The sequence below is a fragment of the Arvicola amphibius genome, chromosome 6 (genome assembly GCF_903992535.2).
Source record: "Arvicola amphibius chromosome 6, mArvAmp1.2, whole genome shotgun sequence".
NCBI classification, from domain to species: Eukaryota; Metazoa; Chordata; class Mammalia; order Rodentia; family Cricetidae; genus Arvicola; species Arvicola amphibius.
Genome location: NC_052052.2, coordinates 24,344,869 through 24,416,747, shown reverse-complemented (window position 1 = coordinate 24,416,747; position 71,879 = coordinate 24,344,869). Strand labels below are relative to the sequence as shown.

Sequence of the window (71,879 nt, the reverse complement as noted above, 5' to 3'; positions counted from 1 at the left end):
GGGAGGGAGAGAGGGATGGACAGATGATTCTACCAAGATGATACATGAATAAAAAGCAAATACATAAAAGACTTTTTTTTAACACCAACAGTCTCCAGGAAAATGAATATGAAAATAATGGAGTTATCCACACCCAGCCAAATGGCTACAGTTAACAAGACTGACAATACCAAGTGCTGACAAAAAAGATGGAACAACTGAAACATTCACTGATTCCCAGTATGGAGGAGCATAGAACGTTACAGCTACTTGGAAGACAGTTTGGAGATTTCTCATAATGTTAAGCCTTTTTAAAAAAAAAAAAAAAAAAAAAACAAACCTGAAAAGCCAGCAATTCCACTAGCAGGTGTTTACCGAAGAGATACGAACACATTTTTCCACACAAAGGCTGGTATTTAAATGTTCACAGCAGCTTCACGTGTATTCGCCATGAACTCAAAACAAGCCAGGCACCTGCTTTCAATAAGATAGCAGTGTATTTGCATAATGGAATATGATGTAGGAGAGAACATAAATGGATATTAAGCACATTAATACAGGTGACTCTCATAAACATAATATTGATTGAAATGACTATATGTACCAAGCTCATAGACATCTCTGTCACTTGAGTGTTTGTGCATGCAGGGAAACTATCAAGAGCGAGATAATGGGTAGTGCGGTATGCGGTACCATGGGGCTTTCTGGAAGGGTTGGGTAGGAATGAGTTTAGAGTCGGGTGTGCAGGGGGAGTCAGAAATACTGCCTGTTCCCTATTTTCCACATAATGGTGACTAAGTTTCTGTCTTTTTTTTTTTTTTTTTTTTTTTTGAAACACCATCCTAACTCCTTTCTTTTTCAATACATTATTTGTATTTAAAGATTTGAAATCGGGTATTGGAGACCCCTCCATTTGACCTCTGAGACCCTGAGTCTCCAGAACCTTTGCACAGAGGAAGAAACAGACTTAGCCGCTGCCTGCAAACGGAAGCCCAATGCGTTGGGACCTTAGGCAGATTAGCAGCAGGCTGAGATACCAGCCGGCTCTCTCCGCCCTCCCTGAACACTGTTGACACCATCTGCCTCCTCCCCAGAGAACAGTTCTTGGTGTTAGGACACCAGGCTGCAGAGCAGACCCGACATGAGTTACACACGGCCACTCTGGAGGAGTTTCTCTCTTCTAGAAGCAGAACTAGACAGAGTGGCGGCTTCCGGCACAGGTTCATTGTGTCCTGGGCAGCAGGGACCCCCAGGGTCAAACGCACAGCTGGAGAAGGGATAAGCCTTTGGGCTCCCTTCCTTAACCACAGGAGGATAGGAAAGCACTCAGATGAGCAAGGAGGGGTCATCGGGTGCCTGGGACGATGCCTTCAGTGCCACCCATGCTCCTGGCAGTGTGCCTTTTCCACGACTGCGCTAAAACGCACCTTCTTCCCTTCCCCAGCGAGCAGACTGTCAGCCATTAGCACATCCACACAGAAGAGACCAGCTCTCTTCAGAAACTGCTCCTTATCCACTCATTAGCCCCAGCATTTATGAAGTGCTCACTAATTGCTGGTGCTGTCTTGCCGTGGATGACACAGAGGTATAAAACAGACTAGGGATTTTTGCGTAAGAAGCTTTGAAAGGGAGGGAAAAATATATTAACATGTAATTACCACCCATTAACTTGGGTGTTGGTTGGGTTCTATGTGCAGGGGAGAGCTGCTGGACTCATCTGGAGACAGCCTCTGAGATGGACCCAGGAAGAGACAAAAGCTTAATGTTCTCAAAAGCTGGAGAAGGATTTCCAGGTTCTCTGCTGAAGCAAAGAGATTTTGTGGCTTGAACTTGCATCTGTGTGGGGAGCCAGGGGTTAGCAATAAGGGGGTACACGGAGCCAGGCTTGATGCACACCTATAATCCCAAGACTTGAGAGGCAGAGGCAAAAGGATGGGGGCAAGTTCAAGGTCAGCTTGCTCTGTCCAGCCTATCCAGGGCCATAGAGTAAGACCCTGCCTCAAAATAACAGCAATAAAAGAAGCTTAGTTCCTGGACCATCATGCTTAATCTGACTCCCTGAAGACATGAAACCATTCAAAAGGAATCCTTAAATTCTTATGTGCACTAAGTATTGAATTATAAATATTGCATTATGTATCCTATTTTTAAATGTAAATAAATATTGCTATGTTTTCTCAAAACTGAGTTACATTTTAAAAGCTGTGCTATTTAGCGGCATGATGTATTTTCTCAACCTACAGTCACTAAGCATATGCTGCCATCATGGACTGAGGTTATAGGAGGTGTCTAGACACATTGATATGTTAAATGAAGGGCTGGGTGATGGGTGTCCCATTGAGGCAATGAGGGAAACAAGGCAGGTTTACGTCGTGTTTCTGATCCGGAAAGATGGGTCATAGAAGGAAAGACTCATTAGAGAAAGAGTGACCAGTTGGGAGATTCTGTGAGCGAGGGGAGGACAAATGACACACTGAGGTGACAGGCAGTGGTGCCAATGTGTGGAGAGAAGCCTATCCAGGAAGCAGGGAAAACAGGGAGTTGGGAGGCTGAGGCAACTGCTCAGTCAGTAAAGTCCAAGTGTAAGGACCTGAAACTGAGTCTGGGACCATGTTAAACAAACAAACAAACAAACAAACAAAACAGTCAGGTCTAATGGCATGCTTCTGTAATCCCAGTAATGGGGAGGCAGAGCCACACAGACCCCAGGGGCTAGTTAAGCCTAATCTCTAAGCTGTTCTCCACATATACACACACATATATGTATGTTCATTCACACACACACACAGAGAGAGAGAGAGAGAGAGAGAGAGAGAGAGGAGAGAGAGAGAGAGAGAGAGAGAGAGAGAGAAGAGGTGGAGGTAGAGGAGACAGCAGGTCCAGGATGCATTGGGGTCTCTTGGTCTCACAGTGACTGAGACCATTCACCAAGTCCACCTGCATCACCTCCTATTGCCCTCACTGGTAGCCACCTGAATGTGGGTTCTGTGATCAGCCTCATTCCAGATATTAAACCTACAGTGTTCTACTAGGAAACTGCCAGACTTCATGAAAAGGTGATTTGGGAGCCTCAAACACATGCTTGAGGGAAGAGGCCGCAAAGTCAGAGGGTCTAGGCACTGGTGATCCCTGCAGAGGCTAGAGGCCAGTGCATGAAGTCTCAACATCCAGGGCACTCTGAGTTTTGTTTTTGAGTTTCTGTGAATTTATTTAATGCATGATATTATCATCCCTGTTTAACACATGGGAAAGGAAGTCCCACAGGGCTAAAACAACATATCCAAGAGAGTGTGCAGGGTTAGTTGGGAAACCAGAACTTAAACCCGGCAGTCTGCCACCAAAGGTCCCTCTCTCTCAGCCATGTGTCAATACCCCAGCATCGCCTGGTCTACAAGAGCTAGTTCCAGGACAGGCTCCAAAGCTACAGAGAAACCCTGTCTCGAAAAACCAAAAAAAAAAAAAAAAAAAAATACTCCAGCATCACCTGTCCAACTACAGAGCCTGCCCAAACTGAGCCACGCTGGCATAGAAAGAAAAAAGATAAGAGTCAGTACAGGCCAGAGCAAGGAAAGGCCAGGGGAAGAGGATTACGTCAGCAAGGGGTCCGGGCATGGGCTGTGGCGGCTCCTGCCTACTCAGGTAAGAGACCGAGGGACTACAAAAGTCCACAGGGGCTGCAGCAAAGGAGCTGCACTGGGAGGGGCTCTGAGGCTGGCGAGAAGCTCACCGGGATTCAAGAAAGCAGGGGCACTTTACAAGAAAATTCAAGTTTTCTGGGCCTTGTGAAATTGATTTTATTTTTGTGTCTTAAGTTTGTGCCAGGATGTTATTTCTCAGTTGAATTCCTTTGACTCCTTCTATCCTGAAATTACACTCCCATCTTCTTCCTGTAGCTGTGCACTCGTTCCCACTTGCAGACAGGGCAGAGAGCAGACAAGCCTTGTTTCCTGTAGGCTAAACATGCTGTCTGCTCTTGGCCATGACCCAGAAAAGCACGCGCCTCTGACTCCAGCAGCTCAGGCTAAGACAGGACTTTTCCCTAACCAGTCAAGGCTCGCGTGCCTCTTTTTATTTCATTTTTCCTCGCTTCCACTTGCTTCATTAACTCTTCACTCCAAAATCCAAACTTGGTTGTTTTTTTTTTTTTTTTTCCTTTTGAACTGCAGAAACTCAACTCTACTGAAAACTCAAAAGTTTGAGGACCAAGCTCCTTTGTCCCCTGCCCTGTTCTCGGCATCAGGTGCCCTCTGAATGTCACTGCTCTTGGTCAAGCTTCTTCCTACTTAAGACTGCTTCCTTTAGGGGTCCCACCCTATAGGGCAGACTCCAGAGCAAGAAGAAGGGCAGAGGATGAGATGCACATTTCCTGATGCCCAAGTCTGCACCCCTGAAAATACTGGACATCTCCAATTTAATGCATTTCCCAGACACCAAACTCCAGGCTACACACTGTATAAGCCAGAGTGGCCTGGGTTGTAGTGTACATTTGGTTTGGGGAGACAAAGCCTTACTATGTAGCCCAGGCTGACCTCAAACTCGAGATCCTCCTACCTCTGTCTCCACAGTGAGTTCTGGGATTAAAAGTGTGTGTCACCATAATCTCAAAGAGCTTTGTGTCTGATTGGGGAGAATGGGATTAAGGAACAGAGAGGGGTGAGGGGAAGAGAGTGGGGAAGAAGAAAGAGTGGGAGAAAGAGGGAGAGAGACAGGCAGAGATGGAGGGGGGGAAGGAGAGAGGAAGAGACAGGAAGAGAGGGAGGGAGGGAGAAAGAGAGGGAGAAAGAGGTAGACAGAGAACTGATCTAGGCATGTCATACTGAAAGGAAAACCATTCCAGGGTTCCCTTGCTGTTCTGAAACGGAGTTCACGGAGATGGTCCCTGACCACATCTGCGGCCTCAGGGGTCAGTCATCTGATCCTTGTCTCTTAATCGTGGTATTTAGCCTTCAGACCTCGACTCAAAAGCCACAGCATCAGACAGGTAGTTGAATGGTTTTCTGCATGGCCTTGGTGGCTAAATTGGGTTCAGATTCTTACTCTGAATCTGATTGGTCCCAGCTGGGCTCGTACATCAGCCAATCACTACTCAGATGCTTGATTTAGCCAGGTTCCCCGCCCCGTGCTGCCCCCTAGAGGTCAGGAAGGAAATCGAACTCTTTTGGAGTTGATGCCGGAAAGGGTGATTTATTTGATTAGAGCAAATCACAGGCCTAGGAAGATGGATGGCTATAAAATCTGCCTGCAGTCCCAGCACTGGAAAGGTGGAGACAGGGGGATTCCAGAGACTTCCCAGTCAGTCTAGCCAAAGCAGTGAGGACTAGGTTCTGTAAGAGACCCTGTTTCAAAATTAGTAACTGAAGCAACCATCCAATGTCAACCTGTGGGATACAAACGCATATACACACGCACCCCAAAAGACACAGAAAAGCACATTAAATAGGTGGAGAAACAAATAGATGGCATTAAATTAAGCCAGTCAAGCAATGCTGGCCCAAGAAGGAATGGGCACACAGTAACAATGACCGCTTGCTTCTCGCTGATGCGGTGTTTTCTAGACTTTGATTACAAATTCCCCCTCTGTCATCTTCGTTTTGCCTGTGTACCAAGTGCGCTCTTATTTAATTAGCATGTTTCGAGGCTTCCTTTCTGTACTTAGAGCTTCATTTTTAAATACATTTATTCCTAACACAGCTACAAATAAAAGCCAATATTATTTGCCCTAAGTGGGAGGGAATCTTAATTTTTTTTTAAACAATAAAAACAAACCCATGTTATTAAATTCATTTCAGAGACAGTGGCCTGCTAAAAACAACTCCCAGACTGTGGCCTTGTTCTCTTTGTTAAAAAGAGAGATTATCAAGTGTTTGAGAGGTGTAAAGACATACTAACACCACACCGAGCCTCTCTCCCTGATGTAATCACAAGGCTTCGAGAAGAATTGAGAAGGAAATTACTTTCTCACTGTGTGATTTGGTGTGATGTGGTGGCACATCCACACAGCTCAGGAAGTCACATGCACGCCACTCAAGAGGTGCCGGGTGCTGCTCCCGGCTCAACACTCTCCAGGACACTGCATTCGGGCTGGGTCGGAAAAACACGGGGAGACTGAGGACCCGCCGATTATTGAAGAGGACAAGGCACACAGTTTGTTTCATCATTAGGGTGTCCCCTCTTCGTCTCCTTCGCCTTCAAAGGGAATGGAAGTAGATGACAACAGCTGTGTCTCTCCCACATCCCCTCCTCCCCTCTCTACAGGACAATCCTTCCCCTTCGGAGATGCTTTGCTTCTTAGCTGGCACCCAGTCTTCCCAAAGGGACCCTTCCTTCTGCCCAACTAAAAACCTGAGCTCTACCACAACACTGCAATTTAATTCATCCTCTTCACCACAACTATTTCCCTGGTACTCAATCTTTCCACCTCCCAAATGCGCTCTCTCTCTCTCTCTCTCTCTCTCTCTCTCTCTCTCTCTCTCTCTCTCCCCTTCTGCCCATTGTCCTCTATGACAGTCACAGAGATTCACACTGCCATGGTGTCCCTTCCAGACTACTACAAACCCCTCTTCACACTGGCTCATTGTGTGCCCCCTTGTCTCCCAGTCCACTGCCACCTTTCATGCTGACTGATCCTGTCAGAATGTGTGTTGATTGGAATGCTCTCTCCCTTGTATGAAGATGTCAGTGGTTCTTTAAGATTAGGCTAAAAACCCTAGCAAGCCCTGTCTCTATCTGACCTACCTTAGTCCCCCATGGGACCCCACATCGCCTGCCTGGTCCATCCCTGGCCAAGAGACAGCCATCTCCTGTCTTTCTCCCATTCTTATGCTGCTGCCCCTGTAACCTGTTCCTTCCCCATCCTTATACCTTCTCTGGCCCCCAATACAAAGCATATCCATTCTTGGGAAGATTGTTAGAGATAAATATAGATAGGTGCGTTCACGCATGCGTGTGATCTCCTGCACACACACACTCTCTCTCCCATGTTGCTTAATGTCATTCTTCCCAACTCAACCCAAAGCTCCTTGGGAGGAAGGCGGGGTCTGCCTTGTTCATTGGCGCATTCCCAACCATTAGCCCAGAATTGGCTCTCATTGCTGTTTGCCTAAAATCACAAAGAAATGCTTCCCACAAAGCAAATCATATCCTCAACATTTAAATTGTCTAAGGGGAACCTGTGCTAACTTAGAAGAGGAGAAACTGTAGTTTGAACATGAAATGTAGGGGCCTAGAGAGATGGCTCAACAGCTAAGAGCACTGACTGCTCTTCCAGAGGACTCGGGTTCAATTCCCAGTACACACATGGCGGCTCCCAACAGTTTGTAACTCTAGTTCCAGGGGATCTGACATCTTCATACCAAAGCACATAAATAAATAAATAAATAAATAAATAAATAAATAAATAAATAAATAGACAAACAAACACACACATATATACATAAGTAAATAAATTATAAAAACAAACATGAACTATATTTGGTGAGAAGTTTGGTGGCAGAACAGTGCTTAGTTGGTAGAAATGACAATCTTTTAGAGTTGGGAAATCTAAGAAAACCATGAGAGTTCATTAAGAACTAGGGGGAGCACTTAGTGCTGCTGAGCACTTGCCTTCTCGTGCCCACAGGAGGGAGGGGAGCAGTGGGCATGTTTGAACACCAAAAGAGGGGATGCGAAAAGGCTCACCAAATAACACCTCCCCTCTTGGCTTGCTCCTCCTGAGAATTAAGCCAAACGTGGGGGGGGGAACCCACCTGCAAAGGGGGTGGGGACAAAGCGGACCTACACTTGACTTGATCCAAACCAGAGAGGGACCAGGTGGGAAGACATGGAAATGTGTCCCTGGGGCTGGGCAGATTGCTCGGGGGGGGGGGGGGGAGTGTGAAGCATCTGCTGCAAAAGCAGGAGACCCTGAGACTGGGTTCCCAGAACCCAAGGAAAAGGCTGGGTGAAGTGGTGTGCCCGTGCCATCTCAATGCTTTGAGAAGGGCAGAAGTGGCAGAATCCGTGCCGGTTCACGGGACTCATTTGACCTACATAGCAAAGTTCCAGACCCTCAAGAGACCCTGTCTCGGACAAAAAGTGGAGGGAACCTGAAAAGCAACACCATCGCTTATAGCTCATCACCCACAAGTGAGCAACCATGTAACACACACACACACACACACACACACACACACCATCACACAGAAAGGGCACTCAGGGACACCTCATGAGAGAAGTGGTGTGTTTCAGAACCCCATGAGCAAGTTTTCTCAATGTGTGCTTCTCCTTTGAGCATGTGGTAGCCATTGCTGACCAGTTAGGGATTTCCCAGTCCATGCTTCCTCCTTTGTCCTGCACAGCCCAGCTTCTTGAGGGAGAATCCCACTGCTAGGAGAATAAAGAAATGCTAGATTCCACCAGGTTTTAAAGGTCAAATATTGCTGGGCGGTGGTGGCTCACACCTTTAATCCCAGCACTCAGGAGGCAGAAGCAAGCCGATCTCTGTGAGTCAGAGGCCAGCTTGGTCTATAGAGCAAGTTCCAGGATAGTCAGGGCTGATTCAGAGAGAAACCCTATCTTGAAACACCCCCTGCCAAAAGTCAAGTATCTTCTTCCCATGACATCAATTAGGCCAAGAGAGCCAAGACTCTGTTGTGTGGACAGGAAAGCTCTCATGAAATTAGTATGAACACACTCCATGTACATAGTCAGAGCACAAACCCCAGAACTTTCAAGTGAGCTGCCTCTTGGGTAGTGGATCTCTTAGACATCAACTGTGGATTAACCATCGACACCAGGCTACAGCTAAGTAAGCCAGTAGCATGCTCACAAACTTGTAGGAGTCGATTGCTAAGATTTCTGCAATTTTCTCAAATCACTACTAGGCAGTTTATTATTGTTTTAAGCTCAATTCTCTAAAGCTGCAAATAACTAAATTGTATTTAAAACGCAGGTAGTTGGGGCTCACAATACCTGTAACTCTAGCTCCAGGAGATCTAACACCCTCTTCTGGTCTCTATAACAACTATACACATTTAACACACACATGCACACACAAAATTAAATATTAACAATAACAAATGCTTTTAAACATGCAGATAGTATCCAGATCTCATCATATCATAATTATCTTATTGCTGTCTGTGCTCTTGAGATTATTTTCTTTGACTGCACATGCGTGGTGGAAATACTACCTTGTGGCACCCCCCCCCCGCCTTCTCTTCCCCACAGTGTTCAGTGACATCACGCTGGTGGTCTGAAATCAGTCATGGTGGGACTGTTTATACCACGGAAATCAGGAAAAGCTACAAATCAGGGCTTCGGTTATTGTTTTGTTGATTGCCTGAACTTAAAAAGTGAATGGGTAAAATGTTAATGGTGCAGATTAAATGGAAAAGCCCGCCGTGTCTGTAAACGTTCCATAGAGTGGCACACAAGGAGAGAACCTTCCTCCATTGTCGGGAGTGTTATCTGGCTTGGCAAAGCAGCTGCTCACAGCATTGATGAATGGAGGGAGTCCTGGCAAGCCTTCATGGCCTCACGTGTGTCCTGCTCCTTAATGCAGAGAAAATACGAGCCACCAGTCAGGCCAGTTCTCTACCTATTCCCTAGCTGCTTTCATAGGTTGGCTGTGGCTACAAGTGTTCCACAAAAATCAATGAAGGTTTTTCTGAGAGGCCCTGTTAGCTCCAGGGCCTCCACAGTCAACTGTAGTGTGTAATTTTAGATTTGTTAGCTGTCTGAAATAAATCCGTTCAATTAGTGGCATTTTAACAGACTTACAGGTCTATGTACCGCCTGTGTTATATGTTTGAAGTGTGATTGTCAAAGACTGGTTAGTCCCTCAGTTGGGACCTCCCATACCAAAGCAGGGAGCTGTCCCTAAGAGATGGTTGAAGGAACTAATGTCAGTGCAGGGAAGCTGTACTCCATGAAGCCCTAAGAGGATCCAGAAAAGAGCAATGACAAAGCCTACCCAGCCCTGGTCAGATGAGAGACACACTGGGTTTGGAAGTAATAAGTATTAAAGGGCTGTGTCTGCTTTTGTTGGAGAGAGCAAAGGCTTTAGTGGGTGTCTTTCTCCATGTTGATACCATACAGTGGGTATCTCTGTGTTGATCACACAGTGTCTGTCTCCATGTTGGTATCACACAGTGGGTGTCTCCATGTTGGTATCACACAGTGGGTGTCTCCATGTTGATATTACACAGTGGGTCTCTCCATGTTGATATCATACACGGGGTCTCTCCATGTTGATATCATGAATTAGGTATCTCTGTGTTGATATCACACAGTAGGTCTCTCCACGCTGATACCATGCAGTGGGTGTCTTCTTGTTGACATCATGGTTTCTTGACTTTACTTTCTGGTCTCCATAGTTGCTATTGGGAGGCACTCACTGTGAGGTAGAGGCTATTGGGCCTTACCTCTGGTCTTTCCCCAGTTAATGCCCTTAGCACCTCCCTAGTATGACAACCAAAATGTCTGAAGACATTGCCCCAGAGGGACAAATGGCTCCTGTTAAAAAAAAATAAAAATCATATGTCCAGATGACACTTCAATTCTACTCAACCAAAAAGGTCACTTGTGTGGGAGGGACCGTTCTGAACACTTAGATAGAAGTTGGTACCAGCAACTAGTGTATTGCTGTGACAGGCCTGACCATGCTTTTGTTGGAAGGAACTTGGACTTTGGGAGTTTGGGTTAAGAAAGCAGTGGAATGCTTTAAGTGCTGCTTAATGGGCCAGATCAGTAGAAGCGTGGGAGACAGTGGTGCTAAGAGTGATTTGAACTGTGGGGACTGGTTCAAGAGGTTTCAGAGAGGAATTTTAATATGTTGCATAGAAATCGTTCTTGTGATATTTTGGTAAAGAATGTGACTGTTTTTTTTTTTTTTTTGTCCTTGTATGAAAAGTTTACCAGAGGCTAAAGTAGATAAATTTGGATTAATTCCCTTGGCAGAGGAACTCTTAAGACAGTCTATTATTGACTCTGTTATGTGGTTACAAATGTTAACTCTAATGAAGACAATGGAAAGGAGCAACCTAAGCAAATAAAAATAATTGAGGAGAAAAGGAGGACCAGAAAGTGGAATGGAGCTAAGTTCTGTATTCAAGGAGATAAACTGATTAGCAAATGGAATAATGGGAGAGTTGACCTCAGGCCAAGATCCCACTCAGCTAAGTTTCCAATTGTGAAAAGGAATTAAAGAAAAGCTTAGAGCCATTGTGGTAGTATATATGCCTTTGATCCCAGCACTGGGAAGGCAGAGGCTGGTGGATCTCTGAGTTTGAGGCCAGTGTGGTCTACAGAGCAAGTTCCAGGACAGTCAAGCTTAGGCAGTGAAGGGAACCATCAAAAACATAAAACTGGTGAAGATCTAATTGAAAGATCTCTGGGTTTGAGGCCTGCCTAGTCTACAGAGAAAGTTTTAGGGCATTCAAGCTTAGGCAGTGAAGGAAACCATTGAAAACAGAAAGCTGGCGAAGATGTAACTGAATGAAGGGACCGTGCTGCAGCCCAAATAAGCAGCAGAACTTGGCAGCTTTGGCCACGTGCATCTGGCTTCAAGGACAGAAGAGGGGCATTATGAAATCTCCCCGCTGAGGCCAGGCATGTGTCAGGGCCGTTCTTGAATACAGGCCTGGAGAGGCCATTGTGTGAAGCTGTGAAGGTAAAGCCTGGGTTGCCTTGGAGATGCCAGAGCCATGGGACACCTGCCAAGAAGCAGCTGCTAACAGGGAGTGGAAGCAACCCAAGAGGAAGAAGTATGTTTCAGTCACCAAAGATGAAAGGAGCTGGAGATCTGAAGAGTGTTTTGACATCAGACATGAAGATACCAAGTTTAGAGTTTGCCCAGCTGGGCTTTGGTCTTGCTTTGGCCCACTATTTCCTCAATAAGCTCCCTTCCCCACATTTTGGACTACTAATGTATTCCTGTGTCATTATATGTTGGAAGTATGGGAGCTTTGTTTTGATTTTTATTTTACAGGGGATTTATAGCTACGGATTGCAGAAATCTCAGAAGAGATTTTGAACTTTAGATTTTTAAATAAGTTTGGGACTATTATAGACTATGGGGACATCTTAAGTTGACTGGATGAAGTTTTGCATTGGCGACAAGCCTTTGGGGGCCAAGGAGTGGAATGCAGTGGTTTGAAAGAAAATGGCCCCCAAAGGGAGTGGCACTATTAGGAGGTGTGGCTTTGTTGGAGTAGGTGTGATCTTGTTAGAAGAAATGTATCACTGTGGAGGTGGGTTTTGAGGTCTCATAAATGCTCAAGTGATACCCAGTATTTCAGTTCACTTCTTGTTGCCTTTGGATCAAGATGTAAGGACTCCCAGCTCCAGTACCACATCTGCCTGGATGCTGCCTTGCTTCCTGCCAAGAGGATAATAGCCTAACTCTCTGAGTTGTAAGTGCACCACCACGGTTAAATGTGTCCTTTATAAGAGTTGTCATGGTCATGGTATCTCTTCACAGTGAAAGAAACCGTAACTAAGACACTTTCTCTCTTTAAGAAAAGCCTTGCATCCAGACATTGTCTTCTGTGCTTCTGCTCCATGCAGCACTGAGGACAACTTATCCAAATGGTGTTAAGTCAGTACTTACTCACAGAGACGCTGGACCTTTACTATTCATTATGGAGGGCCTAATAGGGCTGTTCTCACAGCCTGCCCGTGGAAACAAAGGGCACCAGCGAGAGGTCACGAGGCACCCATAGGAAGAGCTGAATCTTTTTGTGGTGGGGGAAGGACGGCACCCCCATGCTGTGAGCCCAGATAAACCCTTCCTTCTTGAGTTGCTTTTGTTCAGAAATATCATCACTGAGATGAGAAAAGGAATTGATACATGACAGTGTCTGGAAATAGCTCCTGGAGAAAGCCAACTAATAAATGCAGAGGGGATGACTATAGAATTAAAGGCATCACCATTGATCAGCCTTGTGTTAGGAGCTGGTTCAGGTGAGGGTCTTCTTGCTGAGGATGATCACTGAAACTTGTAACTTGATGAGTAACTGGATAATCATGCGAGTTCAGAGTGTTTCCCCACGAAACAGTCATTCACCATAACTATATCACTATGCCGGCGAAGGATGGAAAACACCACCTTAACTCAGTGATCCAAGTTAATCGCACCAATGATGGGACAAAGCCACCAGGTACCTCCTGAGGCGATGCACTAGGAGGGACAAGTCACAGCTTGTGGTTTCCTGTCACATCAAATGTGCCCAAATGGAGAGGTCACTCTGCAAAATAACTACTCTGTATTTCAAAGGATTTCATGGTTAAAGTAGTCCACTGGCATAACTTAAATTTTTAATAAGTCTATGGAGGAAATAATAGTATTGATGTTACTATCCCGACTCGGGATGTCAGATCATTTTATTAGGCTCTGTTAATTGTACAAATAATAGGGGTTTTTTGTCTATATGTGATTGACACCTACAATGTTTCAAGAACTCAAAATATTAAGCATTCGAGGAACAAATAACCTAATCAGTAAATGGGCAAATGATCTGAACAGTTTTTCACGTGAAGAAACACAAATGGCCAATACATATAGGGAAAAAACGTTCGATATCTTTAGCCATCAGAGAAATGCCAATCAACACCATACTGGGATTCTCTCTCACCCCAGTCAGAAGGGCTATAATCAAAGAAACAAAACAGCAACAAATGTTGGCAAAGATGGAGGTGGGAAAAGCACTTACACACTAATGCTGGGGAGGCAGACGAAGGCAGCTGCTACGGAAGTCAGTGTGGAGAATCTTTACAACACTACAAACACAGTGGCCACATGATCCAGCTATGGTGGTTTGAATGAGATGGCCCCCAGAAATAGCAGGCATTTGAATACTTGGCCCTCACTTGGTGGCTGAAAAGAACTAGGAGGGATGATGGTCTTGCTAGAGGACGTATATCCCTGAGGCCAGGTGTTGAAGTTTCAAGAAATTCACACCATTTCAAGTTATCTCTCTCTGCTTCCTGTTTGGGGATCAAAATGTGAGCTCTCAGCTTCCTGCTCCTGCTGCCATGCTCCCCACTGTGTTGCTAATAGACTCCCAATCCCCTGGAAACATAAGCCCCAAACAGACCTTCCTTCTATTAAGTTGCCTTGGTCATGGTGTCTTAAAAATCATAGCAAAAGAAAAGTAACTAATATGCCAGCCTCCCCATTCTTACGTATGTACTTGAAGGGATCAAAGTCAGCAGACAGCATAGAAGTCTGCATGCCCATGCTTACTGCAACAGTCTTCACAACAGCCATTATGGAATCAGCTCATCAGTGGGCGAATGGATGAAGAAAATGTGCTACCTATACAGAATGTTATTTATTCATTGAGGAGAATGAAAGCATGTCATTTCCAGTAAAAGGGATGGCACTAGGGATCGTCGTGTTAAATGAAAGAAGCCAGACTCAATAAGACAGGTATGGCGCTCCTCGTATTAGAAACCCACAGTTTCCTGATTTTTTTATAATTGGTCTGTCACTCTGCAAAAATAAAACAGCCCTTGCTCATAAGAGATACATACTAATGGATGAAGTAAAGGGACAGCCTAGCAGGAACTTGCTCTCAAATGGCTCAGAGGATGGTTAGTATTAAAGGAAGAATGGCAATGGGAACCCAGCAAGATGAAACAGAAACTGAGTAAAAGCTGTACAGGACTCTTTCTTGCAGAGAGTAAGTGTAGCGCTGCCCCATCCCTGATGCCTTCCTCTGCTCTTCTCGTCTGCAGTCTTTGCCATCACGGTGCACAGTATGTATCTAACTTCCCTGGCAGGTAGCCGCTGTTACTATGTATTGCCCTTACAACTCCTCCTCCCAGAAATCGCTCCTCCCCTGGGTATCTACAGGCTGCTCTGTCCCTCTTGGCTTTCTGATATCCACAGCAATGCTCATGTCCTCCTTGACAAACTCCGCAAGAGCAGCAACTTTGTTTACTGCTGGCTCCTCTGCCTCTTCCACAGCACCTGGCAAATACTTCGCACTCATTAAACACCTCCATTACCAAGGAGAGACTTGGGGAAAGCCGTGGGTGGTAGAGCCAGGCATTGAATAAAGGCAAAATGAGTCTAGCATCACAAACAACTGCATTGGCTCTGCTCTTCCAAGAAGCTCCCCAACTCACCTCTGCTCACAATAACATAGCTGATATAGACATTTCTTGGCATGGCTCCCAATATCCTTCAATTCCTGGTATGGGTGTCTTTGGAAGAGTTTCCTTCCCTCTTTGAGTGTGGACTGGTGATGTGGAAGAATTGTCTATATTCTGTCAATCATGTTTTAAATAAACGCGGATTGGCCAGGCAGGAAGTATAGGTGGATCAATCAGACAGGAAGTAGAGGCGGGGCGATGAGAACAGGAGAATTATAGGAAGGAGAAAGCCAATTCCTCCCAGTCCTGCCCAGACCACGGAAGCAAAGAATCGAGGGAGGCCTCTAGCCAATGGTGCACAAGGAAACAAACACGTGAATAGTCACTTTGGGGACAAGTCGTCCCCAGCCAAGCTCTCCCACCAGACTGCAGCCCCAGCAGACCCCTGGATTACAATCCATGAGTGACAGAAGGGAGACAAGAAATGCTGTCATTTTAGGACAGTGGGTCTTGAAGTGCATCTACAAAACACCCCACACTGTGAAGTACAAATATCAGGTGAGGGTAAAAGGTTTTAAAAAAAAAAAAAAAAGGTATTCTAAGCAAATGGACCCAAGAAGCAATCAGGCGGTGCTATTTTAATATCTGACAAAATAGACTTCAAAGCGAAACTAATCAGAAGAGATAGGGAAGAACACTACATGCTCATCAAAGGAAAAATCCACCAAAAGGACATTGCAATTCTAAACATCTATGCACCAAATGCAAGGGCACCCAAGTTCATAAAAGAAACACTCCTACAGCTAGAATCACATATCGGAGCAATTTACTGGAGAATGGTGGCTAGCTAATACTCCATCCCCCTGCATCGGCACTCTCCATAATAACCAAGCACTCCAGGTAGATAACTGTCTGTTTTTGCCATCCTTCCTGTCACCCACACCACAAACGCCCTGGGCACAATCTGATTTGCTCACTGCTTTCTCATAGCACAGTACCTGTGTGAGCCTCAGAATTCACGGAACACTTCCACACTGTTGGTGGCAGCTGCTGTGGGAACAACTATGGCTATGGCCCTGAGCACCAGAAAGTGAACTAACGGTGATTGAGTTATATCACTCCTGGGTTCACACCCCAAAGCACCAAGGACAACAGACTACAGGCAGGCTTTATACTCAGGTTTATCGTAGTGTTGTTAACAATAGACAAGGGGATGGAAACACAAGCCAGTGGATAAAGAAAAGGGGGAATATATGCACAGTTACTACTTACCCACTAAGGAGAAAGAAACCACATTTGTAGGAACAGGGGAATCCTGAAAACCATGTTAAGTGACCTAAGCGAGCATCACACATGAAATTTTTTTAAAGGCATGAAAATAGAAAAGAGGTCATTACAGAAGAAAGAAGAAAGAAGCTACCTTACATACATGAAAGAAAAGGTCTCTTTTATACAATTAAATATATACTAGTTAAAAAGAAAGTAATAAAAACATAGCAATGTGTATTATGAGAACATTCATATGAAATTCAAAACTTGCTTTAACTATGACGCCAACTGTCAGACTCATGATTACCTCTGAGGGGTGAGTGAGTGACAGGGATACAGAAGGAGGGTTCTGGGGTCTGACATGGTTTCTGTGCTGGTAGTGATGGTATGAGTTCTTGTTTGTAATAATTATAAATGGTTTATAAAGGTTATAGTGGTTTATAATGGCTTCACTAGTCTGAAGCTTGTATTCTGCAGGTTTTTTCTATTTTCTTATCATATTTGATTATTAGGTAAAGAAAAAAGCACTAGTGAGAAGCCCCTCATTAGAAGTAAATTTTGGATCCAAGGATGGAGCACAGTCCTTTGATCACAGAACTAGGAAGACCATGAGTTCACAGTCAGCATGAGCTGCACAGCACGATGCTGTCTTAAAATAGCTATCTACAGAAGAGTTGAGTATATGCCTTAACCTAGGCATTTAGAGAGTTACTTAGACCTAATAAAATTCTTAATGTTGTGGCTCTCTGGGAGAAGAAAGTGAATTGTGGGCACTTTGTCATGACCTGGCTCCCTATGAGGTCTCAGCTGGATGGCCATCTGGTCCCCTGGACACTATAGTTAAGCGTCTTCAGCTTGTAATTCTTCTTTGTAAATTACGTGTGTGTGTGTGTGTGTGTGTGCTGAGATGTGGGGGGTCACATACATGGCATGTATATGAAGATCAGAGGACAACTTTCAGGAGTCCGTTCTCTCCGTCCACCTTTCTGTGGCCTCGGGGATTGAACTCGGGTCTTCGGGCTTGCATCCCTGGGTAGCAAGTACTTTTTTTACCTATTAAGTCATCTTGCCAGCCCCTCATGCAGCTCTTGAAAACAGTGTTTCTAACACTAAACTACGTGAGAGGACAGAATGACCTGTCCATCTACCCATTCTAATTGGTGTCCTTCTAAACCTTTCAGTGAAAACTATTTCTCCTCTTTCTTCTTCACCACACAAAGAGTCAGCCATAAAATTTCGGCTTGGAGTAATCACACCCTGAATCAATGGCTTCCTTTTGTGAGTTAAAAAAAAATCCTCCTAACATGTTCATTTTAATTTAAAAAATCCTATTTTAAATGGTAGGGAGCCTTTTAATTCTCCACTCTGGGTTATAAAAAAAAATAATAGATAGGCAGAAATGTGTTATTAAAGCTATTTTTCTTGGCGTTCTGGTAATTTAGTAAACTGCTGAAGCTCGGCCTTAAGACTTTATGATGCAGGAAGAAGAGGGCTGGTGTGTTGATGAATAACTGCTGATGGCCCCTCCCCCAAGCCCCGGCTCCTGGACGGAGCCTAGAGGACAGCAGCTGCCACTGAAGAGTGAAGACGCAGGAGAACGTTGTGGAAATAGGGTTTAGCCAAGGCATTTTACTCCAGAACCCGTGTGTGTGTGTGTGTGTGTGTGTGTGTGTGTGTGTGTGTGTGTAGTGAGAGCGGCAGGCTGCATTCCCGCCCCCACAACATGTGTGCGTGCGTGCGTGCCTGTCTCTCTGTCTGTCTCTCTGTCTCTCCTCCTCTAAGACTTAAGAGATAGGTGAGGGTAGCTCTCGGAAAACAGCTCTTAGGGCTAGTAACTTCTGAATATTTCACCAACCCCAGGAAGATTCCACACCAAGGTCAGTGAGGGCCCCTCCTGCTGCTTAGGCTATCACGACAAAAGGCTGTATGTTGGGCGACTTAAACATTAGTCATTTATTTCTCTCAGTTCTGAATGTCCAAAGGACCAAGACAAGATCAAGTTTTGTCATCAAGGTTTGATTCCAAAACCTCTGGCCATGCCTTGCAGGTGGACACTGTGGCACGGTCTTGCTTTCTTCTCGTGTGTCCTGTTCTTTAGAAAGTGAGCATGCCCTAACATGACACTAACACCATGGTGACAGTCCTACTCCATCTCCAGATAGTCCGCCTCATCACAGTGAGATCTGGACTCCCACCTGCTCAGTTTGGGAGGATGTAAGCATTCATCCTTAAGCAGAGAAATGTGTTGGGTACTAGATCTGATCCTTGGCAGCAAACCCTCTCCTGATGGTCCTGAAACTCTACAGACTATTTCTGCTGTACCTGCTTCCTCCTACCTAGGCTGTGCCTATATGGGGCATTGGATGGAGACCCGAAGCTAGAAGATGAAGGACAATTTTCCATGCATTGCCAGTTCCTGCTCTGGTCAGCATTTCCCCCCGCAATAGCAGTTGCTATATCCAGTTTGTAAAATCCCAAACACTTGTACAAACAGCTTCACTTTGCCTTCTTCCAACACCAACACCAGAAAAGTAGCTTCTCCTCCTCAGAGGTGGAGATCACCTCCTCTAAGTTCAGAGACACTAACCCCAAATAGCCCTGCTCCCAGATGCCCACATGAATTTCAGCTCTTTACAGCTCCTAAGCCTTTTGTATTTTCCTAACCCCACCCCCTTCTGTTGAGTGGCAGCTGCTTCCTACAGTTGCTACTTTGGGGGTTACTCTTGAAGTCTTTTTCATACCCTTTCGGTTCTTCAGTGCGAGGCTAACTAATATTTGTATTACATACTCTGTCTGTTGAGAGAGCTGAAGTCAATCGTCTCTTGCCTTGGCTCTGACGCACAGCCAGAACTTGGCCTCATTTGACTGAACGCTGCCATCCTGAGATATAGGTGGACCTCTGGGTCCCCAGGACTTCTTCCTTTTAAAGTAAAGCAAATGGCAAGTGTGTTTCATTTATGAGTCTGACCCCACTAAGTCAGTTTTCTGCCTCTCACCTGGGTAATGTCTGAGTAGTAGGTTGTGGCAAGGAAAACATGCCTGGTTGAAAAAAAGGCTTTCTTCTTTCAGACAGGTAGGTCTGTTAAGGCAAAATGTGACCGTCTGTGTAGCTAGCATCTAGGCCTGTGTCTGGAGCAAGGAAGGTGTGTCGTAAGTGACTTGCATGCAACTTCCCCCAAAATGTCTACTAAGAAAGCAAATGAACAGGAAGGTAGACGGACAGATGGGTGGGTAGATGTTATGAGTATGTATATATGTATGCATGTATGTGTGTACCTGACCTCAAGAACATTTACTAGTGATAAAAATAAATGTCATTGCTTCATTTATTTTTTTAGTATGCCAAAAATTGGAAATGGCTGTATGTGAAAGAGTGGGGAACCCTGATGGCTCCTTGGCCTTGAGAGGGAGGGAGGGGAGGTATGGGTGGAGGGAAGGGGAGGGAAGAGGGAGAAGGAGGGGAGGGAAGGGGGAGGAGAAGGGGAGGGAGGGGGGAGGAGGAGGGAAGGAGATGGAAATTTTTAAATATAAAAAAAAATAAACCATGAGAAAAAAAATGAAAAAAAAATGAAAAAAAAAAAGAAATTCAAAGTAGCATCTTATTTTATTTAGACTTTCTTTTTTTCTCAGATAAGCAAAGCCCAGGTATTCCAAGACTTGCCTGGCCATTCTGAGGCCAGAAAGAGCTAAGAGATGGGTTCCTTCCCTCTTGTGCTCTGCCCACCTCACAGAGTACCCCCACCTCCAGAAAGAGTGCCCACATTCCTGCTTGCTTCCTGTCTGGCCAAAACCAGGTCACGCTAGAGAGTGAAGTGTCTGTCTGCAAGTGGGTCCTATACCTAAGGGCCAGTTGGAAACGCATAACCAGTACAAGCAGCAAATAACTGAGAAGTGAGGAGGCCCTACCATCAGATAAGCCTTGGAAGAAGCCCTGAAGTCCTGGTGGAGGTGCTCAAAGGCTGGGAGTCATCCTACCAACTTCAAGCAGCCCCCTTCCTATTTCCTGATTGAGGATCCACCGCCAATCTCCTCCAAGCCTTCCGTCTTAAACCTCCGTGTCTGATCACAGCGGCCTAATGCTGGAGAGTTGCTTAGAAGCCTTAGTTCTCCAAAATATTCATAACAAATATTCTAGGCTATGGTGTTACTGTTGAGAACTTGGGTTGTGGTGGTTTGAAATTTGCAGGCAAAGAGACAGAACTAGAAAAAAAAAACATACTAAGCGAAGTAACCCAGACCCAGAAAGACAAATATAATATGTACTCACTAACAAGTGGTTTCTACACATAAAGCAAAGAATAACCAGCCTACAGTTCAGAACCCCAGAGAACCTAGACTACCAAGAAGACCCTAAGATCCAGAGGACCCGGGTTCAATTCCCAGCACCCACATGGCAACTTACAACTGTTTGAAGATCCAGTTGCAGGGGATCTGACACCTTCACACCAATGCACATAAAATAAAGTTAAATAAACCATAAAGAAGACCATAAGAGAGACATAAATGGATGTGCCTAGGAAGGAGAAAAAGACAAGATCTCCTGAGTAAATTGGGAGTGTGTGAAAGAGGGGAAGGGAAAAAGGGGGAAGGGAAGGAAGAAAGGGAAGTGAGGAGAAATGTATAGCTCAATTAAAAACAATAAAGTATAAAATAAAAAAAGAAAATGGCCTCTGTAGTGGCATTCCATTTGTATTTTAATAAAGTTTGCCTAAGGATCAGAAAAGTAAAACAGCCACACTGGCCATCTTTACAGACCAGGAAGCAACGACACATGCCTTTAATCCCAGTAGCCACACTAGTTGCCATAGAAACCAGGCGGTAGTGGTGCGTGCCCTTAATCACAGAACTAGTGAGGAACGTAAGAGGAGAGGAGACAGCTCTTAGACACAGTCTCATTCTGAGATTCCTGGAGGCAGGATGGCCATTTTTGTACTGAGATAGAGGTAAGAGCCAGTGGGTTGACTGTTTTACTTTTCTGGTCTTCGGGTTGAACCCAAATTTCTCTTTCTGAGTTTTTATTAATGGTGCTTCAGGTCCCCCAAAGGAAATGACACTATAGGAGGTGTGACCTTGTTGGAGTAGGTGCTTTCTTATTGGAGGAAGCCTGTCACTTGTGGGGTGGGCTTCAAGGTTTCTTTTTCACAAGCTCTTCTTGGTGTGACTGTCAGTCTCTGTGTTGCTCAAGGTCCTTCTGGGACTTTTAGAATCTTGGCTTTATCCCTGCTACTCTCAAATTTCCTAAGGTTATACATTGGTTTAAGTCTCCTCTGCTCACCTCTCGGAGCAGTGGTTTGGACCATTCTGTTTGGGAGAGCACCCCGGTACCCACCTCTGTTTTCACTGGAACTGCTGCCCAGATACCCAGGGGCCCTGGTCTTAGCTTCATGTTGTCTTATATTCTGTCTCTTGTAGGTCACCCCAGTCCCTTGTTTAGTCTCCTTTTTATGAGAGCAATCTGTTATTAACCTTCTTCTAACTCCTTCACAGGAAAAAGTCCTGAATGACAAGGAAAAGGGGAAAAAAAAGAGTACAAAAAATACTTTTCTTGTTTTTAGGCATTTAAAGTATGCTTATAGAAAAATTACCTTTACTAAAAATAAGTAAATATAGATATTACTGATTTCTCTTACTGCCTTTAGAAAATTTTGATCTGTCTTTCTACCTTTTAATTTTTTTCCCCATAGGCAGTGTTTTTCTCTGTAGCCCTGACTGTCCTCAAACTCTCTCTGTAGAGCAGACTGGCCTCAAACTCACAGAGATCCACCTGCCTCTGCCTCCCAAGTTCTAGATTTAAAGGTGTGTGCCACCACCACTGTCAAGTTGGTTGTTTTTTGTTTTGTTTGTTTGTTTTTGCTTTATCTTGATGTTTCTTATTGGGGACTATCTATTGCAAATAATCATTAGGTCCTGATGTTGAATAGGAGCTATTTAGAGAAGGATGTTCATTGTGAGGGCTGATTCCCAAAGGCCCCCTGCTTCACCATAGCCTAGCTGTTTCCTCAGGGGATGCAAGTGTATTTTTTTTAAATCTCAGTTTTTCATAAGCTCCACACCTTTGCTGTGTGACCCCTAAGTTTCCCTGGAGACATGGCCTCTGTTCCTCCAGACAGCTGTGTATGGAGTTTGGGAGGCAGGGACAGAAGTTGCTTTACAGTGTAGACCTCTCGCCTTCATCAGCTTCTGGTCTCATGTTTCGTGATGCTAGGCACATGGGACCTCAAGCTTTGTAGACTTTGGAACCTCACAAGGAAGTGTAGCTTGCTTCTTGTCATAGATCCTTCAGCATTTCGGCGTGATCTGTCCTTCTGAGGTGCTCACCACTCCTCCATCACAGCTCTGCCTTAGGTACAGGGTAGATGTGCTGTGGGCTTGACACCATCTACAGTCACTTTGGAAGAAAGCCTTCCTGAGGAATTATCTACATCAAGTTGGCCTGTGAGGGATTGTCTTGGTTGTTGAGGTGGGAAGACGCAGCCCCCTGTGGGCAGTACCATTCCCTACACAGAGGGGCTCTGGCTATATAACAGTTGAGAAATCTAGAAGCAAGCAGGCAGCAAGGATGCATTCGTTTCTCTGTAATCCTGACTGCAGGTGGGAGGCTCTAAGTTCCTACAATGGACTATAACATGGGACTGAATACCATACAAATTCTTCCTTCCCTGGGTTGCTTTCAGTCGGGGTATTTTAGCATAGCATGGGAAATGGATGTTATCTGGGAGAAAGTTTTAGGAGTAGGGCAGATATGTCTTCATTGCCACCTCTTATACCATAGTCTCCACTGAGTAGACATTAAGTCTGACTCGGGTCTACATCATCTTTTAATCCTCATAACTCTTGCCATTACCATGAATAGGACTCAGGTCCAGAGGGGGGGAGTTCTCACCAATGTTAAAGTGGAAAAGTTTCTAAGAAACTGCATCTGACCAATGGTAATCCCCATGTCCCCATGTTCTCTGTCTCTCTCTCTCTCTCTCTCTCTCTCTCTCTCTCTCTCTCTCTCTCTCTCTCTCTCTCTCTCTCTCTCTCTCTCTCTCTCTCTCTCTCTCTCTCTCTCCCTCCCTCCCTCTCAACAGGCTGAGATCAAGGGAGGGGGTGGTAAACTACAGTCAAGCTAGAAATAAGACGCCCTTAGTTTACATTGGCAGCTTGCCTTGGAAATAACTCTTTGGGCATGTCTTGAAAAAAAGTCTTCTAGATTAAAGGCGTTGGAGAGGAGACTAACATTTCACGAGCCTGCTTTGCAGACTGCATCAAAAGGCCAAAGCTGGCTGAGTAGCACCATTTTCCCCTCAGCTTCCTGACTGCAGAGGCAGTGGAACCAGCCTCATTCCCCAGCTGCCAGGCCTTCCCCGGCATGAGGAACTTCAGCTGTGAGCAGGAGTAAAGCCTTTCTTCCTTAAGTTGCTTTGCTCTGATACTTTGTTTCAGAAACCAGGAAGGTAATTAATACAGGAGCAGCCTGTTAACCAAACATAGCAAGAAGCAGCAATATGAGAAGCAGAGGCCCAAAGAGTAACAGGAGCCCCAAATGTAGCCCACGGAGGAAGATAAGGTATTATTAGTCTTAAGGGAAAGTGGGGAAGAAATTACTTTTCCAGAATAAAGGTCAGTGAGTCTAGTGACATCATACTATGAGGTCAAGAGAAATACTTTTTGTGGTTTATGCCCATTCCAAGACATCAGTGCCTTTTAGACCCTCTGCCTGTCATTGCTTGTAGGACTGGAATACAGTGTCCAGTGTTCTTCAGACCCGGCTCTCGCTGTAGAGTCAGCCCCCAGGTACCCAGCACTGTTGATAAAAGAGCGCTATAGAGGAAATAGTGGTGGTCCATCATGTGCATGGACCAAAGCGTTCATCCTGACATTAACAAGTCCTATTTAATTTCATCCTGATAACAAGCATTAAAAGCATAACCATGGATTTCACACCACAGACCAACTCTGGCTGATAACAGCTGCTTGTTATGGAAAATGGATTCTCCAGCTCCAACCAGCCCCAAGGGCATAAAACCTGGCCGTTGATTCGTGATGCCTACATGGATGTAGACCTAGAGAACCAACTCCACTGTCTCCTCTTTCCATCGTGCATTCTCCATGAATGTGACCAGGAGGCTCTCGGGGTTGCCTTGCAGGTCACTGGTCAGAGATGGACCAGACGGAAGTCAAGGACAGCGTCGTTAGGCCTCCCACTTGAACAGAGTTTGTCACGTCTCAGACTGATTTTTGTTCCATTTATTTGAGTATGCGTGTGTGTTCATATGTGTGTGTACATGTGTGTATACATGCATGGAGGTCAGAGGACAGCTTCTAGGCGTCAGCTCTCTCTGTTTCCTCACTGGGTCCCAGGGATCGAACTCAGGTCACTGGGCTTGGAAACAAGGGTCTTGACTAGCCGAGCCATCTTACCGACCCTTAAAATTCATTTTGAAATTGTATCTTATGCCAATACCGTGTCCAGGAGAGACTTTCTGTAAAACTTCTACCTGGGGCAGACCACAGGGAAGAATATTCCTTGTATAATGCCCATTGTAGGGATGTGGAATCTGGGACGTTGGAGAGTAAGTAAATCACAGGAGAGAAGAGATAAGTGCTCAAGATTTTGACCCCTGGGGATCCACATGTAGATAGTAACATTCCCAAGACCCCACTCTGTGTCTGAAGAAACACCGAGACTCATGGGAAGAAAATGAGCAGCTTTCACAAACCACAGCAAAATAAATGAACAGGCACACGCATGTTCAAGCAGCTCATAGTTTTATCATAAAATATAAACGTTCTAAATTAAGAGTCTTACTTTCTATCTTACCAACAACAACAAAAACAAAAACCAGTCATGTTAGCTAAACACAGGGGCCTGTGTGGTCTTACGAATAGGAGGGTGTGTCTGCAGTGTGAGCTACGTGAGGGAGGCTATGCAGGTAAGTGTTGGTCAGTAGATGAGTCTGGTCTTGCTGTTTTCTGGCGGCCACCTGGTTGGAACCTTGACTTTCCAAACTTCACACCAAGCTGTTGCAGAATCCAGAAATCCAGAACCTTTAGCCCTGATCCAAGGGCACAGAGAGGTGGGGAGAGAGAAAGCAGTCTAAAAGCGGATTCCATTCCCACTGGAGGAAAAATAGGGGCTGTTCATCAGGGGGGCTCTGGACGCCGAGTTGAACCTGGAGAGAGGAAATAGAAGTAGTGATGAAGTCCCTGGTGTTCCTTGAGAGACTGGGGAAAAAAATCATCTGTTGCTTTTGTGGCTGTCAAAGGTTGGAAAGCTGGGATGAGCTTGGAGGGTAAAGGCTTTAGCATCATACAAGGTTTAAGCTCTGGGCAACTCAAACTCCAAATGACAGCGTTAGAGGACCATGAAGGGCTGCGTCCCTTACTATGTTGGTGCAGGGAGCTGCTGAGGGCACGTATGGATGATGTCTAGAGTCCATGCTGGGGGGCTGGAGAGATGGCTCAGAGGTTAAGAGCATTGCCTGCTCTTCCAAAGGTCCTGAGTTCAATTCCCAGCAACCACATGGTGGCTCACAACCATCTGTAATGAGGTATGGTGCCCTCTTCTGGCCTGCAGTCATTCACACAGACAGAATATTGTATATATAATAAATAAATAAATATTTTAAAAAAAATCCTTCCTAGAGTCCATGCTGTCTCCACAAAGGGGCTACCAAGAATGAAGCCCCCCAATTCCGAGTACCTCACCTCTAGGCCTGTGAGCACCTATCTGTCCTAGAGGAGCAAACACATTAAGGAAGTTCACAACTTTGCAGAGCACGTCCCATCCTGGTATCTGATCTCAGAGGTCAGCCAGCACCAGCGTAACTGCCCCCACATAGCTGCTTCCCGCCTCAGCCTCTTTGTCCGTACACTCCTCAGAGCAGCAACCCTGAGACACCACTGTGTGAGTGCCGGGCACGCTGCTGCTCAACTCTCAGGGATGCAAGGGAGAGGCGGGCCTCGGCTTCAAAGAGCAAAAACCCACACGCCTCCCTGATTTCTTCACCAGCACACTTGTATGCATACTTGAACAGTTCAAAGGTCAACTCCTCCACGGACCGTCCCCTGGCCTCTTCAGACGAGACTGATGCAAGCTTCTGGGATCTGACTGCGATGCCCTCCCCCATCTCCTATCATCCATCGAATGGAAGTAGAGCTTAATTCAAACTGCAGCAGAGCAAACAGCTGGATTTAGTCTAATCCAGGCATTCTCAAGCACTTTTCAGCTGGGCAGATGCGCATTCCGAAGGAGAGTCACCTTCGCTCTCCCATCAGATGGAGAGACAACAAAGCCATGTTAGAGGAGGGAGGAGGGAATGAAACAAACCAGGGCAAGGGTCTAATGGCCTCCGCTGCTTACATCTGTGGCTCCCTGGCTGTATCAGTCCACGGACCAGCCAAGATTTGGATACGATTTCATATCTTTCTCTCTAAAATGAGTTCCAGGACAGCAGCAACGGTTACCTGGCTGCTCAGCACCCAACCCAGGGACTGCCAGCACATCCCTAATAGGCAAATTGCCTATGGAAAACACATCTCTTTTTCTCTTTTAAAAACCACACTGAGAGATGGCTCAGCAGTTAAGAGCATTTGTTGCTCTTCCAGAGGATCCAGGTTCGATTCTTGACACCTACATGACGGCTTGCAGCCATTTATAACTTCAGTCCCAGGGGATACTGCACCTTATTACCTTCTTGGGCACTGCACACCTATGGTGCACAGACATATATGAAGACAAAACACATATATCCATAAAATGAGAAATGAGTTATAAATGATTGACAGTGATGGCAGCACAGTGTGTGCCTGTTATCCCAGCACTTGGGAGGCAGATCCAAGACGATCACAAATTTGAGGCCAGTTCAGACTCACTAGACCCTGTCTCACAAAAACAGAGGCTGAGAGGTGTGCCTCCATGCCAGAGTCTTTGTCTAGCATGTAGAAGGTCCTGGGTTTAATTCCCAGCACTGGAAGGCAAGAAGTGGGAGGGTCCTCTGTGTCCCCTGGCAGCCTCTTTCACTCTCTCCTCCAGGAAGGTAATCGATAACCTCTTGTTGAGCCCTCCAGACTACACCCCATCTCCTGTTCTCTCCCCTAGGCCCACGTTTTCACTCTGATGTGCACAGCCTTTATTAGATCCCCAGGCCGAGCAGCCAAAAGACTTGAATAATCCCATCCCAACCTCCTTTTCCAATCCTATTTTCCACCTTTTCTAGGGACAAATCTACTGCTTCGAACCATCCATGCCTCTGTCCTCGGGCCTCTAGTTTGCCTTGCACCTTCAAGGGCTTGAAGTCACTTGCCTAGCATGAGTTAGAATCTGGGTTCATTCAATTCCTGGCCCTTCAAATTCAAGAGCTCAAGGGGGCATTTAAATGATTGCCTTGCCCCTTCCCACAGCAGGACCTGATTCTCCCTGCCTAGATTGCCTCCTCTGCCATCAGAAGACCTGCCTCTGGCCTGGACCATTTTATCTTCTCTTTACCAGAGCGTGTACCAACCAGTCCTGCCAGTCCTCAGTCTTTTTCTTTATGTGTATGTATGTGTGTCTGCATCAGTTTACATATGTCATATGTGGGGGGGAGGGGTGCCTGCAGGGTTAGAAGAGAACATTGGATCCCCTGGAACTAGAGTTCCAGGTGATTTTGAGCTGTCAGACTGTCAGTGCTGGGAACCAAACCTGGGTCCTCTGTAAGATTACTAAGCTGGGCCATGTCTCTACCCCCCGCCCCCCGTTTTTTGAATGGAAGAAGTATGCCTTATTATCTGTGAATTCCCTGCAAGCTAAGCTCGCATTAACACCATGAATTAACACAGTAGTTTCTAGAGTGCATGATGGTGGTGGAGGTTCTACATGCCACGCTGTGCTCTACAAAATAAAAGGGAGGGAAGAAAGAGAGGAGGAAGTAGAGGAGAAAGGAAAGACATAAGAAGAAGTCATGGATATCATATTCAAATACCACCATCGACCACCTCTTGAACATTCCCTGAGCACCCCAGGGGATTAAATGGTCTGAGAGTTCCGACTGTTCAGAAATCTGCGTGTCTTTGTTTCTCACAGTTTTCCCCAAACAGATCAGGCTATCAAACCTCTCTGAAACATTGATCCCTTTTCGCAAGGTATTAGGGGAGATGCAAGATTAAAAGGGCAAGATTCTGGGGTCATGCAGGGTCAAGTGGCCAAAGGGTGTCTGCTGGGCAAAGTGGGGAGGGCAGGAATCAATGTCAACCTAGAGAGTTTGATCCTAACCTAGAACCTGAGTTTTTCCAAGTGGGACACACATGCCCCATGGTCTGCCTAGGATTCTGAGGTCCACAGCAGTGGTATGGCGCCTCCTGCCTTGGGTCACCAATAAATACTAGCTGAGGTTTTGACTTGTGGGAATGAGTAGCTACCTGTTAATTATGTTAAAGCAAACACAACTTTGTAGCTCCAAACCATGCACAGTCCAAAAGGAATTATCACCCTAATCGCCCCGTTTGTGTTGGTAGTTTGCAGCTGAGCCCCTTGCACAAACCCAGGAAATGCCAGGCTTTTATACTGATTGGTGGGCATCAGTGGCTAAGCTGTGGGGGACCCTTCACGAGGACCTGTCATAAGTCCAGGCTAATCCTGCAAGATTAGCCTGGCAAGGACTCCAGATGCATCAGGAAATGGATAGGAGTCATATAGAGATTAGTTAACCACATTCTTTGCAAATTATCCAATGATAATGACAGCATCCTGAGCCACCTGTAATTACACAGCTGCAGTTCTACAACCAGCCTGTAGGTGGCAGTCTGCAAAATACCTTCCAAAGGCTCCTCCTAGATCCCGGCCCAGGCTCACCTCCACAGGTGTTTCTCCAAGTCCTCAGAGACATTAGGCACAGGAACAAAGACATGTCCCCTCCCCACTACCACCACCACCACCATAGGGCACGTATACCAAGAAAGGCTCTATGAAGCCCACCCCGCTCACCTGCCTTCTCTGACAGCCATCTGGATTCAGGTCAGCTCTCCCCCCCACCCACCATGACTGAGGACTCACCCATATCCCTGGGTGAAGAGGTATGGAGGCCCATCTCCTGCCATTGGGGTAGGATCTCGGGGGTTGGCGGGCAGCTTCTGGGGCGTCCTCTGAGGATATGGATAGTTGGACTGGACGAAAGGGATATAGCTCATCAGGGGTGTGTAGGAAGAGCGGAAAATTTGCTGTCCCATCTGCTGTGGGTTGTATGGTGTCACCTGCAGGGCAGAGAGAAGAGAGAGACAAAATCAACATTTCCCAGCCCTGACCCTAACCCCAGCTGCTACCTTTTTCATCTGTGTGTCCCTTCCTTGCCTTATGTATCTGAGTCTCAAACTTCTAATCTGTAAAATGGACAAACACTATCTGCCCTGCTGAGATTCGTGCTATTGGCTTCTACCTTCAGACCTCAACAGACTGTGAGCCCTAAACAACCTCACCCAGTGGAAATCCCTGTCAGGGAAGAACAGGTCTGTGCTGTGAAGACCGCTGTGTAGCTGTCAGCTATGGTTGTCAAGGGCTTGAAATCCAGCTGGGGTGAATGAGGCGCTAAAGTCTGGATGCTATTGAGTTGCGATTCCTGTAAATGGCCGCACGTGGCTAGCGGCTGCAGCATTGGGTAATATTTAAGAAAGCGCAAAAAGGAGGCAGGGCAACACAAAACTGAGGGGAAGATGCCGGATACCTGGGCAAATGCCCACTGAGGACTGGGGCTCCTCCTTTCCGTCTTATTCATTGCTATTTCTGCAGCTCTGAGACAGCAGAGTGGATACAGTAAGAGAGGCCATGGAGGAAGCGGGAAGAAGGGGGAGCACTAAGCATCTCATGACATGATGGGGAGCACTCATCAGGAACAACACCTCCCATTACTGGCAGGCCTTTCCTTACATGGGTCCTCCTGAGTGCTGAGGGAGTTTCTGACAGAGCTGGCAACGTTTCTGGATTTCCATCATAGAAGCCACGGTACTCAAAGGCCCCCTTTCTCTCTCCCTGCATGTTCATGTCTAAGATAAACCCACTTGGTGGGTGGTGGTGGCTCATTCCTTTAATCCTAGCACTCAGGAGGGAGGCAGAGGCCGGTGGGTCAGCTTGGTCTCTACAGGGCAAGTTTCAGGAGAGCAAGATCTGCTACACAGAGAAATCCTGTCCCCCAAAACAGAACCCAAAAGGTCAAAATGAATAAATAAAGGAAAATAAGGCACTTAGTCAAGTGCGTATGAAACCCTTGGGCTGTGGGAGACCCTTCACCTCACAGCTGTCACTACAGCTCCAAACCCTGTGAGACAAGACGCTCTGATCTTATCCTGATTGTCAGTTTCATGGAGTTTAGAATCACCTAGGCTGGGCTGCGAGGGTGTTTCCAGAGAAGTTTAACTGAGGATAGAACCACCCTAAATGCGGACAGTTTGAGTCCTAGGGGTTGGGGTTTTCGACTGGATAAAAAGGGGGTTCAGATCACTCGAACACCAGCCTTCATCTCTCCTCGCTTCCTAACTGTGGGTGCACTGTGACCAACGGCCTCATGTCCTAAGTCATGTCTTCTCGCCATGATGAGCTGTACTCTCCAACTGGGCAGAGAAATAAGAATGACCCTTCCTTCAGTCGCCTTGGCCAGCTCATCATCATGACAAAGAGCAAAATGACACAGGTCCCATTACTTCCATTTGAGAGATAAGGAAGCAGAGGCTCCCAGAAGTAAAATAACTTGTCTCCAGTCCTAAATTACAGCCAGAACCCCCAGGGAGAGCCCAGAGTCCGGTTCTGTTCCAGCCTTCCAATGCTGTGCACTCTCTGAAGGCTGAGACCCTCCCCCAATCTTTGCCATGCCACTCAAAGAAAGGATGCAGGGCCCAGCGATACTGAGTGTGGGTACTGAAACCCTGAAAGGACAACTGTCCCACCAGTTCGTCGGCATGAGAGATACAAAGGAAACTAATAAACAGCAGTGGCCTTTGTCTTTAAAATTCCTACCATGCTTTATACAGATCCTTCAAATATATACCCAGGAGGGGGTGTTACTGTTTGCAGGTGGAGGTGATGTGACTGGGATCCTGAGACAGGCTCTCTCATCCCAGTTAGGATGGGGAAGACTCTTATTCCTAATGAAAGAGTCCTGCCCAAGCTAGTTTTCACCTAAGGGCCCATCTCAACCCTTCAGAACAAACCAGCATTATGCCAGCTCAGAGAAGAGGTTTTTCAGAGAAAGGACGGGAATTCCTGGGAAAGACCAAGTGAAACGTGGATTGTCCATGGACCTGTGGGTGAGGTGCAAGTCCACTTGGGAGCGAGGAACACTTGTCTTCAGCCTACTCTATGTCCCCAATCTAAATGATTTTGCTCATATCCCATCTTTGCCCCAACACTAGTACCTCTGAGCCTGTTTCCATGTCTGTTGATGAGTATATGTGAGCTATATGTGAGCATGTATGCCAGCTCAAGCAGCTAGAGAGTATGTAACTGCATGTATTTCTCGTGTGTGTGTGTGTGTGTGTGTGTGTGTACAGGTACATACACCACTGTGCGCTCATGGAGGTCAGAGGACAACCTTGGGTGTCAGTCCTCACCTTTCACCTTGTTTTGAAGCAGGGTCTCTTGCTGTTCACTGCTATACGTCAGACTAGCTGATCCATGAGTTTTCGGGGATTCTCTTGTCTCCACCCTTCAGATCTTGCCATAGGCACACTGGGATAACAGATTCATGCTACTGCGTCTACCTTTACATGGGTCCTAGGGGTTCAAACTCTATTCCTCATGCCTGGAAAGTAAGCACTTTATACACTAAGTCATCTACCCAGCCCACCACCTATTTCTCTCTGCTTCTCTCTGTGTAGGTCTGTTACTATCTCTGCTGCCTACTGCAGGACTTTTGTGTATCTATGTGCAAGAGGTGTCCAGCATGGTGACCAAGAACCCAAGGCTGCTCTTTAGTTAACACTTAAGAGGCAATGGTATCTGAAGCACCAGTGTGCCACATTCAGCAAATAAAACTACAGGACACCAGTTGAATCCAAACCGGAAATAACCTGTGAATGTATTTTTAACATAAATATGTCTCATGTAATATTTAAGATTTACTTATACTAAAAATGTATTCATTATTTATTTGAATTTCAAACCAAACTGACTGTCTTTTTTGGGAATGAGCCAGCTCACATAGCATGAGGATGACTCTTGCCACACACATGCTGGGCAGAGCTGCGGGGTTTGGTCCCACTGAAAATGTGTGGCCATCTCTGTGCCCAGAGCCGAGGCTTCTGGAAGGGCTGTGAGTTTCCCTTTATCTTTATATGCTTCTGTCACCTGATGAGAGAGAAGCAATAGCTCCTGCATCTTCGGCTCGGACCCCAAAAGAGCAAGGAGAACAGACCCTGATGCTGATCCACAGCCCAGTTCAGCCAACCCAGAGGCTTGTGGGCAAGAGCTAAAGACTCCTGGAAAGTCTCTGAGTCTTTGAAGCTAATTGCTATCACAGCAAACCCAAACTTAGGTGTTACTGTTTTGGTTTAATCTCTTTATCCCTCAGTTTCCCCATCAATAGCATGTCTCATAAGGTGGTTGAGAAGGTTAAAGTAGTGTAGGAGATGCCTTCGGGAAAGGCCCGGCATTTTCATGCAATAAGAACTCTTTTAAGTTATGTCTGGTTTCACCGTGTGCTAAGTCAGTGATGGGCTAGAAAGTAATGGTGATGACAGCTAGGCTAGGATGAAGGAGCAGATAGCTATCTGACGGAAAGACCTTGTGGAGTCAAGGCACAGAAGGGGAAGTATCTACTCACCTGGCGGGAGTAGCACCCCAGTGGGGGGTGCACAGGTTGCTGGTAGGGCATCCTTGCTGACCGCTGTGGGTACAGGCCCTAAGGAGAAAGAGAAAGGTTCCCAGTGCTAGGTGAGGGTCCCTAGCCTGAGCACAGAGTCCCCAGCCTGAGCTCAATATCCCACTCACAGGCCTAGATCTACATCCTAGGTTGACCTCCTCCCATCCCTCAGCTAACTGTCTCCTTGACGTTGCCTAGAGCTGACTGGATCCAGCTGAGGTCAGCACAGCTCAGGCCACTTGACAAAGGCCCTTTCAATAGTCATCGAAGCCTAATTGAATGTTTAGGAGTGTTTTGGAAGTGCCAAAGACTTTTGGCCTTTCAGAGGCTGATCTGTGTCTCTGAGAAAGCTACTCTACTTCCCTTTCTCTTATCTTCAGAAGTGTGTGGGGCCAGGCCAGTGAAGCCTGTAGGAATGGCCTCTCATTGTCGATATCTGCATACATAGGTGTGGAGACCAGAGGTGAACCTCCTGTGTCATGTCTCAGTTGTTTGTTTGGTTTTGTTTTTTTAAGACAGAGTCTCTCGCTGACCTGAGGCTTATCAAGTAGACTATGTCGACCGACTTCTGGGAAGTCCCAAAGATCCCCATCTCGGCCTCCCCCAGTACTAGGATCGCAACTCTGTCTCACCGTGCCCAGCTTTCTTTATTTGAATCCGGGTGAATGAAACCCAGGTCCTCAAGCTCGCAAGGCAAGCACTTTAAGGACCGAGCTGTCTCCTCAGCCACCATGGGCCTTTTCTACTTTACCCTAAGCCAATTCTACCTTTCACCTAAAATGTGAGGTGTCCTATACCTCTGGGCCCCATTATTGAAAAATCCATGTTCAAGTATACGTGTGCATGTGTAGAGGCTGGGGTCTAGCCAGCTGTGATTCTGTGTACAGATGTGCAACAATGCCCCCATGCATGCTCATTTGGGTTTCTGCTAGGGGCCTGTGTGTATCTTTTGCTCATGGTGATGGTAAGCAGGAGGATAAATAAAGGAATGCCAACAAAGAGCTGAGAAAGCACCTGGGCACATAGTAAGGACTCTGTAAATGTTAGGTCTGTCCATCATCCCCCCACTGGCCCCTCCCTCTAGGAGCTCTAGCAGCTTAGCCCAAGGGTGGGGCCTGGGATATCCACGTGTCCAAACAGATACAAAACTCACACACCTAGCAGAAATGGTACAGAGGGTGGGCCACCCATGACCGCTCCAACTGAGCCAACCCATGGCCCCTCAAACTGACCACCCAGTTGTTACCTACATCACAAGGGTGCCAAACCCTAGCCCTACATGTTCCCACATGGGGACCAAAAGAGCTATGAAAGAAGATTAACTTAAAATTGTAAGCTTATTTAAAACATCATTGTAAGATTGTTTTGCAACTATTCTATAACTTGACAGGTTGATTCTAGGGCATGGACAGCACAGATAACAATGACTTGTCAAAATGCCATGTAAAGTAAGCATGCTTGCTCTTGCAACCCATGGGCCATGGGTTGTACATGCCTAGATTTAACGTGTTGCTTGAGGCAACTCATCGTCATCCCATGTGGCCGAGAAACACTAAACATCTGGACAGACTGCACCTAGCATGATACTCAAAGTCAGTGCACCTCTCCGTCTGGGACCTCTTTCCAGAGCATCCTTCATCCCAAAGTGTTACTTCTGCTCTGGGCTTGGTTTGTGTCAATCACCAAAATGGCAATGGTGGACACCAGGCTTCTGATGTTATCCTTAGCTCCTCATGAAGGTCTCCAGGATCTCTGATGTGGAGCTACCTCAAAAGCCTCCCAGCTCCTCTTGTTCCAGCTTCCAGGTCTCTGAGACTCAAACACTTGCTATCAGAGAGCCCTGCCCTTCCTTTGTCACTAAGCATTGACACTTGAGACCTTCCTGTCTTGGCCCCTCCAACTTCCACCAGTCCCGGCCTGAAGCCAGTCCCCACCCTATCCCTCATGACCTATTGCTTGAAGTTCTGCAACCAGTTCAGCCTTACTCACCACCCATCATGACCTGGCCGGGTCCCTCCCACCCCACCCTGGAATGAAAGTAATCCAAGAAGTCTTCCCAAAGGGATGACCTTGCTCATTCCAGGCCCTTGGTGAGCTGCAGGCCTCTGGTCAGGCTGTTCAGGGCCCCTCGACTGCTGTTTCCTTTGAACTCCACTAACAAGCTCAACTGCCCCTTCTTCCAGGACTGCCAACACCAGCCAGCCATCACCACCACCACCTGTTCTGCGCTAAGCCACACTGGGGCCACTGGAGGGCATACAGCTGGCCAGCCCTGCCCCCTCCTTGTAAAAGACGTTGCCTCATTCATTAGTATGAGAAAGACTGCCTGACTCTAGGGATGTCTGCAGTTATTAGAATTGCAGCTCTGTAAAATCGTGAGCAAGTAAGGGCGAATAAGTGTTGACTCCTCTTTGCTTGAGGCCATGGCCTTTCCCCATATGGCTTCCCGTCTTCATCTGAAGATGCTCATGCTCCTCTGTGTTAGGGACCTTGTCTTCCTATCTCTGAGTCTCTCCACCATGGAGCTCTGAGTAAATTGGATTTGGGGCCTCATCTTTATTCCTTAGGCCCTGTGTGGAACAGACCGTGATAGACTAGTTCCCTGTTCTCTCTGCCCCCTCAAGGTCTACTGAACTCCCTGACCCCCTTTTCTTGGAGGTGAATATTAATGCAATGAACATCTGTGTCACCCTGGAGACTTTAAGAGTCCTTCCCTGTGCTTAATCCCTACAACCAAATCAGTTTCTGCGGCTGCTGTAATTATGATAAGCCTGGCTCGCCTACAAACTGGGGCAGTTAAGGCACTTGCCCAAGGCCACACAGTGAAGATGCTTCAGAGCCCTCTCACCCATCTTCTGGTTTCCAAATCTGCCTTCTCTCTACTCTATCAGGCCTCCTGATCAGATGGCTCAAAAACTAGGAGATTCTGAGACACAAGAAGGCGGAGATGCTGTCTTTAGCCACCATCTAGGAGGGTCAGCTCCTTCATGGCCATCTTTGGTTGGACCCACTCACTGCCTGAATTGTCTCACAAAATCTAGTAGGTCCTCCTAGCCAGGCCAGGGCATTACTTATTTGCAGAAGTGGATGGATGGATGGATGGATGGATGGATGGATGGATGGATGGATGGATGGGTGAATGGATGAATAGGTGGGTGGATGGATGGATGGATGGATAGATGGATGGATGGATAAGCAGATGGATGGATGAATAGGTGGATGGGTGGGTGGGTAGATGGATGAATGGATGGACAGATGGATGGATGGATAAGTAGATGGATGGATGAATAGGTGGGTGGATGGATGGATGGATGGATGGATGGATGGATAAGTAGATGGATGGATGAATAGGTGGATGGGTGGGTGGGTAGATGGATGAATGGATGGACGGATGGATGTATGGATGGATGGATGGATGGATGAATAGGTGGATGGGTGGGTGGGTGGGTGGATAGATGGATGGGTAAGGATAAATAAGTAGAGGAATAGTATGTGAATGAATGGATGGGAATATGGATGAGTAGCCAAGTGGACGGAAAGATGGATACATAAAGCAGAAAGGCTAGAAGAAGCAGCAGTTAGAGAATGTTTCAGAATGTGCCCGGGGATACAGCTGTCTGAGATGCTAAACTGAGCTGAACTCTCAGTGTGTGTTACAGAAAAATATACCACATGATCGATAAGAAAGTACTCTATTCATCTGCCATCCAGAGCTGCTGACTCAGTTTCCCGCCTTCTGTAGGAAAGTCGCAGTCAGCCCTGCAATATGAACTCCACTGTCTCTGAAGATACAGGACAGATTTGATGCTCAGAAAAATATATCGACACCTTACTCGCTCGGAAAGCCAAGTCAGTGGAGCACGGCAGCGCAACCTGACACCGCGCTCAGTACATGCAATTGGCGAGAGTGACTTCCCGCCGTGGGAAAGCATGCATGCAGTCTGGTGTGGAGGTCCAGTGTATCCCCCTGACCTTTGATTTGCTCCTGAACTTACACTGGACTCCAAGTCTCTTCACCTTTGAGTGCCCTCACCTGGTGCAGTGCTCAGCCTAAAGTAACCACAGAGCAGAAGTCTTTAAGATTCCTCAAGAAAACGGAATAAATAAATAGGAATGAGTAGGCCAATGAGTAGGTGAATAAGTGAATGGGGATTAGGCAAGCCCCAAATTGCAAGGGGCTGAGAACGCCAGGGAAGGAAGCCATGAATTAATGACCCAGATGCCTCTCTCGAGCCTGTGTGAGGATGTCGTTACTAATGTGAGGATGATGCCCTGAAATTGCCCCTGGATGGTCTCCACCTCATCCTGAAGCGCAAGGTGTTTTGTACCTGTAGAGGGAGGGAGAGGTGGGGACTCATTCTTCCTGAAAAAGTTGAAAACAAAACAAAGACAGGTCCTTTGCTAAGCTCTTTGAGTTGGAGAGGAAGAGGCATCAGCTCAGGGAGCCCCTAGAGTAGAGAGGCTCCCCACCTACCTAGGACGTCTAAGCCATCAAATACTTCTTGCTCTGTGTGAACAAAGAAAAAGCACTGGCTCCAGGGAGAAGGGATGTGATGGAAGACAAGTTAAGAGTGACCCCAATTTCTCCTCCAGTTCCCCTTTCCAGACAGGGCCAGGTCAGCAAATGGCCAAAGCCCCTGTACTTCCTGGAGGAACTGTGTGACACCATGGAGAAGAGCCAGGGATGGGAGCCGAAGCTGAGAAAATCTTTGATGCTGAGCGCCTCTCCTGAAAACACGGAGCACTACCTAAGGGGACTGTTAAGTTATTGGATCGGACAAAGGCTTAAACTAGAGTGGACATTTATTTGATTCTTTCTTCCTTCTACCAAGTGGGCCACAGCTCTTAAGGGATATTAAGTTAAATGGACAAAATGAAGAAACTACATTTTCCCTGCATAAATAAGCTTCGTGAGTAAAATTTCAAACCTGGCTACAAGTTCTTCACTCTCCCTTGGTGTGGCACTTCTAACTCCCATTCAGACAGGGTCCCTAGATCATGTGTACATGTATGGTATGCATGTGCGTGAGCATATAAGTGTGTATGTGTGTGTGCATGCGCGCCTGTGTGTGTGCATGAGTGCGCATGCCAAGTGGTGAGTCAGGGCAGTTACAATGGACATACAGCAGAGGGTCACAGATTGACAGTGTCTACTCTCGTTCTCAAGTGACTTCTGGTTAGGGATGGCATCAGAGGGGAGTCCCAAGGCCCTTGGCACAGCAGGCTCCTTGGAGGAGCCAGAGCCACCTGCTTACCTGATACTGTGGGAAAGCGGAGTGGCTGGAGAACACTGGTGGGGGTGGACAGTTCAGATTGAGCCAGAGAGGCTGGTTCAGGGTGGTCGAGGTCAAGGCGGCGGTGAAGCGTGGGGCGAACACATTGCCGGCGTACTTAATGTTCTTGTCAGGCACTGGTGCCAGTGTCGGTGGGTTAACTGCAAGTCACAGCAGGGGAGGAGGCAGCTCAGTGCCTGTAGCAGGGGGAGGCTGCACGGTGGCCACCCAGGGATGCAAACTCTCGGTGTCACATCCTTTAAGTGCCAGGAGGGTCCGTCCAAGTCCAGGAGCTTTCTAGCTCCGGGAAACCATCATTAGTGCACCGCTTGCTCATTTGGAAGGAATGGCTTCCCTATCACTCACTGGTAAATGAGGCTGGTGAGCAGGGGATGCAATAAATCACGTGGCTAAGCTGGGTTTCACCTGCTTGCAAAACCGAATTCCAGCTTTATGCAAACAAGTGCAAAGCTGTTGCAAAGGGTCTCCCTCTAATGATTAAATCTACCCCAACCAGAGCTGGATACTTGAGCGACGCTAGAAACTCTGTACAGGTTGTTGTCTCTATATGGGAATAGTTTCCTAGATGTTTTAAAGATTAATCTTTATTTTTCTTTGTGTGTGTGTGTGTGTGTGTGTGTGTGTGTGTGTGTGTGTGTGTGGTGTGTGTAAAAAGGGCAGGTGTCAGAATTTCTGAAGCTTGTAAGTCACCCAAAGTGGGTTCTGGGGACTGAACTCTGGTCCCTTGGAAGAGCAGTCAGCTCCCTTTACCACTGAGCCATCTCTCTAGCTCTCAATGTTCTCCTGAGTATTCAGAAGCATGAGATAGTTCAATGTGGGCTAACTTAACACTGGGTTCTAAAGCATGAGTTTATGTTTAATTGTTAGTGATTTCTTCTCTTCTACAGAGACATCCATGGCCAACAGAACCAGAAACACATCCCTCTGCAGCATCCTTTTGTGTTAATCTGTTTGTGTCTGGAAAGGGGTTTTGACTTCATGACCGAAGCAGCCATAGGGAGGTAAAGGGGAGGAAGACAGGCTAGGCCCTCGATAATCTTAACATGGAAAGAATACAAAGCACAGGTTTCGCTGTGGCCTGGGCACACTGAGAAGCTGTAAAATATCTCAGGTTGGGACTGTGGACCACATCAGTTATTGTTTGTGCCCGTGGGATCTCTGAAAACCGATTACACTCCTCTAGCAATTGGATTCCCTTAGGGGACGCTGGGAGAAAATCATTTCCTCCATTTTACAGAGTTAATAAAATCCTGACACCCAAGAGTAAACAGTGCCTAACCCGTGGACAGAATGAGGTAGCCTGCCTGGACTTACGATGGTTTCTGGGTACCCTGCCTGGACTTATGATGGTTTCTGGGTACCCACCCAGGACTTATGCTGGTTTCTAGGTACCCTGCCTGGACTTATGATAGTTTCTGGGTACCCACCCAGGACTTATGATGGTGTCTGGGTACCCTGCCTGGACTTATGATGGTTTCTGGATACCCACCCAGGGAAGGTCCACTTACACTTCAGATCCAGTCCATCCATATCCACTTTGCCTCGAAGCCTCAGCTGCCCACCGGGGTTCTTGGTGGCCCCAAAGAACTCATAAAGCAGGTTCTTCTCAGCTGGCCACACAGGCTTCTTGGTTGGCAGGGTCATGGAGATGGTGCCCATTGAGTCACTGTGACCCTCCTCACCACAACTGTCCTTCCGGCTCTGGGGCCACTGGCTGAGAAAGAGGCCCTCTCGACCTTTGGTCAGCTCTTTGGTGCCAGGGGTTCGTTCTACAGAAAAAGGGAAACTGAGTCAAAGCCTCTGGGAAGCAAATATGTCTTGTAGATTAATTTCTTGCAGCCCGTATCTCATACTGAGGTCCACGTCATAAATAGGGACTGTGTATGTCTCAGTCAGGTTCAACCTCAGGTTCATGCTGAAGTCTGCTCTGGCTGCTGCCCATTCTGACCTCCCTGTCTTATACAGGCACTCTTCAGTCACCTGTCTCATCCATCTGACCATTGATCCATTCACCCACATACTCATCCATCTATCTATCCATCTGTCCATCCATCCATCCATCCATCCATCCATCCATCCATCCATCTTCCCAGTCACTCATCTGTTCATTGGTTTATTTAGCCAGTCACTTACCCATTTATTCATTTATCTGTTCCTCTGCCTTTCTGTCCATCCATCATCTATCCATCTACACATGTTTTTTTCTTTCCTTTTCTTTTTCTTTTTTTTTTTTTTTTTTTTTAGACAGGGCCTCATTGTGTAGCCCTGGTTGACCTCAAACTCACTATGTAGACCGGGGACTTAAGGTCCCAGCGATCTACTTGTCTCTGCCTCTTGAGTGCTGAGACTAAAAATGTGTACCACTATGCCTGCCATTCATTTCATTCTTCCCTCCTCCCTCCCTTCTTTTCTTCCTTCTCCTACCATGTCCCCCCTTCCTTCTTTCCATCTGTAGGGCCAGGCTAAGGACATGAGGTAGCTTGGACGTGGTTTAGCAATGAGGGAACACGTGGCCTAGGTAAAGAGACACACATCCCTACAGGACACACAGTGGAGCCATGCTGCTTAGTCCCTCATCATGAACTTCACCTCTGCTGTGATTCTCACAGGCGATTCAGCTCTCCCATCAGCACCAGGGCCTTGCCCTGAGTACTGGGGACAAAGTGATGAGTCAGAGCCAGGCTGCCCTGCAGGAGCTCACACAAGGAAGAGGGAGATGTGCCCAAAAATAGCTCTAGGACAAGGCAGATGGGCACCATGAAGTGTCAAAGAGACAAAATGGGAGAAGACGCTGATTGGGATCTTGTCTGTCTAAGAAGATAACTAGGAAGGAAAGAAGGTTTAGTAAGATTCTCATTCAGGGTCAACAGGAATGCGTTACAGGCCTGGGAAACGACAGACAACTACCAGGAAACATGAAAGGGACGAAGTGAGTCATCATAAATGACTTTCTATAGGAGGGACTCGATGGGTGACAGACTCAGGTCTCACTGCAAATACACCGAGCACCCACCCCTTGCAGAAGGACACTGTGACACCTCCACGGAGCTCTCATCCACATTTCCCTCAATGTTATCATGAATGGAGTGTGTGTGTGTGTGTGTGTGTGTGTGTGTGTGTAACAGTGGATGCAAAACGTTCTAAGTAAGAATTGCATTCTTACTGAAAACACACAGAATTTCTTGTCATCATTCCCTAAGCAAGAAGCTGTAATCACCGTTTACACAGCACTTACATTGGCTTAGGCAGCATCAGTAATCTACAGATGGTTTACAATGTGTAGGAGGGGGTACAGAGGTTGTATGACATTATGTATGCTCTTGAGCATCTATGGGCTGAATATTTGAGGGGTTTCTGGGACCAAGAACTAGAGAGACAGCTTTATAAATGTGTATACACATAAATTATATTATATACTATATAATATATACATATACTCACATATATTATCATTATTATTAAGGCATTTCTCTGTTAGAAGCAGAAGGTGGGTTTTGCCCTCTGCCCTGCACTCTGTCCTCAGACTGGCTGTCTCCGAGTGCCTCTACAGAGTGTGGCTAAGAAGCCCATGTACAGGGCGATGGCTCTGTGCTGCTCTGGACAGCCTGTAGGCACCTGGGAACTCTGGTACCAACTAGATCTGAGGCCCTGTGCTTCAGTCATTACCTATGGCAGTGGACATGATCCCACCACATCAACGACCCCCTGAAACCCAGCCCATCAGCCCCTGAGAGCCTCTGCATAGACCTGGACCTTACCTTCCCAGCAAAGGGAAGCCCTGCTCTAGCTAAGACCAATTTAGAAGTCTAGGACAATTTTAGCAGAACATGTCCCCAGAGTCTCCTCCAGGAGTTCCTCTGGTTGCTGAGTTTAGCCCCCAGCTAGAATGCTGAAATAATATACCCACTAATAATAGTCATCCCCCCCCCCAGAGACTAGTAGATTTGCAGCTTCTCACACATCTACAGTCAGCCCCTTGAACATCTGTAAAACCCCACTGACATCTGGGTTCTCTCTCTCCTCTCTCTCTCTCTCTCTCTCTCTCTCTCTCTCTCTCTCTCTCTCTCTCTCTCTCTCTCTGTCTGTCTCTCTCTCTCTCTCTCTCTCTCTCACACACACACACACACACACACACACCTATCTTACCCTCTGCCTCCTAACTATACAGACACATACAGGACAAACACACTCACCAATATACACACAGGCACCCTCAGATGGGCCACCCCTGTGCTTTCCCTAAGGAATGCTCTCACCCTTCACCCCGCACGAAGCTCCCTCTGGCATACTTTCCCTATGGGTTTGTGCACAAAGGCACTTTTGAGTGTTGAGAGGAGAGACAGACAAGATACCCATCACCTGGAGCCCCTCTCAGCAAGGAACATAAAGGGTCCCCTCTAGGAGGAGAGGTATTTCCCTCCCTCTCGGGGTGGTGGTGGGGGCTCAAGCTTTTCATATCCACCGTCATCATCCCAAAGTCACATCATCCCATTGTGACTCCTTCAGGCCTGCTGGGCTCTGAGTCCAGTTTGTCATCTCAGCTCTGATTTCCTGGGGTTCCACAAGTGCTCCAGAATGTAGAATCCTCTGGAAGGTCACCTTGTTTTTGGTTCTCAGAGAAGTGGATCTGGGCCCTCCCCATGCAGGCACTGTCAGCCATCACACTTCAGCCTGGGGGTGACCTTTCTTTTGGCTGTCATGAGTAGAATCTAGTCATTCTCCTAGTAACTGGGGACTGTGGGCAAATGGCTCTGTCATTCAGTCTGAACATACACAATGCAGAAACTCAGGGAGGAGTAGGGAGCACTGTGAGGGGGAGGAGTAGGGAGCACTGTGAGGGGGAGGAGTAGGGAGCACTGTGAGGGGGTTGAGTTTCCTGGGGGGACTGTGGAGTCCCTGTTCAGGGGTTGAAAATTACATTTAGCTAAACCTCTAGAGAACAAATCAGGACCAACAGTTTGAACTGTGCCTGGATAACTTAAGCCCTAGAGAGAGTGGACCAGTCCTGATGAGCAGGGTGGGTGCCTCCATCAGAAGTTAAGTACCCTCAGCTGCCAATCAATTTTCTCTCCTAGCCTGGACCCCAGACTGAGATCTTTCCTTATAAGGTAAATACTTCCTCCAGCACCTCCTGGGTACCTAGGAAAGTCAGAAATTACACCCTTCCCAGGGCCCAGAAAGAGGCTATGTTAGTGAGACTCTTGCCACGGCAGCCTGAGAACTTGAGTTTGGGTTCCCAGCGTCTACATAAAAAGCTGCATGTGGTGATGTGTGGCTGGAATCTTAGTCCTAGGGAGGCAGAGCCAAGATCCCTGGAGCCCACTGGACAGCTCCTCTAGCTGAATCGGTAGGCTACCTGTGAGGTGAGTGAGAAGCTGAAGCCCTACTAAGGAAATAAAATGGAGAGGCACAGGGGAGGTCACCTGACACCTCTGGCCTCCAGACATATGTGTATGCATGCATGGGGGGGGAGAAGAAGAGAGGGGGGAGGGAGGGAAGGAGGGAGGGAGGGAGAGAGAGAGAGAGAGAGAGAGAGAGAGAGAGAGAGAGAGAGAGAGAGAGAGAGAGATGCTGTGTTGTTTTGCATTGCACCAAGATGTAACGTGGCCTTCATCTCAGATCAAGGCCCTCCTCCCTGGAAACCCCCTCGCATCCCTGCTCCCAGGCCCACTCACCAATCCAGTGGTGGCCCTCAAGAGTGGCGTCAGTCTCAGTCTTGGAGCAGATCTTGGCAAACACTGGGAGCTGCCTTTTCGGAGAAGAGAACTCAGGGGGCTTGTCAGGGAGTGCAGGAGGAGGTGGGGGTGGCAGCAGCAGGAACGGGCCCAGCCCCATGGGCTCCCGGGGTCCAGAGCCATTGAACATGCTATTCTGCAGGAAATCTTTAATGACCTTGGTCTCTTCCAGCACCATCTTGTTGTCGGGAGCCTTGGACATTTTGGTAGACTTCAGTGGGAACTGGGCCAGGAGCTTGCTGATCTCTGAATTAGAGGCACCCAGGCTATGGCTTTTGTCCTTAGTTCCCTTGACACTCTTGACCTTGGCGGCACGCAGGATGCCTGTGACTGTAGACATGGCTGAATCACAGTCCTGCCTGCTACTGATGATGGGCACGGACAGCTTCTGCTCCTGAAGCTTGTCACCAGCCATCAGAGAGGATCCTGGGTAGTCAGTGCTGTCTGCCCCCAGAGGAGGCACAAGGAAGCAGGGAGTCAGCTCTGGGGTCCCCTGGGGAGTGACGAGAGGTGTCGCCAGCTCCCCAGGGCCCTCCTGGACCAAGATGAGATGTTCTTTGGTGAGGCTCAAGAACTCCTGCTCCACCAGCAGGGAGATCTCATCCTTGCCACTGCTCAGCTCCAGAGCTCTGCAAAAAGTTCAAAGACACAGTGGAGTTAGGGCTCTCATCAAGGGTGGCTCGCCAGCAGGATGCAGGCCTCGGGGGAAGAAGGCGGGGTCAAAACATGTTGAAAATTAGTTTCCTAAGGAGAAAAACCTGTTGCTTTCTCGAGAGGAAAACATGAACCAGGTGGACACAAAGCCAACTTCACCCACTAGGCTATAGTGCCGAAGAGGCTGTCCTTTCCTCCTCAGGCCCCGAGGCAACAAACAGCAGAGAGATAGTTCCCTGGGGAAATTTGCCCAGCTGCATAGGGTCTGGCTGTGACTCAGCAGTTCAAAGAGAAAGATCTAGAGCCTGAAGAAGTCTGCAGGAGTACAATACAGCTAGTCCCCTCTTGCAGGATGGTGGAGCGTACGATAAGGCTCACACCAACCTCTGTCACTTTAATCTGTGCAGCCCGGAGCAAGTTGTTTGGCATCTCAGATACTCGGGCATCCTTGTGTGACTTCCAGGAGTCATGGGGAGGTATTTGAACAGTGTGGACACCCTGTCACAAGGGTCACACACCTGTCAGCTATGTCCACATAGCTCAGGCTCACAGTCTGACCAGACCCTGAACTCTGGATTCCACAATGTGACCGACCATCTGGACATCTGTGTCTGCGCTTGCTGGCATGGCCTCTGACAGGGCCATGGCATCTGAATTGGAATATTATTGTGAATGACAGCAGCATTTGGCTGGACCCTGAACCAGTTCATAAGACTCTTCCTGTCCTCCTGTGTCCCCGTCCCTCATCTCCATTACTGATCTAGACTCGAATAGCCTGATGATGCTTGATCAGCCAATGAATTCCTAGTTGCTGATTACTGGTTCTCCTCAGGTGAGGGAGACACTGGTAAACCCAGCCTCTCAACTACCCACCAGCAACCTTGGTGAGGAGGCACCTTCCTCCACTGCATTCCCAGGGGAGCCAGAGACTCCCAGCTTAGAAGCACCTGCTATGCATACAAGAAGGGTTCCTGGGAGGGGTAGATGGAGTTGCCTATGCCTGGAACATTCTGGAAACTTGCTCAGCAGCCACTCAAGGTACACAAAGAGGAAAGATGGTTAAGAGACAGAGGTAAAAAAATGAAAGGGAGGCATGAGTGGAACTCAGCTCCTGCGCAGCACTGTGGGCAAACCAAAGCATGTCTGTCTTGACAATCTACTAAGAAGCCATGAAAAATACCTGAGACAGTGTTCATAGGATGTCCTGCTTTCCTGGTAGTGCTGTTTGCTTATGAAAACACACACACACACACACACACACACACACACACACATGTGCGTGCACCTCAATGCACAGAGAGCAGCACAGAAACAGGCCGGCTCACAGTTGCCTCCGAAGCAGGGGAGCAGAGCCTGTCCCTGATAGTCCACAGCCCGCTTCCTACTCTCAGTTTCTCTTTCCTTCCTACTCTTCTCTCCCGTTCCCTAACCCTCTCGAATATTCCCATCCCTTCGCCTCCTTCTCATGTCTAGACTTAGGGCTATAAATAGACCCTACTCTCACCGCTGTGCCCCAGGAACAATCAGAGTAAAGAGGATGCCCCCCAAGTTTCAGTTCCTCCTCCTCCTTTCAAGGAATCAGGCGAGTCTCAAGTCCTAGGGACCGGTCCCTTGAAGGACCGGTTTTTGCTTTGCAAAACCGGCTGTATGCCAATAGCTCTTCTGAATTCGCCTCACCCCAAGGATGCTTATTTCTTAACACCGTGAACACGGCATTGTGGTCACGCTTAAAACAACAAACAAAAGCAGCCCTTGTCTCTCAGAGCTACATGTTAAATATACACAGATCAACGATGTCTGGGGTTTCCTTTAAAACTAAGCCAGCTGAGGGAAGGAGAAAGAGGTGGGGGGGGGAGGGAGAGGGTACAACACACAAGAGCCTTCACAGGCCGCACGTGTCAATCACGGGGAAAGCTGGAAGCAGACATGACTAGGCCATGGCGCTAGTCAGTCTAACTGGTGTCTATATTTGGTTTCTGGGTTACACACACACGCACACGCACACGCACACGCACACACACACACACACACACACGAGTCACCACTGAATTTTCAAAAGTGCCAAGTGGCAGGAAAGCGGCCTCTTTCCCCTCTCCCCAGTGTCTCTCTGTGTGTTTGTGCATGTGCATGCCTTTGAGTATGTATGAACTGTGCAAGTGGAAGTCAGAGGTCAACTTCAGTTATCCTCCCCAGGAACACTGCTCACAGGGCCCCCCACTGGCCTAGAGTTCATCACTCAGTTGACCAGTAAGCCCCAGTGATCCTCCAGTCTCTACCTCCCCAGGGCGGGAATCACAAGTACAGAGGCCACACCTGCTGCTTCCATGTGGGTTCTAGGAACTGAATTTCAGCCCTCACACTTCAAAGCAAGTACTTGCATGACTAAGCCAACCCCTAAGTCCTCCACAGAAACACCTTCTAAAAGACCTTGAGGTCCTAGTACCAAAAACACTCCGGGCACAGACCCTACTTGACGCCCCCACCTCGTCATTCCCAGCCTGGAAAGCAGGTGAGGGACAGGGACCAGTGGATGCTGAGTGGGAATTCTGTGCTGCCCCTTAGCTCCCATGTAAGCCTGTTTTCCCCTGGCATCAGTCAAGTAAGGCCACGCCCTCTTCGGGTTAGACTGTGAAGATAGCATGAAGCAGGTTAAGTTAGGCAAGGAGGTAGCACAAGCCTGGCACACAGCAAGCCAGCTGATTTTTATCAGTTGTTAGATCTGTACAAAGGCACCGCAGCCCACCTCTGCAAAGCCTGCCATCACCACCAGACAGTGGGCACCTGGATCAATTCTAGCCTGGCACGTCCAGCTTGTTCCCCTCTGGATACTCAGCCAAGGTCGGTGGGGTTTGTTAAAAAGTTTAGAAGTAGCCGGGTGGTGGTGGCACACACCTTTAATCCCAGCATTTGGGAGGCAGAAGCAGGCAGATCTCTGTGAGTTCAAGGCCAGCCTGGTCTACAGAGCGAGTTTCAGGATAGGCTCCAAAGCTACACAGAGATACCCTGTCTTGAAAAACTAAAAACGAAACGAAAAAAAAAGAAACAAAAAGAAAGTTAGAAGTAAATACTGTACCTAAAATAGAGATGCCTACTCTGGCTATGAGCGCTCCAGGTATCTCCCACAAAGGTTACTCAAGGGAGGTATCGTTTATCATAAATCTACCACAAGCCAGCAGGGAGGCCAGGTATATGCAATCATGCACACACTTGGTCCCTTCCACATCCCTGGACACTTGAGAGTATCATTCCCACTTCACAGACAGGAACGGTTTCCCTTCCAAAGACGGGGGACCTTGTCACCACGCTAGGGAGGAGATTGATGTGGAGGAACGCAGCTGCTCCACTTCCTGTACTCACTCCTCTAGCCTTAGCCAGCTTTCCTTCAGGAGAGTTGCTCCATAAAAGCCCCACCACATGCGTTTGGTCCCCAGTCTGAATTCAATCAGGGATGTTGCCACTTTCATCCCCTAATGCCAGCCCTTGGAGGATCAGCACAGTGAGTCTTGAGCCTGTCATCTGTGGCGTTAGCCATCACTGACAGCCACATGTCGGCTGTGTGTCTGATGAGCATGTCCTCTGAGTCTTCCACCAGTTCACAGGTAGAAATGTCTAACTGGGGAAGACTCCAGGGCAAGGCCCTGGGGACACTGCTAAAGACCCTACATCCAGTATGACAGTAATCCGGTATCAACATGTGGGGAAATAAGGCAATCTGATATCATCCAATCTCCACACCTCCGTGAGAACCTTTATCAAACACCCAAGATTTGTCACGTTTCCTGCAATCCTTAATCCTGTGTCTTCCCTGCCTCCTTAGCCCTCTCTATCCCCAAGAAAATAAGATCGGCTCATTCTTGTTTGTTTTAGAAAAACTCCATGGCCACAGAGGAGGGGCATTCTTAGAACTCAGATCAAGCAATTCCCTTACTTAAAACCACCTTGTGGATTCTCATTACTCACAGGATAAATTCCAAACCCCTTGATGATCCCCGGGACATGACGCAAATTGGCCCCATCTCCCGCTCCTTCCACCACACTGATCTTTTATCTCTTCCTTGAAATGCCAAGCTCATTCCTGTGACAAAAGGCCCTTGCATTTCCAGTGGCACGATGCTCCGGGCACCCCCTGGATCACTCCTTACCTCTGCACCATTCAGGTGTCAATTCAGATGCCATCGTCTCCAGGTGCCCTTTTCTATCTGATTTTTAAGAAAATGTCCCTTCGTCTCTCATGAGACATGCTCTGTGGGGGTTTCTATCAGCCTGTTTCTTTCATAGCATTTGCCTTTATCATAGTGTTTATTATTATTATTATTATTATTATTATTATTATTAAAAAGATGTTACTTCCCTATCATATGCACTCCACCAAGGCAGGGGCTCTATCTTGGTCATCATAGAGGCCTTGGAGCCTAGAACAGCACCTGGCACACAGCTCCAGCTAGGCAAGGCTTTGTTGACTGCCTGAATGAAGGAACTCTTTTGTCTGTCTCCTGATGTGTGGCTGTGTGCTTCTCTTTCCCTCTCCTGGCCAAGAACTGTGCCTGCTCCTTCTGTTTGTTGCAACCTGTCTGGCTTTGCGCTCAGTTCTGATCTGGCATCCCCTTAGGTTTTTTTTTTATTATTATCAGAAGACCCCCGCCCCAGCCCCCGCCCTGCTGTTCCTGCTTGGCTTGATCCCCGGTAGGTGGAGGTCTTCGGTCAGCTGACCACTGGTCTGCATTAAACCCTCAGGGAGCCAGCACTGCCTCTCAGCAGTGAGCTGGTGGTGCCCGAGAATTGTCTGTATTCTGTCAATCATATTTTAAATAAATGCTGATTGGCCAGGCAGGCAATATAGGCGGGTCAACCAGACAGGAAGTAGAGGCGGGGCGATGAGAACAGGAGAATGCTGGGAAGTCCTGCCCAGATCACCAAAGAAGCAGGATGTGACCTGTCCTGCTGAAAAAGGTACTGAGCCATGTGGCTAACATAGATAAGAATAATGGGCTATACACGTTATAAGAGTAAATGAGAAGCCTGAGCTAATGGGCCAATCAGTTTATAACTTATGGAGACCTCTGTGTGATTTTCTTTGGGACTTGCCAGTTGTGAGAACTGGGCAGGACAGAAACCCCAACAAGCAGGACCTCATGTTACAAGCTGGGGTTTCATGGGCACATAATCTAAGCACCACTTAACTTTGCTAAGATCAAGGTTAAGCACATATTTCCTGGAACCCACCAGGAAAGTGTGTGTGTGTGTGTGTGTGTGTGTGTGTGTGTGTGTGTGTGTGTGAGAGAGAGAGAGAGAGAGAGAGAGAGAGAGACCATGTCCTTCCAGTTATGCTTGTGTATGTCCCCTTGTGCATACCACCAATGCCACAGTTCTACATTAGACGGTTCCCTTGGTCACTTTCCACTTTTTTTTTGCCCTAAGGCAGGATCTCTCACTGAACCTGAACGTATCAATTTGGCTATGCTGACTGTCCAATGAGCTTGGGGAATTTGCTTGCCTCTGCCCCCAACCCCCACCCCCAGCCCTGGGACTACAGGTGTCATTGTCATACCCAGCATTTATTTGAGTGCCAAGAATCTGAAACTCAGGTCCCTGTGCTTGCACGCAGTGCTTTACCCAGAAACCATCTCACGAGCCTCTAGGATTCCCCCCCCCCAAATTTTGTTAGCACTGCCCCCTCCCCTGGTGTTTGCGTTCTCCTTTGGGTTGATAAATGCCATAATATCTACCAGGCTCTATCTAGTAAGTCATTCCAAGAAGGCAGCCTAACTCCTGGGCTCCTGACAAAGGAATCAAGTCGGAAGCCATGCCAAGGTTCTGGGACTCCAGGTCTGTGCTGGCCCCTCTACTTCACCAACCTCTGAAAATGACAATTATGTGCTTGCGGTTCCGATGCTGTGTCATGTCTGCATTTTCAGTGTACAGAATTGTGTAGAAATAAAGGCTACTGACTGACTGGCACCCCTTCCCAGCACAATGACTAAGCAAGCGTGTGGTTAGCTCCCCCAGCGACAGCTCTGTGTGCACGATAACACCGAGCAAGGATGAAAACTGCTACTCCACTGAGCCAAACAGCAGAAAAACTCAAGCAGCAAGTTGTTAGTGCCAAAGGCAGACACCAAGACAAATATTTTCCTGCAGCTATAGCATCTTAGACCAATGGCAAACACATCACGCAAGCCAAGTGTCCTGGCCACGGGGCTGAAGCAAGTGGAGGCTTGAACCGTGGTCCGTCTGCAGACTGACCTCTGACCTCATGGTTCTACCTGGTGGGGAACAGCATGATAGAGTACTTAAGAGGTCAGTTCCTGGTGGGAAGCGGAAACTAGACTCGACTCCCTACCCTTTTGCAGAGGGAGGCCAGATCTTTTAGTAAGAGGCCTCGTATCTAAGCCACGGGTCTGCTTTATGGAAATGGACAGTAAGTGTTACATTGATTACATGGTACAGCTCTGAGCACTTCCCACCACGGCCTGGGTGGGGTAGCATGATCATCTCATGAAACACCTCTACTTCATCATGCTTTCATCAAATCCTTTGATAGCTGCTTCTCTTTGGGAAGCATTAAGAAGCAAAGACTTAAGATATGCTTGTGGCTGAGTGGTGGTGCACACCTTTAATCCCAGCACTTGGGAGGCAGGGGCAGGCAGATCTTTGAGTCTGAGGCCAGCCTGGTCTACAGAGCGAGTTCCAGGACAGCCAGGACTACACAGAGAAACCCTGTCTTAAAAAAAAAGAAAAAAAAAAAAAAAACCTAGCAATTGCCTGAGTCACATGTCCTATGCTGTGCTCTAATACAGCCTGGTGATTCCATCTAATGCTAGTCCACGAGCACCTTCCCCAGTCTTCAAACCTATCTTGAGTTGCACAGATGTGTTCAGGCTCAGTCCAGGTTTAGACCCAGCCACATATCTTGTGTGCCACCTCAGCCTGGTAAGTCTGCCAGAGGCTAACCTTTTTACACCATACCCAACCTCCATGGCTAGCCTGGGATACACATGTGTGTCCCAACCTGCTGTGTCCTGGGAACCTCTTCTGCCCGAACTATCCCCAACCATCAGGCCTAGTCTCAAACTCACAGACACAGCCAATGAAAGAAAGAAATCCACAAGCCCAGGTCTCATCACAGATACAAACACTATGAAAGGCCAAGGCAGTATTCTGTAGCCCATGATGTCCACCAGTCCCAAAGAAATGTTCTCTAATGAGAATTGCCTGGATGAACTCCAAGACACAGAACTTAGAAGAACAACCATCAGCTTCATCTAAGAATTCAAGTTTAAAGAGGAAGATAACAAATCAGCTCCGCGAACTCTGTGAGAACGGCAGTAAAAATGCCTGAATGAGGCCCAAGCAAACACAAACATATGGCAGAGTGAAGTGTCTAAGACAACGCAAGACTTGAAAACCGAATGCAGTAGAGAAATATTGAAGAAAACTCAAGCTGAAATGAAGATGGAATTTAAAGAACTCGACAACCCAATTAGAAACTCGGGGCTTGGCCTACGGAAGGCCATGGTGAACATTTGTGGAAGAAATCAAACAATGAATGAGCAGGTGCTGTCCCTCAGTCAAAGGAAAACCCAAAGCCCCCATTCTAAGGCTGAGGAATTTCAGTAATGTGGCAAATGAATGAAGATGTAATCCTCGGCTATGAGTAAGTAAGTGGCTTGCCACAATTCTCTAAGTCCAAATTTAAGATTAATTAAATGACAACTTAACAGGATTCTGGAGTTTAATTGACTCTAGAGAGAATGACTGACTCCATGCAAAAACCCGTTTCTCCCCACTTCTTTAAATGTCTTCATTGTTAAACCAAGAACCCAAGCCAAAACTCCAGGTTCTGCCTCTTTGTCTCTGGCTTGCTCAAGCTGCACAGGGGACACCACCCGCTCACTCCTTACATGTGGAATGGATCAAGTAGAGAATAGACTATCAAGACCTGAAGTTAAAGTAGAGGAATTAGACCACACAAGCAAAGAGGAGAGAAGGAGGGGAAGAACGAAGAAATAAAAGGAGCACGCAGGAACTTTAGGACACCATCCAAATATTCAGAATAGACCTAGATGAAGAAGAATGACGGGCCAGTTACCTGGACCATATCTTCAGCAAGTCCACAGAAGAAAATTTCCCCAAATTGAGGAAATTTGATACACAGCCATTCAGATACAAGAAGCACACAGAGTAGCAAAAAGTCAAGACCAGAAAGGAAACTCCCTATGGCATATCACAGTTAAAACAGCAAATATTTGCAACAAAGTGTGGGTACTCAAAGATGCAAGAGAAAAAGCCATGTCACATGTAAAGGAAAACCCATCAGAATAACATGATTCCGTAGTGCGAACTTTAAAATCCAGAGGAGCCTGGAGCAATGTACTGTAAGTTCTGAAGACCACAGATGCCAACCTGCACTCTTGCATCCAAGGGCTTCAGACAAAGAGAGGCCTACCGGGGGAGACAGACGCCCTTGAACCCAGTCTGAATTTTCCCCAAGGGAGACCCATGTCAGCTCGGGTTGAAGATGGTGGTGTTTCTGGCCTTTCTACTTGCATGGGTTCAGAGGCCAGCACTATTCCCATGACACATATATCACCCCTCCCAGGGTGACCTGGGACCACGCGGGAGGGAAGTGGGCCAGGTAGCTCATCAAAACTGCCCCACCCTCCATCTTCCTCTGCTCAGGTACAGTCAGCCAACTACTGGGTCTCCTCTCCCTATACAGTATGCAGCCATGCCCACATATCAATTTTGCACACACCTATGCACCCATTCACATAGACATATACCTCAGACACATGTACAGGCACACAATCATGTACACACGCCATAGTGAAACACACACACTACACACACCACAGATGTATACACACGCATCACAACCATATACACAAACTGTAGCCATGCACCCATGCACACACCACACCACATATACCCCCAAACCACACACACACACACACACACACACATGCATAAGCACGTGCACACACACAACACCCTAACTATCTCGCTTGCAAACCAAGGTTGAGCCCAACTCTCTGGCCACCGGGAGACCCAGACCACCTCTCTCAGTTTAGGGGTGGTGTGCAGTAGTTGTCTAGGCGGCCAGAGGTCCCAAGGGTACCAGGAATCCCGCTGAGCTCCCAGCTATTACTTTTCTGGTAGGGAGTTGAGGGCAAAAGGAGGGCCTTGTAAAAGCACTGGCCGCCCTGCCCCCCAGCCCTCCTCCCCTCTCCAGCCCTCAGCAGGATTAAGGGAGGTGATAAATGCGAAAGCGCTCGGTAAATTGTAAGGCGCGCTATGCAAATGTTAGCGGTTCTGACTGAGAGGCAGCAGGGTGGGCCGGAGAGTCAGACCCGGCCGGCCGGTTGGTCGGTGGCAGGCGCTGGAGTCCCACAGGTCAGCTTCACACATAGTCTGAGCCCCGCGTCACCAGTGCCAACCAAGGTGTAAAATCATTGAGACCTCGTTTCTTCAGCTGCTAAGTGGGGACAGGATGGTGACACCTTCCCAGTCAAAGGTCAGCAACACTATAAAATCGCTCTGCTTCCAGAATGCCAAGCCTGTTTATCACATTTCTCAGCACAGGTCTCCGCACACAGCGGGATCCGTTTCCTTAACCGTCCCAGCAATGCTACTGACAGGCTCAGTAAAAATCACCTGCCACGCTTTCCTTTGAAACCCATCAGCCTGGGTTGATGGGTCTCACCTTTGACCCCTAGAGTACTCCAGAAGTGTAGAGGGGTAGGTTCCAGGGCACTGGGGCGTGGTCCCAAGTACAAGCACCCTGAATATGTGACTTTTCCTCTAGATTTTTTTTTTTGGGGGGGTTTTCGAGACAGGGTTTCTCTGCAGCTTTTTTAGAGCCTGTCCTGGAACTAGCTCTTGTAGACTAGGCTGGCCTCGAACTCACAGAGATCCGCCTGCCTCTGCCTCCCGAGTGCTGGGATTAAAGGCGTGCGCCACCACCGCCCGGCCTCTAGAATCTTTTTAAAAATTTTTTTAAAATTGCCTGTCATGCATTAGTGTTTTGCCTTCATGAGGTCCCCTGGGACAGACCTTTGTGAGCTGCCATGTGGGTGCTGGGAATTGAGAAGAGTCAGTGTTCTTAACTGCTGAGCTCTCTCTCTAGCTCCTTCTCCAGATTCTTCACAGCAGTCCTGGGACTAACAGTCATTGACAAGCAGAAGTGAGACACACCCCTTCAAACCACGCCCCTTCCTTGAGTCCTCCCACCCCCACCCCTTTAAGGGATCAAGTGTTGAATGCAGCCAAGGCCTGAGAGAGCTGGGTTTGGGGAATGCGGGATTCAGTGAGCTGGGGAATGAGACAGGAAATACTGGGAATAAACACAGCAGTAAAGGAGCTTTGGCTGGGAGCTGCCGAGTGATTCTTATTGTTCAAATTATCTTTAAAACTTTTCATTTGAATCTGTTTAATAAGGGAAGGCTTACCCCAAGGAAGAGGTATTTTTTTTAATGTGACTTGGGAGCTGAATTGGAAAGAACGCTGCAACAAAGATATTAAAAAGGGGATTAAACCAAACCACTGGTGGCCCATCTCTGCAGGCCTCCACAACCTGCGACACAGCTCCCGAAACCCATAAAATCAAATTACAAAGGGGGACACGGGAAGCGGGACGTTAATCATGATTCGTCTCCCTTTGCTGCTCATGGTTCCTGGTGTTAAGCAGGCACGGACGGCTGTTGAGAAGGGAGCCTGTTGTCCAGTGAGCTCAGGCATTGAAGCCCCTTGGGCTTCCTATCTTACCTCAGTGCCCTTCCAGCTGGTCACGTTGCCTAACCTCTCTGAGCCCCAACATCATCCCCATCACAAAATGAGAGTAATAGTGACCGTCTACAACCATGGAAGGGTTGTTAGGGATGGAAATAAGAGTACAATGACTTCCGGAGCCTCGCACATACAAGCTGCTCAAGAACATGCTAGCTCCCTTTTATGCAGCCTAAAGCAGAAGGGCAAAATCTGTTATGTCTCGGCAGACATGATATTCTCACCCTACATGGCTTGATGCTCTCTCTGAGGGCTGTGCCCCTTTGCTTGGATCCTAGCCACTGCTAGGCCTTACTCTCCTCAAGGTGGCATTTTAATGGCCCATCCATCATTGACTTCCTCCCTCATTCATACATACTGCATAATCACGGAGTGCCAGGAACTTGGCTGGACACCGGAGAGACAAAGATGAGTAAGACACAAGGCCTGTCCTTAAGGAACCCCGTGGTGCAGTGCTAGAGGGAACCATTGCCACAGGCAGCACACAATACCCGTCAGGTGACCATCAGAACATGAAGACTCCCGTGCTAGGATGGAGCTGACAGACATGCTTCTGGCCAACAGGCAATGAGAGCACTGGTTCTAATTTAGTTCTTCAATCCCATCACTGTTATAAAGCCTACATTGCCCTGCCCTTGCTGCCAGGGAGGCACTTGTCTCCTGGGCTCATCCCTTCTGCTTTCTCTCATGAAATAGGATAAGTTACAAAATTCCCTCGCTCCCCAAAAATCTCTCTCCCTTACTTGAGTAGTTTCCTTCGGCTTGACTGATGAGACCCAGACCCTCCTCTCCTCACTGCATTCTCCCGCTGTCATTTCATCTTTGCTGACATCAGCGCCGATGGCGATGAGGCGGATGTGGGTCACGATGGCACCAATGACAGTGGTTGGGGTGGTGGTGGAGAGATGCTGCTGCTGAGAGTCAGAACTGTGATAACTTAGGTGAGGATGATGGCGATGGTGGGGTGACGGGTGCCGATGATGACGGTGAGATGACGCTGGTGATGGTGATGATGACGGTTGTAACGGCCACGGGGGGGGGGGGGGGGACAACGATGACGATGATGGTGGTGATGTGATGATGCCAATAGTGATGATGTTGACCATAACGGTGGTCATAACGGATGATGGTGGTGTGATTGGTGATGATGATGTTGATGAGATGCCCAGGCGATAGTAATGATGATGATTGTAACAGCCATGGGGGTGATAGCGGTGATGATGATGATGATGATGGTGTGATGATGATGATGATGGTGGTGATGATGGTGATGATGATGATGATGATGGTGATGATGATGGTGTTGATGATGATGATGGTGATGATGATGATGATGATGATGATGGTGGTGGTGGTGGTGATGATGGTGATGATGATGATGATGATGATGGTGATGGTGGTGGTGATGATGGTGATGATGATGATGATGATGATGGTGATGATGGCGTGATACTGGTAAGGTTTGTCTGGTGAGGGTAACGATAGCAATAACGGTGATCATGATGGATGATGATAGTGACAGCCATGACAGTCGTGATGATGGCAGTGGTAGTGACGACAATGATTACAGTGGTGTCACAGGGACGGGGAGAGCAATGATAAAAATGACAACGAGGAACATGGAGCTTTTTATCTTATCCTAAGTGCCATCAGGCATCACATTCCTTACTCCATCGACAGGACCCTTCAGGGTAGTCACTATGACCTTTCTCCATTTTTTTCAGATGAGGGCAGCAAGTGACATATCCTAAGGGGTTTGGCTTCAACTAGAGAAACTAGAGAATCAGTGGTTCTAATACTCCTGTCTAGTTTCTGTTATATGGAATCATATAAAACTCTTTTTTTAAATAAATTACTTATTTTTATTTTATGTGCATTGGTGTTTTGCCTGCATATATTTCTGGGTGAGGGTATCAGATCTTGGAATTACAGATGGTTGTGAGCTGCCAGGTAGGTTCTAGGAATCGAACCTAGCTCCTCTGGAAGAGCAGTCAGTTGCTCTTAACTACTGAACTATCTGCCCAGCCCCAAGAATTATATAAAACTCTTAAGAAAGAAGTGGAGTATGCGCATAGCAAATCTCTGGGCAGAACTTTAGGGACAGTACACTGTCAGGTCCCCAGTTCAATCCCTAGCATCAGAGAGAGAGGATGAAGAGACAGAGAAGAAAGTATCCTAACTTCTGTTTCTAAGAGCAGGTAGGAATTCAGCAGAAAAACAAAAGGGCATTTCTGATAGTTGAGTAGCCGGAGCAGACGCAAGGCCGTGCATGCCAGAGCAGATGCAAGGCCGTGCGTGCAGGAGTAGACCCAAGGCTGTGCATGCCTACCGGTGCCCATCTTAGCTTACAGAACACTAAAAGAAAACAGCAACGTGTATGTCTAGAAATACTACTCAGAATTACTACACAGACTCCAAGCCAAGCCAAAAGAAGAGGCCAACATGAGATGTTTGAACAGAGCTATTGACAAGCTTTAGGAAGATGAAGCTGGTGAAGGGAGGAGAACCTCCTGAAGGGAGAGGGAGCAAAGGCACCGGAACAGGAAAGTGAGCTATGGCAGACATGACAAAAACGAGAAGCAATGACTCGAAGGCTCTTGAGCGTCTGTGTCCCCAGTTCATGAAGCTACTCAATGACAACAGTAGGAAGAACCGTACTGTTGGAAGAATCGTCCAAACAAGGCGGCGTCTTTGCCTCTCAAGGTTCTCTGGCTTGCCCTGTGTGGAAGACTGGAGTAAGCAAGTTTCTACTGGAACAGATGAACTTCAGTGCAAAAAAGCTGCCGGGCTCATTTCTGAGTTTGTTTTGTTTGGATTCTGAAGGCCGCGTACTAGTATCCTGGGACAAGCAAGGATGGGACAGGGCCAGTGGGACAGATGCCGAGACCCAGAATGGGGAGCTCAGGAGGGAGGCACACCTGTTTGTGGGTCTCTGACATCATCCTTCAGCTACTGAGAGATGTGGGACTATGTGTTTCCAGCAGCAGGATGCCCATCTGCCTTCCACAGGCTCTCAAGGAGGTGCTAACTCCTGGAGGGGAAGAAAGCATCGCTTATCACTTTAGACCACAAAGATACCCAGAACGGCCTGGAATGGGAGACATGTGTCAGGCTGGGTCTCCCTCTATGTGTGGGTCTGGTTGCTTTTACTCTCGTCACCAGGCTCCACGCTTTCAAGATAATAGTAAAAGACAACGTGTGTCTGAAGCGATTTCTCCAGCAAAAGTAAACCCACTCAATTCCTTAATAACAATAGTAGAAAGAATTGCCCTGTTGGGAGAGTCATTCAAACAAGGCAGTACCTTAGCCTCCCAAATCTCTCTGGCTTACCCCATGTGCTATAATAGATGAATACTTTTCACTGGTAGGGATCTCGGTTTATTGACACAAATTTAAGGTCAGTTTTATTATTTGTATATTTATGCACTTGATTAAAGCATTGTGTTTGAGAAACTCATTTAAAATGTAATGTATAATTAAGAAATACAGGTTAATAGTCATCTATAATAGTCAAGCTTGTAGTCATGTTAGTTAGGTTTTCTAGATGTACAGAGATATATTTCAGATGGACAGTTATTCTTCATGCTTTTCAAAGACTAACAGAATATGGCATTTAAAATGTTTTAAGAACTTAGGACTTTTCATGACAGCAAGACACATCTGCTCCTGGCAGCACCAGTCTACTTCAAGAGGATGATGGGTATCAAAGAGGTTCTGTATGGAGTTGGTTAGCCATGTGGGCAAGAAACTGCTCTTGCTTTTACTGCTTGATGGTGTGCTTTATAACTAGATTTGCAGGGCCCACAGAAAAATGACTGCTGAAGTTGTCTAAAGAAGGTGAGACAGTCCTTCAGGGTTCCTGCTTCGAGAGTCTGCCAGACATTCTGCAGGACACAGAAGAAAGTGAGTGACAAACTCTCAACATAGGTGGAACTGTCTTTGAAATTACCTGCTTCAATTTTGCCAGAAACTATGGGCCTGTAGGCTAAAGATGGATGCTACAATGTTATAGAAGAACTTTGGGTGACTGTCCAGGTAGTGAGACATCTGTGTCAATTCTAGAGTTTTGGAAGTTGCTTACAAATGCACTTCCTGTTTACTTAAGTAATATTATATCCTTCTGTAGTCTTTGATGGAGTTGAAGAAAGATAGTTAATATTATAAAAGATGGATTAGATATAAAACTTTAGACTAACAAAGATAAGATGATAGAGCATTTTCCTTAATTTGCAAAATGTAAATGGACTAAATATTGTAACTATAATTTTTATTTGATAACTGTTTTGTTACATGTAATTTTACTACGTTAAAGTTAAAACCTTCCTTTTTATTTAGATAGAAAAGGGGAGGTGATGTGGGATTCCCCTCAGTATGCTGTAAATATGTTTTATTGCCATTCGTTAATAAAGAAGCTGCTTTTGGCCAATGGCTTAACAGAGTAAAGCCAGGCAGAAAATGTGAACAGTAATGTAGAGAAAGAGTAGGTGGAGTCAAGGAGATGCCAAGTAGCCACTGAAGGATACAGATGCCGGAACTTTATCAGTAGGCCACAACCTCATGGTGAAATATAAAATAATGGGAATGGGTTAATTTAAGATGAAAGAGCTAGCTAGAAATAGGCGTACGCTATTGGCCAAATAGTATTGCAATTAATATAGTTTCTGTGTGATTCTTTCAGGTCTGGGCAGCCAGGAACAAAGGAGCAGTCACTGCCTACATCCCTGTAGATGGTGTGAATAAATGAGAGTCAGTGCGAACCACCAGGGTGCTAGGCTCATTCCTGATTCTGCTTTTTGTTTTGCTTGGACTTTGAATGCCTAATTCAGATTTCTTCCTGCCAGCTTATCTTTCTGCCAGACTTTGCATGATGCTCAGCAAAGCCTTTGAACTCTGCAAACCAGGTTCAACCTGATTTGACAAGCTCAGGTGCCCTGATTTGACAAGCTCAGGTGGAAGCAGTCAGGGAAGCTGCTCTCAGCCAGCCAGCCTGGATCACCTTTCCACTCCATTCCTCTCTCACTGTGTATTCCATCCTTAGGAAGCTCCCATCCTTCCCTAAACTTGCTGGACTCTTTCCTTGAGCTCTATCTTCTCCATCCTCAAGGTCAGGGACACGTGTAGTTTGGAAAGCCTTGACAACGAAGGTACTGTTAGTTATGGTACTGTCTTCTACCATGAAACTGTACTCACATCTTCTGCTAAGTCACAGTGCAGGGGTGCCCAATCTATCCCGAAAGCTGTCCCCAAGTCTCAGTCATGTGCTCCTTCATTAGCATGCTTATTGTCATATGTCACCCATTGTCCTTGCAAGGCACTGAAGCTCCATCAAAGACATCAGGGCCTGTGTCCTCTTTAAATCACAAAATAATGTTTCACCAAAGCCAGTAAGCGCACATTAAATGTTTCCTGGGTATTGCTGCTGTCTGATGAGTCTGTGTCCCACCCTATTCACTGGACTGGCGACTTTTCAAGGGAAGGGGATTTGCCCTTCTTAGCCCTGTATCCCTGTGTCCCAGCACTTGGGCCTGGTCCGCAGAAGGCAATGGCAAGCATTCACCGAAGGCATCAAAATAGAAATGAATGAACAAGGACTGTTGTGTAGTCGGAGCAACGGAGACAGCAGAAAACCCAAAGCCCCCATTCTGAGGCTGAGGAACTTTATTAGTGATGCTGTGTGGTGAATGAATGAATATGTAATCCTCGAAATATGAGTCAGTAAGTGGCTTGCCACAATTCTCTGAGCCCAAATTTAAGACTAATTAAAAGATAACTGAGCAGGATTCTGGAGTTTAATTGACTCTAGACAGAACTATTGATTTCTTGCCAAAACCCATTTCTCCCCACTTCTTCCCCCACCTCTTTAAAAGGAACCACTGTTCAACCTATAACCCAAGGTAAAAGCCCTGCATTCCTTCTTCATCTTGGTGTCCCCAAGCCATCTCAGGGTCCCTGGTTCCCTCACGCCGCACACGGAATCCCTTACTCCTTCCATTCGTGGTACAGTCCCTGTGGTCCAGATACTGCCCCAAGTGGGCCTCAGCTGGTCTATTATAGCGTCTCCCCAGAGACCTCTGACTCCTCATACACACTGTAAGCCACGCTTGTGCAGAAACTGAAGGGATCTCTGAAAAGCTCCCAGAGTGTGCCGGCACACCCGCACTAGATCTCAGCTCTACGCGGTGACACTTCGAGGTCACTTAAGACCTCACCAGCCCGATTCGGGTGTCAACTGACACTGTGCCCCCATCCCTCAGGACCCCCATCCACACTCTGTCTCCAAAAGTTCACATCGTCCTCTCAGAGTCCTTCTGCTTGCTGTGTCTCCTGTCTCCACCTAGATGTCTCTTCCAGGGCTGTTACATGCCCAGCTGCTTACTGGCATCTGAGACTCAGCTCACAGGTGCCTACACTTTGGCCTAACGGGTCTCCTGTTGTTTCTTTGTTGGATGCTGTTTCCATCGTTGTACTTTTGCTGGCTGGTATTATCTCACCTCTTTTATGTGCTTATCACTGGTCTCCTCCGATGAGAACGCCTTCACATTTTGAAGTTATCATAGTTTTTTTTTTGTTTGTTTGTTTAAATCTTACTTGTTTTCTGTTATTTGGTCTGGCTCAAAAGACTTGTCCCCCATCATTTAGCACTGTGCCAGGCACACAGTAGCTACTTAGTATTTTTTGATGGAGTAAATGAACTCCTATGCGCCTGCAGAGCAAACACGGCCTGAAAAGGAATGTGATTGTGGTGTTGGTCACCACTAACAGGACTATATAATTCAGGGGTGGATACAGTCAAGCATGCACGGACCCCACCCACATATCCACACTTGGTTCTGAGGACCCCATTTCCATGAACACCAGGAATATGAACAGGAAGCCAATATATGAGTCAGATAAAGAGTAAAAGGAAACCAGGGATATTCGGTTTGCAAAGCCAAAAAGTCCGGGGAGGGGTCTGCTGTTGTCCTTTGCCATCTAAAGCACTGGAGAGAGAAGAGAGAGTAATCCTGTAGTCCCAAGAAAAGAATACGGATCTCTTAGTTTGATGGGAACCGATTTCAGCCCCAGGGAAAACAAGCCCTTTTGAGAGAGGTGGCAGTTTCAGGCATGGCAGTTCTCCATCTGAGAGAGGGTGTGAATGACTGCTTGGCAAGGACATCGTGGAAGTGACTCAGGCAGACCAGGATGGCCTCCAAGACCTTGCCTTCAGGTTTCTGAAACATTTACGGACAGGGTCAAGAAACTTTTTCTGGGATCTGGAGAGATGACTCAGTTGAAGAGCATCAGGTATTCTGCCAGAGGACCCAGCTTCAATTCCCAGCACCCACATAGCAGCTCACAACTGTCTAACTCCAGACTGAGGAGGACCAATGCCCTCTTCTGGTGTCTGTGGGTACCAGGCACACATGTGGCACACCTACATACCCATACACATAAATATTTTAAAAGTTTTTAAGATTCAAAAACTAGCTTATTTATCCTGAAAAGCGACACCATCAAACTAAATTCTACAGATTGGTCACGGAAAAGACTGACACCGGGTGTCTCATGGCCCAAACACATAAGATACCCTGGTGTGCTTTCTAGTTTTAAAGTCTACCCGTGATCCCTCAGAACATGGGGTTCCCAGGCAATGTGACTGTGCCGAGATGCCTCGTGTTCTAGGGGAAGATGGGCCACCCTGGTCACAGCTGGGCCAAGATGGTCCAGTACTTCCTCTCTGAAATTCTACCCTTTCTTAAGAGTAGAACCTCATGCCTCAGGCAAAGAAATGAACTTCTTCAAACCTCAGCCTACTCCTCTATAACAAAGTATTTTAACATCTGGGAGGCTGTGAGTTTGAGCTCAGCTTGGGAGGTATAATGGGTTCCAGGCCAGTCTGGACTGCATAGTGAGAACCTGTCTCAAGAAAACAAACAGCTGCTGGTGGTGCAGGCCTTTAATTCCAGCACTCAGGAGTCAGAGGTAGGTGGATCTCTGTGAGTTCAAAGCCAGCCTGGTCTACAGAGCAAGTTCCAGGCCAACCAGAACTACACAGAGAGACCCTGTCTTGAAAAACCAAAAAGAAAATAAAGAAAGAAAAGGGAAAAAAAAATCAAACAAATAAATGAGAATGAATTTCATTTAAAGGGAAGAGAGGAGCAATTGAGAAACCAGAATGGCAGTTTATATAGTTATAGAAATTTAGATCTATAGACACTCACTACCCAAATTTATTTTGAGGGTTTGCAAATGTGTATAATGGATAAAAATGGGGAGTTTGAAAAGGTACCTACCCCCTGCAAAATATGCAAGGTTTACAGAAAATTATAGCTGTTCTCATTAGAAGGAATTTATCAATCCTAACTACTAGCAGGATCATTGAATGACTCTGATTTGTCATCTCCAGCAACCCCTACCATTACCCCCATTTGGCAGACGAGGAAACCAAAGCTCAGGTCCACTGACAGTCACAGATTCTGCAGCCGGCACAGGGCTGAACCTGGTTGTCTTTTGTTTCAAGAAGTGCTCATTGTGCTCTACTAGGTAGATAGCTTACACAGTTATGATGTGGTTTATTCATCTAGGCCAATGGTTTCCCAGTCTCTTCTCAGTCTCTGAACTCTTTCAGATACAACCATACTCAGAACTCCAGTTAGTAAAACCAACAAAAGCCTCAACAGCTCTGACTGAAGCATGTGTGGGGCCCAACACATAGCCCACTTGACTCCAGGGTGGCCATCTGAAGGACCCTCGGGCCTTGGAGCACAACATGAAAACTCTAGATGAAAGCCAATAGCAGTAACCCTCCCATCCCCAACCTTGATGAATTCCATAGTAAGGCAGGTTTGTTTGTATAATGCATCTTTCATTTCTTGGTTTCCCATCACATTCGACCCTCGTTATCGACTCTGAGTTGGACAAGGCAGGGCACGTCGTCCTCAATTTGCAGATGAGGAAGACAAGGCCAAATGGAGTGAATCAGCCGGCCAAGGGTAGGCCAATTCAATTTCCGGCCAACGGGGGACTGGAAGTGGTGGAGTCTGTCTCCATGAATTCGGGGTGAACTGGCAGAGGAAGGGCTATCTACTGGAAACTGTTGCTGACCTTTGATCTAGAAAGTGGACAATCAGCTCCTTGGCCACCGAGAGAGCTGACTACAGCCCCAAGGTTTTCCGTGCCAAGGTGCTGTCCTAAAGCGGATGGCAATGAACAGGGCAGAGGAGCTCAGCGCTGCTGAGCAGACTAGCCACAGGATGCTGGCTATAGAAAGGCCACTTCCATCCGAGCCGGTCCTGCTGAGCACAGGGCAGAGGAGGCAGAAGCAGCCAGCATGCCTTCCACCTTCATCTGCATCAAGCAAAGGAGCTTGTGAAGGGATTGCAGCAAGTGCGGACCTGAGCCTCTGCTGCCCTTGGCTTTCCTTCTCAGCCATTGTTTTGAGAGCCCTGAAACCTGAGGCGGCAGATAAATAAATGCCTGAACGGCTCCCCCATCTCTGAGCTGAGTCGGAGCATGTGTTGGGGGGCAGACACCGCTTAATTATCACTTAGTCTTTAATTAGCACTTAATTATTAACACTTAATCCATCTGTAAAATGGGGACACTAATACCTGTTTCGCAGGGATACCGGGAGGATTAATTAACACTTGCAGCCCACTTTGAAGATGCTGAGCCTTGAAAGAGTACTCAACAGTGACATTAATCACGGCAGCGGAAGCACTCCTTTTCCTAATGAGATCCCTTCTTCCTCTCTGATCCTTCCTCTCCCTTCCAATATCCAGTCCCAACAATATCTCCTCAAGTTTTCCCTAATGCAGAAACACTGGGTTTCCCACACATGGGATTTCCCATCCGGGAAGCTGGCTATTTACAGCCAGCTCCCAGCACTTTAATTTTCTATTATGTCCTCTGAATATGTCAATGCCTTCCTAGTAAATATTTTGATGTGCGCTCTTGCAGTAGCTCTGTGGATGCTGAATGGGACAGCTGCTCTCTGTATTAGGGGATTCCAGATGTGGTTTCCAGCCACCAGACTCATCTGTGCCAAAGCCTGAACTTTTCTTGGGAGAGGGGAAAGAGCCTCTAGTTGCCTCGGGATACAGTAATCTAAACCCTAGGCTTGGCGTGAATGCTCTTGCAATGACCCCAGAGTTTCATCTTAGTTACCCAGGCCTTTAGAATCAGAAATGTCTCCCTAACAGCTGGAAAGAAGCCTCCAGGAATGGTGTATACCCGCTCCCCTGGAACTTCAGGACCTTGGTCAGCTCCCTCCTCCAACCTTCCCTTACTGAGGAGAATGGGGGTAGAGAGCCAGAGCGGTCAACCCAAAGTCAGACTTCATTTCTCTTCCCTCCATTCCTTGATAATCAACCAAACAGGGGACTACTCACTCTTCTTGGAAGCTGACGGTCGCAGTCATCGGCGCGGAGAGTTTCTCCAGTGAGGTCCTGGGCTGCAGGGACTCAGGCAAGCCCTGAACTCTCTTCCAGATGTCATGGCAAATCTTGTCGAGGCTATCCTGGGGTGTGTCCTGGTGGATCCAGACGTATCTGGGGAATGGCCCCAGGGCGGATGGACGCTTGGCCACCAGGGCCGAGGATGGAGGGAGCCCATTTCCACTGGCCATCCTCTTTCTTTCTTTCCGGAAGCCCCTTTGTCCACCCAGGGCTGGGAGACAAAGGGACTGTCCACCACCAGCCCTCATTCACCAGAAAGAGAGCTGAAGACTGGGCCTGGGAAGCAGTCAGTTCTGGCCGGCTGTTGCTCCAGCCAAGGGGTGGGTTTCAGAGGCCTTTTGTTTGGGTGGGGATGAGAAGTAGGGAGCAACTTTCTTTTGGGGAGGGGGGGCTTATGTTGACTTACTTTTATTTGCTCTTTCCTGGCTTTTGCCCCCCTCCCCCTCTCCCGAAGAAGAAAATATTTAAAAGTCAACAAAAACCAGTAACTTAGTAACCGTGGAATGCCCCGGAACTCAGGAACCAAGAGCCTGGGCGGGCAGAATGACATCTGGGAACGACTGGAGGGGAGGACTGGCTCTCCCACAGAACCCTGCACTCCCCCTTGTGAGACTCCTGTGACACCTTCAGGGCCTGGGACTCAGCCCATTTTCGCCTGTCAAGCCGCCAGGAGGGCTGAGTAAGGGTTGGACTCTGTTCTAGACTGGGTGGGGACAGGCCATGAGACTGTCACCTCCCACCTTCCCAGAGATCAGGTGCACACCGAGGGCTAACGGCCCCTGCCCGCCCACAGCAGGTCCTGGCTTTAGCTCTCCCGGCCGCCCCCTTCTGTCCTTCCCTCTACTGCTGCGGCTGCTGCTGCTCTGCCTCCCTAGAAAGAACTCTCTAATGCGGTGTTGTGCTGGCAGTCTGCCTAGCCCCAGTCCCCAGTGGACACCTGTCGCGCCTCTGTGCAGAGCTGCGACCCAGCACCGCAGAGGGTCCCAACCCTTCAAAGGGCGCCGATTGAACAGGGCGGGGCCCGGCTGGGGTCAGCAGATTTGCGTGCCCAGTAGCTCCCACACACCCCTGCCGTCGAGAGCTGCTGGGATTCTTTCTGTGGGTTCAAGCGCAACGGCTCGGCGGCTGAGTGCGCGGTGGCACGGGGCCGAGCGTTCGTACCCAAGGACCTCAGGTGGAGTGGGGGCGGGGTGCAGCTGGGAAGACCGCAGGAGCCTCCCTTTTGAAGTCTAAGTGAAACACTGTCTCCACCCCACCACAGAATACAAACTTAAGAGACTGGGAGAGTGGGTGACCTGTCCCTTTGTCCTCTGGCTTTAATCCTAACTGCCATTCCAAGGGACCACCAAGGACTGAGCTCAAATCTTACCCTATTCAAGTTCGAGAGTTTAGTACTACTTTTTATTCGGTGTACACGACGGGAGGAAACTGAGTCTCCAAGTCCTGAAAGGGTGTATCCAGAGTTCAAGAAGGCAGTCTGGAATTCAAAAGCTCCAAACTCTAGTCTCGATCTGGTGCCCTGGGCTCCCAAGCAGACCCCAGCGGTAGAGGTGAAAAACAAACAAACAAACAAACAAACAAACAACTCAGCTCGCTCACTCTTTTACTAGGAATCGACAGTCCCCGCCCCCACCGGAAGCTTCTCCTTACCTTGCCTTCCGAGCATTCCCTGGTTCCCCCCCCCCCCCCCAAGCAGTGGTTACTCCTCCAACAGACCACCCGGGAAAGAACCAGCAGGAGGTGGAAGAAAGAATAGAGGCACAGGGAAGCAGCCTGGAGAAGGCAGCCGCAGTGACCCGAATCTTCCTTTTCCTCCAGTTACTCACGGACCCTCTTTCTGTACCAGGTAAGCTTCTGGGGGCTGAAGAAGATGATGGAGAAAAAGCTGGTGCCTCCTCTCATGGTGCCTTCTTCTGACGGAGGGAGTTGTGTTACGAACTCAAAAAGCCTGAAGTGGTGACTACACATAGACCAAAGAGCTGCTGCAAAGTAACTGAGGGCGAAGACTGAATTTCGGAGCTGGGTGTGGTGGTACACACCTGTAAACCCGGTACTTGGGAGGCTGAGGCAGGAGTATCTCAAGTTCTGAGCTAGCCTGAGCTACATAGTGTGCCCATCACAATTCTGGCACACAGTAGGTACTTGATAAATACATGTTAGATAAACTAATGGCATTCCGTATATAAGTGTAGCTTTGCTCTTTACAGAGGGGCTGAGTTCCTGGAAATGTTGACTCTGAGTGTTGCAAGCCGAGTTTTATCCCTTTCTGATTTTCATTATGAAATTGAAGATGTGCTCCTTTGGGGAAAATTCCGAGGACCTAGACGGAATAAAATTATAGTTAAGAATGTAGAAAACCTTTTAAGAGTGTATTTAAAGGAAAAGTGATCACTTCTGATGAAATATTAATAGTTCTGAAAATGTCACTCGGTGTTTGTGCCGCTTGGCATTTGGTTGGCTAACACCCATGCTTAGAGCAGAGTGCCAAGACCTTACACTGCCCAGGCCACAGGATTTGGGAAAGCCAGTCTGGCTGCCCCCCTCCTCTGCTTCCTCTTCCCCTGAACAGGGATCCAGGCACCTAGGACTGAGTCAGAAAGGACAGGAGGGGAGGGGGGGAGTCAAAAAAGGTGGGAATAAGGAACAAAGATAGAGATGGGGCTCTTAGAGCACACAGGCTTCTGCGAGATGCTGAAAAATCTTTAAGCAATGTCTTTAAAATCGCACTACATCTGATCTGAACGCCACCAGCCACCGTGGGATTATTGAAATTTTAATTGTATTTTAACATAAGTTTAAAAATTCAGTTCTTGGGCTGGAAAAAAGAGGGCTTGGTGGATAAAGTACTTCCCTGTAAGCACGAGGCCGTGGATTCAGGTCCCCAGTGACAATATAAAGAAGCCAGGCAGCAGCACACAACTGTTGCCCCTGCACTGGGGAGGTGGAGGAGGATTCCTGGGCATCCTGGAGAGGTTATTGTGAGAGTCATCCGAGGGGAGGGAATCGTTGGAAAAATGCCTCCGTAAGATTGACCTGTATGCAATTCTATGGGGCATTTTCTTAACTAGCGATTGATGTGGAAGGGCCCAGCCCACTGTAGGTGGTACAGCCCTAGGCTGGAAGTCCTATGGTGTATAAAAATCCAAGCTGAGCAAGCCAGGAGGAATAAGCCAGTAAACAGCACTCCCCTTGGCCTCCTACCTCCAGGTTCATACCTTGAATTCCTGTCCTGACTTCCTTTAGATAGACAAGGATATGAACTATAAATGGAAATAAACCCTTTCCTCCCCAAGTTGCTTTTGGTTATTGTGTTTTATCACAGCAATAGAAACCCTCTCAGAGATACTGGGGTGGTGGGTATATACACACACGTAGGGACATATAAGCATGAACGCACATATGTGCATGCACACACATTCCTATCTAAATAAAAGAGAAAAAAATGGTTCTTCCCCTGCGCTAGGCACATCTCAAGTGCCCAAGAGCCACCTGGGTCTGGGACTGTCATGTTGGATAGTACAGAGAACATGCTACAAGACACTAGAGTGAGCCTACTTGGGTCCAAATTAAGATTTCATTAGGTTTTGAGTTGTCTATCACCTGTCACAGGAAACTGAGGGGAGCACTTTGCGCTTTAGTATATGGTTTGTGAAGGCTGTCTGTCACATTATATGCTTAAAATTAGGAATTCACTTTTTAGTAGTTCTAGAGGCTAGAAGTTTAAGATATAGGACTTGAACTTCATCAGCAGAGTTGTCTTCTTCAGAAGTGTGATGATCAGTTTTAATTGCCAATTTGACAGAGTCTAGAACCTGGGAAGGGAGTGTCAGCAAGCGTTAGGGTGGCTTGTGGGCAAGACTATGAGTGATAAGACAATGTGGTAGTTTAAATGTGATTGGCCCCATAATCTCATAGGAAGTGGCACTACTAGGAGGTGTGGCTTTGCTGGTCTTGTCACAGGAAGTGCGTCACCGTGGGGGCGGGCTTTGAGGTTTCCTATGCTCAGTATATCCCCAGTGTTTCAGTTGACTTCTTGTTGCCTACAAGATGTAGGACTCCCAGTTACTTCTCCAGCACCACATCTGCCTGAGCACCCACCATGTCCCCCACCATGCTGTGAATGGACTGAACCTCTAAAACTGTAAGCCACCACCTCAGCTAAGTGTTTTCCTTTATGGGAATTGCCGTGGTAACGGGGTCTCAATCATAGCAGTAGAATCCCTAAGACAGATCATCAACATAGATTATGTTGAAGTGGGATGATCCATCCACCGTGGGTGGCAACATTTCTTTTAAAGGGGATCCTGAATTGAATAAGAGTGAAGTATGAGTTGAGCTTAAATATATATGCACGAAGTTACTGTTATCCACTCTTGACTATGGGTGTAATGTGACTAGCTGCTTCAGGTTTATGCTCCCTTGGCATCCCCTCAGTGATGGACTATTACCTAGAACTTTGAGCAAAATACATCAGATATTTCTGAAGGTAGTTTATCACAATGACTATAAAGAAATTAAGACAGGATCTCTTTTCCCTAGCTGTAGACTATCTTCTCCTTGTCTTCACAGGGACTGTCTCTGTGCATGACCCTATCTCAATCTCCTTTACTTAAAACAACATGAGGGGTTGGGGAGATGGCTCTATTGGTATAGTGCTTGTCACACAAGCATGAGGATTTGGCTTTGATCCTCAGCACCCAAGCAAAAGGGGAGAAACAGTGGTACTTGCATGCAATCCCAGTGTTGGGGAGGCAGAGAGAAGCAACTCTCTAGGGATGAGTAGAATGGTGCTAGATGCTCTATTATGAAGTAATTGTTTAACACATAGTAGTTGCTAGGATACCTGGCACAGAAGAGGCCTATTGAAGCACTGTACATTGGTCTGATTCTTGATTACATTGAATTGTATGCTATCAGAGTCTCTGAGCTGCAGCTTCTGGGCTAAGTGGTATGATGGAGAATTTTAACTGTGGAAGTCATCATGTGATCCTCTCCAGGCTCTGATTACTTTTGCATTTGTGTGTGTGTGTGTGTGTCTGTGTGTGTGTTTGTGTGTGACTGTGTAGACACACCAGTCATGGGCCCCTATAGTGTAAGGCACAGGATTAAAGGAGTTCTGTACCCCAGACAGATCACTACTCATGAAGGAGCAAAGTGGAGTGGCATTTCATTTGTATTTTAATAAAGAAAGATTGCCTGAGGACCAGAAAAGTAAAACAGCCACACTGGCCAACCTTATAGACTAGGCAACAACAACACACACCTTTAATCCCAGCAGTTACACTAGTTTGCCACAGAAACCAGGCAGTAGTGGTGCATATCTTTAATCCCAGAACTAGAAAGGATTATAAAACGGAAGAGACAGTTCTCAGTCTCAGTCTCATTCTGAGGTTTACTGGAGGCAGGATCACCATTTTCGGACCGAGGTCAAGGTAAGAGCCAGTGGCTGGCTGCTTTGCTTTTCTGGTCTTCAGGTTGAACCACAATATCTGTCTCTGAGTTTTTATTAATCATGCTTCATTTGGCGCTTAACTTTTGGGGTACAAATTTACAAAAAATTCCTTTGCCCAAGGCTTTTAAGCTACCAGCTAAAGCCAGAACTGGGATTGGAATTCCAGCTCTAGGAATTTGAAGCCAAACCTAGTCACCTGGGTTCAGCGCTCTCAGGTCTCTCCCACTCTGGCCTAGCTTCCATGTAAAGATGAAAAATCCACAGAGAACCTGTATATTGTATGTTATGGTGTTGTCTTTGAATTATTTGACTGCTGAAGAAGGAGCAACAGCTGCTAAAAGACATTTTATTATAAATGCTGCTGGGCTAATCCAACCTACATATTT

The 71,879-nt window shown here is 47.3% G+C and overlaps 1 protein-coding gene across 1 annotated transcript; it reads right to left on the bottom strand.

Annotated features, from left to right (window-relative positions):
• Positions 1–25,408: 25,408 nt before the first annotated feature.
• C6H1orf94 (chromosome 6 C1orf94 homolog) lies at positions 25,409–66,289 on the bottom strand. Its single transcript, XM_038335566.1, has 7 exons — positions 65,976–66,289; positions 44,107–44,795; positions 39,940–40,200; positions 38,393–38,571; positions 33,099–33,176; positions 29,345–29,541; positions 25,409–25,484 (listed from the first exon to the last, which is right to left on the bottom strand). The coding sequence occupies exons 1-7, from the start codon at positions 66,287–66,289 to the stop codon at positions 25,409–25,411; spliced, it is 1,794 nt and encodes a 597-aa protein (XP_038191494.1).
• Positions 66,290–71,879: the final 5,590 nt, after the last annotated feature.

What these genes read in the sequence shown, in the direction of transcription:
- C6H1orf94 (XM_038335566.1), bottom strand. Translation starts at nt 66,289, where the DNA reads ATGAGGGCTGGTGGTGGACAGTCCCTTTGTCTCCCAGCCCTGGGTGGA. An exon ending in GGATGGACTGGATCTGAAGT is followed by an intron (nt 38,572 to 39,939) that starts GTAAGTGGACCT and finishes TGTGACTTGCAG; the next exon opens with TTAACCCACCGACACTGGCA. An exon ending in CCGCTTTCCCACAGTATCAG is followed by an intron (nt 33,177 to 38,392) that starts GTAAGCAGGTGG and finishes CTTTCTCCTTAG; the next exon opens with GGCCTGTACCCACAGCGGTC.